This window comes from Vanellus vanellus (genome assembly GCF_965231255.1).
Source record: "Vanellus vanellus genome assembly, chromosome: 19".
Taxonomy (NCBI): Eukaryota; Metazoa; Chordata; class Aves; order Charadriiformes; family Charadriidae; genus Vanellus; species Vanellus vanellus.
This window is the reverse complement of record NC_138924.1, coordinates 13,410,133-13,466,120: the sequence shown is the minus strand read 5'-3', so window position 1 is coordinate 13,466,120 and position 55,988 is coordinate 13,410,133. Positions and strand designations below refer to the sequence as shown.

The 55,988-nt window shown below is 53.6% G+C and overlaps 2 protein-coding genes across 2 annotated transcripts; both read right to left on the bottom strand.

The window, feature by feature from the left end:
• Positions 1–41,085: 41,085 nt before the first annotated feature.
• LOC309679747 (uncharacterized protein) lies at positions 41,086–46,995 on the bottom strand. The gene is made up of 3 exons (XM_082493134.1): positions 46,894–46,995; positions 43,351–43,447; positions 41,086–41,308 (listed from the first exon to the last, which is right to left on the bottom strand). The coding sequence occupies exons 1-3, from the start codon at positions 46,990–46,992 to the stop codon at positions 41,178–41,180; spliced, it is 327 nt and encodes a 108-aa protein (XP_082349260.1). The 5' UTR covers positions 46,993–46,995; the 3' UTR covers positions 41,086–41,177.
• Positions 46,996–49,723: 2,728 nt separating this feature from the next.
• LOC309679887 (uncharacterized protein) lies at positions 49,724–55,633 on the bottom strand. The gene is made up of 3 exons (XM_082493333.1): positions 55,532–55,633; positions 51,989–52,085; positions 49,724–49,946 (listed from the first exon to the last, which is right to left on the bottom strand). The coding sequence occupies exons 1-3, from the start codon at positions 55,628–55,630 to the stop codon at positions 49,816–49,818; spliced, it is 327 nt and encodes a 108-aa protein (XP_082349459.1). The 5' UTR covers positions 55,631–55,633; the 3' UTR covers positions 49,724–49,815.
• Positions 55,634–55,988: the final 355 nt, after the last annotated feature.

The following is a 55,988-nucleotide window of genomic DNA, read 5'->3' as shown; positions in this document are numbered from 1 at the left end:
GCTGGAGGCCGGAAAGTGGAGGCCTGAAAATGGAGGCCGGAAAGTGGAGGCTGGAGGCCGGAAAGTGGAGGCCGGAAAGTGGAGGCTGGAGGCCGGAAAGTGGAGGCCGGAAAGTGGAGGCCGGAAAGTGGAGGCCGGAGGCCGGAAAGTGGAGGCCAGAAAGTGGAGGCCGGAGGCCAGAAAGTGGAGGCCGGAGGCCGGAAAGTGGAGGCCGGAGGCCGGGAAGTGGAGGCCGGAAAGTGGAGGCCGGAAAGATGAGGCCGGAGGCCGGAAAGTGGAGGCCGGAGGCCGGAAAGTGGAGGCCGGAAAATGGAGGCCGGAAAGTGGAGGCCGGAAAGTGGAGGCCGGAAAATGGAGGCCGGAAAGTGGAGGCCGGAAAGTGGAGGCCGGAAAGTGGAGGCTGGAGGCCGGAAAGTGGAGGCCGGAAAGTGGAGGCCGGAAAATGGAGGTCGGAAAATGGAGGCCGGAAAGTGGAGGCCGGAAAGTGGAGGCTGGAGGCCGGAAAGTGGAGGCCTGAAAATGGAGGCCGGAAAGTGGAGGCTGGAGGCCGGAAAGTGGAGGCCGGAAAATGGAGGCTGGAAAGTGGAGGCCAGAAAGTGGAGGCCGGAAAGTGGAGGCTGGAGGCCGCAAAGTGGAGGCCGGAAAGTGGAGGCCGGAAAGTGGAGGCCGGAGGCCGGAAAGTGGAGGCCAGAAAGTGGAGGCCGGAGGCCAGAAAGTGGAGGCCGGAAAGTGGAGGCCGGAAAATGGAGGCCGGAAAGTGGAGGCCGGAAAGTGGAGGCCGGAAAGATGAGGCCGGAGGCCGGAAAGTGGAGGCCGGAGGCCGGAAAGTGGAGGCCGGAAAATGGAGGCTGGAAAGTGGAGGCCGGAAAGTGGAGGCCGGAAAATGGAGGCTGGAAAGTGGAGGCCGGAAAGTGGAGGCCGGAAAGTGGAGGCCGGAAAGTGGAGGCTGGAGGCCGGAAAGTGGAGGCCGGAAAGTGGAGGCCGGAGGCCGGAAAGTCGAGGCCAGAAAGTGGAGGCCGGAAAATGGAGGCCGGAAAGTGGAGGCTGGAGGCCGGAAAATGGAGGCCCGAGGCCGGAAAGTGGAGGCCGGCGGCCGGAAAGTGGAGGCTGGAAAGTGGAGGCCGGAAAATGGAGGCCGGAAAGTGGAGGCTGGAGGCCGGAAAATGGAGGCCCGAGGCCGGAAAGTGGAGGCCGGCGGCCGGAAAGTGGAGGCCGGAAAGTGGAGGCCAGAAAGTGGAGGCCGGAAAGTGGAGGCTGGAGGCCGGAAAGTGGAGGCCGGAAAGTGGAGGCCGGAAAGTGGAGGCCGGAAAATGGAGGCCGGAAAGTGGAGGCTGGAGGCCGGAAAGTGGAGGCCGGAAAATGGAGGCTGGAAAGTGGAGGCCGGAAAGTGGAGGCTGGAGGCCGGAAAGTGGAGGCCGGAAAATGGAGGCTGGAGGCCGGAAAGTGGAGGCCGGAAAATGGAGGCTGGAAAGTGGACGCCGGAAAGTGGAGGCCTGAAAGTGGAGGCCGGAAAGTGGAGGCTGGAGGCCGGAAAGTGGAGGCCGGAAAGTGGAGGCCGGAAAATGGAGGCCGGAAAGTGGAGGCCGGAAAGTGGAGGCTGGAGGCCGGAAAGTGGAGGCCGGAAAGTGGAGGTCGGAAAATGGAGGCCGGAAAGTGGAGGCCGGAAAGTGGAGGCTGGAGGCCGGAAAGTGGAGGCCTGAAAATGGAGGCCGGAAAGTGGAGGCTGGAGGCCGGAAAGTGGAGGCCGGAAAGTGGAGGCTGGAGGCCGGAAAGTGGAGGCCGGAAAGTGGAGGCCGGAAAGTGGAGGCCGGAGGCCGGAAAGTGGAGGCCAGAAAGTGGAGGCCGGAGGCCAGAAAGTGGAGGCCGGAGGCCGGAAAGTGGAGGCCGGAAAATGGAGGCCGGGAAGTGGAGGCCGGAAAGTGGAGGCCGGAAAGATGAGGCCGGAGGCCGGAAAGTGGAGGCCGGAGGCCGGAAAGTGGAGGCCGGAAAATGGAGGCCGGAAAGTGGAGGCCGGAAAGTGGAGGCCGGAAAATGGAGGCCGGAAAGTGGAGGCCGGAAAGTGGAGGCCGGAAAGTGGAGGCTGGAGGCCGGAAAGTGGAGGCCGGAAAGTGGAGGCCGGAAAATGGAGGTCGGAAAATGGAGGCCGGAAAGTGGAGGCCGGAAAGTGGAGGCTGGAGGCCGGAAAGTGGAGGCCTGAAAATGGAGGCCGGAAAGTGGAGGCTGGAGGCCGGAAAGTGGAGGCCGGAAAATGGAGGCTGGAAAGTGGAGGCCAGAAAGTGGAGGCCGGAAAGTGGAGGCTGGAGGCCGCAAAGTGGAGGCCGGAAAGTGGAGGCCGGAAAGTGGAGGCCGGAGGCCGGAAAGTGGAGGCCAGAAAGTGGAGGCCGGAGGCCAGAAAGTGGAGGCCGGAAAGTGGAGGCCGGAAAATGGAGGCCGGAAAGTGGAGGCCGGAAAGTGGAGGCCGGAAAGATGAGGCCGGAGGCCGGAAAGTGGAGGCCGGAGGCCGGAAAGTGGAGGCCGGAAAATGGAGGCTGGAAAGTGGAGGCCGGAAAGTGGAGGCCGGAAAATGGAGGCTGGAAAGTGGAGGCCGGAAAGTGGAGGCCGGAAAGTGGAGGCCGGAAAGTGGAGGCTGGAGGCCGGAAAGTGGAGGCCGGAAAGTGGAGGCCGGAGGCCGGAAAGTCGAGGCCAGAAAGTGGAGGCCGGAAAATGGAGGCCGGAAAGTGGAGGCTGGAGGCCGGAAAATGGAGGCCCGAGGCCGGAAAGTGGAGGCCGGCGGCCGGAAAGTGGAGGCTGGAAAGTGGAGGCCGGAAAATGGAGGCCGGAAAGTGGAGGCTGGAGGCCGGAAAATGGAGGCCGGAAAGTGGAAAATCCCTTATGTGTATAATTAATTGTTTCATTTGCCTAATGAGGTGCTAATTATTTAATGAGGTAATTGGGTGGGCAATTAGTGTACAGGTGGTCCAGTGCTCAGGCATGTCTGTATATAGGAAAACCCTACAAATAGTAAGTGTGGCCTGGAACTAGGAAAGGGCATGCGCACAGGCAATCCCATTTACTATATTAACATCTCTTTGAATGCCGCGGGGCACACCCTTTCCTAGTTTGTCTATTTCATGTGTCTAACTTCGGTTATCCTTCTGAGTATGCTGTAGTGAAACTGCTACAGCACCTAACACCCACAAACTGGGGCTCAAAGGCGCTCTTGTTGTGCACAACCCGTCACCAATGACTCTCAGGCATGCACGTCTCTATTAACGTTCTGAGTGAGATACGCACGAGATCAACACCGCCCAGCCGTGTTCCACCATGCACAGCTTCCATCTGACATCTGCGTGCTCACACACACGCTCCGCCCCCGAGTCATGCATGCCCCTGTACCCGGCCAAATGCACGGCGAAACAAACGGGAGTGGGATGAAAGCAAACGACACTTTAAATGCCAAATGGTGTTGTCCGCACCTGTAACTATTTATCAACCAAAGGACATTGTGGGCTTGGGACAATGTGCCTCAAGAACTCCAAATCCAGGAGCGTAAGTGACCCTGCCTGCAACAACCCCAGCCTGTGCCTGCCCTCCGCCCAAACTTTGGCGATGAATGTCACCTTGCAGAGCAGCCAGCATGGGGGGAAAAAAAAAAACAGCCAGGGGAAGGAAAAAAAAAAACTGGAATACAAAAACCCCAGCCGGGGGATTTATTTGCCCTACGAGCCTGCAAATTGCTGACTGCTCAGAGCCCCGTCACGCTGCTCTACACCCCTGCTCTTTCTGCACGCTTACTGCAAGTTACCTACAACAACTGCATAAATACCCCAAATGCATTACTACCTTACCTTATCTTACCTCGCAATGTGGTTGTCATTCGCTCCGTTCCCGGTGACGTGCAGAGAGACAGAGACCCTTTAACCATCTACGCTGCCTACGCAATACCGTATGATACATACAAAGATAGAGCCGTGTCATGTACACACCAGTCTAACAACTTGACGTGCCCTTAGAGCGCCATTGAGATGAAATACGATACAGGGTGATACGATGCAGGTCCATCTCTGACAACAGTTGAGATAGTTATGGGGTGGTACGATGCGAGATGGTCTCTGGCGGCGATCCAGATGACTACGGAGGGGTGCCAACAAAAGGCAAACGCCGATATGAGGCGATATGATGCGTGACGCTCTTGGATGGTGGTAGACACCGATGCAGACCCAGACGAGGCAAATCCAATACAGAGCCAAACAAGGCACTAGGCAGTCAAATATGGAACGCTCCAATAACAAAACCGCAATAGGGGGTGGTACGATGCAAGACCCTCTCAGATGGTGGTCGAGACAATTTCAGGGTAGTACAATGCAAAACCGATAGTTAGAAGAACAATACAATACACATTCAAACACACAGTGATCCAATAACAACACACGATACGGGGTGGCACAAAGCCAGATCGTCTCTGCTGGCAGGCAAGATGGTTACGGAGCGTCACAATGCGATACAAAGTAGACTACGCAATATGAGATGGTGTCTGATGTCAGTCTAGACTATTACAGAGGAATACAATGCACAACCACTACAGAGAGGGACAGTGCAATAGGCATTCAAATAGGCAATGATGCAATTATAAAAAAAAAAAGGAAAATCAGGGTCGTACAATGCAAAACCGTCTCCGATGTCAGTCGAGACCATTACAAAGTTATACGATGTGAGACACGATGCGATACGGAGTGATATGATACAAGATGGTCTCAAATGGCAGTCGACACTGTTACAGAGCTATACAATGCACAGCCAATACAACACCAAACAACGCAACGTGCACTCCGGTACAGAATGATCCGATACAAAAAAAAACAGTAGGGGGCGGTATGAAGCGAGACGGTCTCACGTGGCGGTCGAGATAGTTACGGAGTGGCACGATGTGAGACAAAACGCAATACGGGCCGTTACAGTGTGAAACTGTCTCAGTTGGAGGTTGAGACTATTACAGGGCAGTATGATGCAAAACCGATAGATCCTAATAATGCCGTACCCATTCAAATACAGAACGGTCCGACACAAAACGCAAGATGGGGAGTTACGCTGCGAGACGGTCTCTGAAGGCAGTTGAGACAATTACAGGGCGGTACAATGTGACGCATAGCTAAATACATAGCTTTACAAAGCAAAAGAAAAAGTAAGTTCTGCATGGCGAGGCGGTCTCGGATGGCAGTCAAAACTAGAATGCTGCGATACAATGCAACTCTAGAACGACACATGCCTGAGAAGCTTGGCTTTAGGACCCTACCTCAGAAAGACAGGCGGATGAGATGCCATAGCACATCTCTATGGAACCGGGAAGTACCAGAGCAGAGCGGTCCTTCCGGGCCAGATCACCTCCCTGAAGGTGACCCTCCAGATACATCCGTGACACTAGGTGTGCTTGAAGCTCCGATCGCAGGTGGCAGACACGGACCCGTGGCGCGTGCAGAGGCCGCAAGAGTGACCGTGAGATGCTGTAAGACTGTGGGTGAGAACAACTCACGTATGGTCAATGATGCCAGCACAGAAGCCCTACGGTGCCACAATGATGCAAATGCCTTATAGCGGCCCTGCAAGAGAGGCGACAGCTGCCACCCCTGACAGAAAGCGACCGTCAAACTCATCACGGTGGATGCATGAGAAGGCAGGCTTTAAGACCTGAACCTCTTAAAGACACGGGAATGAAACCCCACAAGACTACTCTGTGGAAACGGGAATCTCAACAGAGCCGCATGTGCCGCCTGGCTTGCCGCCGCAAGTGGAGACCAATCGGAAAGATTCGAAACATAATACACGCTGGATGGAAGGACGCTTTAAAGTAGACTATCGAGATGAGAAAGGCTCGACAGGCACTACACTGATGAGGTGATGCTCTCTAGCCACTCTGGAGGGCTAGTGAGATGCCTGCTGATCAAAAAAGAGCTATGGAGACTTCGAGACCGGAGGAAGGTATTACGCAAGATACAGAAGACAGGCCGTGCAAACTACATGATGACAGACACGAGCCGGAACCACCCTGACCGGTGCACACTACCGTCAAGCAGAAGAGTAACCCCCTCCCTTTACCTGCCTAAAGGGGACCGCTCAGGGACAGCCCTCTGCCCTACGTTAACTTTAAAACCCATCTCTCCGGTTGCTGACCCTGTCCCCTCCCTCCCCAAACGATCTCCGCCGCGAGTCCCTCCGCTGAGCTTTCAGAGGGCCCGGGCTCCAAAGCCATCCTTGACGAATAAAACCCCGATTGGCAAACTGCGTTAATCTTGCAGGCGATGGATTCTTCTTCAGCACCTGCAAAAACAAACAAAAAGATGCACATGCAACAGTGCCGTTGCGAAGCATCGTGTCGGTCAACATAGACTTTTCCTGTGACAGCCCCCGCCTTGGACACGCCGTGGCGTTCCGCTCACCTGCTCTGCACAGATTCCGGAGTCAGATGCTGGGACCGTCATTGTTTCTGGCACCTAACGGATTCAAGAATTCAGACCGTGGAAAAACAACAAAACAACCAAGTGTAACTGCAGTTACAGAGGCAGCGGTCACATCTTCCCTCTAATACCAGAAACGATGACCCACCTTCTCACGGTACTCTGCTTGGCTGCGTCACCCTGCGGAGCTGGTCCCTCTACGTCTGAAAAAACAACATCAACGATCAGCTGGACGCAGAGAGGTAGCTTCATAACCCTAAAGTCTTGTTCCTATTTAGAAACCTCATGTGGAGGCCATCTGGCGGCTCACCAGAAACACCACCCACAGACTTCAAGCCCCACGCATAGCAGCCTTTGCGTCTTTGAGATGCAGTCTCCGGACCTACTGCTGAATGGCCCTTCCTGCAGAGCTCTGCCCTTCCCCATAAAGCGTTAATGAAAAACCTGTTCTCAAAACCCACTGACGGCCGCTCAGTCCGAAATGACCTTACCGCCTTTGCCTCGACACACCAACATATTAACCGTAAACTCTTACAGCTATCCCACCTACCCCCAACTCTACACCCCCGGGCAGGGTGACTCCGAGTCACACAGACATGCACAGATACTACACAGAACACTACAAACAATGTGCCTCAAAAGATGAGAGAAAACTCTCAGAGAGAGGAATGATGCCGGGATGGAAGTCACTGTCGGGCAAGAAGACCTGCGAGACCGCAACAGTGACGTGAGGAGGCTCTGGGAAACACCCCAAAAAACCAAACCAAAACAAAAAAAGAGTAGGACGTCAGGGCCTGTGACGAGAAACGACTCTCAAAACTGAGATGATGTAGGTGCACGAAACCCGGCTTCAACACCTACAAACATAAGGATGAAGGGAACGACACGCGGTCCCTGAAAATGGATGGGTATAGAGCAGAGCTGCTTGTGCAGCCGGGAATGATGCTGCAAAAGCAGAGCGACCGAAGAGTCTTCCCATCAAGACCGATCCACGCTTTAAGCTCATAAGGCAAGAAAAGCAGCGCCCGATTGGCACCATGCTGATGAGTACTGGCAATTGAACCCCACAGGCTGCGCCTGAGGCACGTGTCGTGCTCCTTGTGCAAAGAGCAACGAGGACATTAAGAATTGAGGAAGCTCTACAACACATAAGACATATCACACAGACTATACAACAACAGACACAGGCTGGAACCGCCCTGCCCGGCACATGCTAGCGTTGTGCTGAGGAGTAACCTGCTCCCCCTTTACCTGCCCAAAGGGGACCGCTCCTGGACAGCCCTCTGCCCTACGCTACCTTTAAAACCTGTCCCTGCAATTGCCGACCTCGTCCCCACCTTCCCCCGACCCCACCGCGGTGCCGCTCCCTCGACTTATCTTTCAGAGGGCCGGGAGGCTTAATCCATTCGCAACAAGGAAAACCACAATCCGCCGACAGGATTCACCCTGCTGTCACCAGGCTCCTCTTTGTCACCTTTAAAGAAACACCCAAACCGCACACAACGGTGCCGTCAGTCGGCATCGCATCAGTCAACACGGACCTTTACCGCAACACGCCCCTCCTCAGAAGCGCCGCTGCGTTTCTGCTTACCTGCTCCGTGTCAACTCCAAAGTCGAATGCTGCGGCTGCGTGTGAGCCAACACGGGCGGGGCGCAGGAAGAGGCACAAAACCACAGATGAAGTGCGACGAGTAAGTTTTTTGTCATTACATCGCCAGCCGGGGAATTCCCAAAGAGGGGCCCGGGCAGAGGCACACGAGCGCAGATCCAGGCACCGATCTGTCTGTGCTCGAGGATCGCCAGATGTGCTCCTTGCACCTGTATATTGGGGATTGTGTGGCCAAAGTTCACTGCCGCGCTTTCCCCTTTCCCACAGGGGGGGGGCAGGAATCTCAAGCTTGTCCAACACGGTGCTTCCGAGTCTCTCGCAGGCCTATGTTATCAAAACGCAGATGGTCTGCCTGTCAAGCACACGAGACTAAATAACTATTCGTATGGTATATGTGTTCTTCCACACCCGAGCTCCGAGTCACTTAAGCAGGTTTAGAATCCTCCTTGACATCCTTCTGTTTCTTCTCCCGTGCAGATGGTCATCGTTTGTGGCACCTAAAAGACCGAGAGACTCAAAATTACCATTGCGCTCGCAAGAAGTCACCGACCCCGTGCACCTCCTCTCGACTACCTGGCTCGCCTCAAACCCTCATCCGCTCCCAAAGGCGGTGCCTGCAAAGTAAAAGGGAGAAACGCTTCACTGAGCTGACACGTGATACTTTGCTATTAGCTGCTAAAGGGGCCCGCGAGGGCCTCGCCGGCTCAAACCGCTCATCGACTTGTGGCATCGTCCATCTAAGCCTGTGTGCGGCACCTGCAAAAACACAAGCAGAGCAGCACGTGCTGAGATACAGTCTGAAACTTTAGGCTGTGGATAACAACTCCCATCTCCCGCTTCTTTACCTTGACAGCTTTCCGGCCCATCCTCCGTCAGTTTGGGTTGCCGCCCTGGGTCTTGCGCCCCACCTGTAAAACACAAACGGCACGGGCTACTTACAACTTGACCAGCCTGAAAAACGACTGATACTTCAGCCCGCCAATCGCCGGTCACCTGGACAGAGTCAGGCACTGAGTCAGCTCGTCGCTTCAAGGATTCAAATTAAAAAAAAAAAAAAAAAAAAACCACACAAAACCATGATACCATAAATGCTGTCATAGAGCCACCGGTCACATCTTCCCTCTAATGCCGCACACGTCGACCCGCCTTCTTATAGTGCTCCACTCGGCTCTGCTACGTCGTCCTGCACAGCTTGTCCCTCTGCATCTGAAAAACAACATCAAACGAGTCACCTGGATGGGAAGCGATGGCATACTCATTCCGACGGTCACATTCCCATCTACAAATACTATCTAGACTCCAACTACAGCCTGCCATAAAAAAAAAAAAAAAAAAAAACAAAAACACACACACACACACACAAACACACCCTACTCAAAGGGCCATACAAAGCAGCCTCTTTTGTCTTTGAGGTGCAGACTCCTGCACTACTGCTGACCATCATTTCCAACGTGGTGCTGCTCATCTCAAAAACCACTAATGGAAGAGCTGTCCATAGAGCCTGCTGATAGCTGCGCGATCCCAGATGACTGTACCACCTTGGCCCCAACAGCCTGGACACAGCAACATGTTAACCATAGATTCTTACACCTATCCCACCTACCCCTGACTCGACACCCCTGGGCAGGGCGGCTCCGAGCCACACAAACACACAGACAGACTGACGCTACACAAAATCCTACAATGTACCTCACAGATGAGAGAAAACTCTCAGCGAGAATGACGACACCTCGACCAAAGACATCATGGAGCAAAATGATGAGCGAGACCATAATGGTGAAGTGAGGGGCCTCGACGGAAACCCCAGAGAATGTGCAGAACGTCACGACCCGTGACAAGAAGTGACTCGCCAAACTGAGAAGTACATGCGGAAAACCGGGCTTCAAGACCTAAGAGCATAACGATGCGGGGCAGAAGGCCCGCGCCCTGCAAACAGATGGCCAGAGAACAGAGCTGCTCACGCAGCTGGGAACCGCGTTGCAAATGAGGACCGTCCAGACACTTCCGTGACACCGCACCTATCGACGATTTAGGCTTCTAATACAAGAAGAGCAGCGCCCGACTGGCGCTATGCCGATGAGTACAGGCGTTCGAGACTCCAGGGATGCCGCCTGAGGCACCGTGCCTTGCTCCTGGAGCTTAAACCCGAAATCGAGATCCGACAAAGGTCTAATACACCAAAGACAGACCACACCGATGACACCACAGACACAGGCTGGAACCGCCCTGCCCGGCACACGCTACTGTCGGACTGAAGAGTAACCCACTCCCTTTACCTGTCCAAAGGTGACTGCTCCGCGACAGCCCTCTGCCCTACGTTAACTTTAAAAGCCGTCCCTGCGACTCCCAAAGTTGTCCCCTCCCTCTCCTGAACAGTTTTCACTGACATTTCATCAGCTTTCAAAGAGCGATGGTTCTGAAGCCATCCTCAACAAGAAAAACACCACAGGCAGCCAAGTGGATTGATCCTGCATTCACCCTGTTTCTCTTCATCATCTGCGAAAAAAATAAAAGTTAGTCACACAACAAAAACACACGTGAATCTACAGACAACGGCGTCATCAGTCAACACGCAGTTTTCCTGCGCCATCCCCAGCTGAGATGCGCTGTGGCATTCTGCTCACCTGGTCTCCACTAACGCCAGTCACATGCTGTGGCGCTCATTGTTTGGAGCGCTTAAGAGTCACAAAATTACAATTGCACTTAAATAACTCACCAGCCCCAGGCGCCTCCTCTCAACACAGCTCACCTAAAATTCTCCTCCCATTCCAAATGCAGCCTGCACAGTACCTGCAAATCCAAAGGGAAATGCTTCACTGAGCTACCACAGAATACTTTGCTACGAGACGCCTACCCTGCCCACAACCCCCTCACCTGCTCCTACGGCTCGTCAGCACGGGGCAGCACCCCACCGAGCCTGCGTGCGGCACCTGCAAAAATCCAAGAGATACAGCAAGTGCTGAGACGCTGCCCACAACCGTAGCACCTTATAGCCCCCCATAGACCCCCCCATCACCCCACAGAACCCCATAGCACCCACAGCATCCTCTGCACCCCACAGCACCCCCATCACCCTATACCACCCCATAACCCCCTATACCGCCCCATAACCCCCTATAACTGGCCATACAACACCCAGACAACTAACCGGTACCCAATCACTCATCTTACCTGCACTGAATCAGCCCTGGTGCCTGTATCCCACAGTGCTCCTTGCTTCAAGCTTCCAACTGAAACAGAAAAATACCCTGATGTAGTCATCACAGAGCCACCGCTCACAGCTTCCCTCTAAGAGGCCACACACCTACCCACCTTCTGACAGAGCTCCGCTCGGCTCTCCTACGTCGCCCCGCACAGCGCATCCCCCTGCGCCTGAAAAAACAATATCAAAGAAGTCACCTGGAGACGGAGAGATAGCTTCATAATGACAAGTGTTCCCATTGACGAGTGTCATCTACAGCCCAACTACAGCCTGCCAGAACCAAAGCCCACTAATCTTAAACTCCACACAAAGCAGCCTCAATACCTCGGAGAGGCAATCTCCGTCGATACTGCTGAACAGACTCTCCCTCATAGCTCTGCTGCGCCCCTAGGAACATTACCAAAAAAAGCTGCCCACGCAACCCGCCGATGGCTACTCGATCCCAAGTGACTGTACCACCTTGGCCCCAACAGCCTAGCCAGAACACTGGGTTAAGGACACACTCTTACTGCCATCCCACCTACCCCTGACTCGACACCCCCGGGCAGAGCAGCTCCGAGCCACACAAACACACAGATGGACAGACTGATGCTACACAAAATCCTACAATGTACCTCTCAGATGAGAAAAAAAAAACCTCTCGCCGAGAATGACGACACCTTGACCAAAGACGTCATCGAGCAAAAGGATGAGCGAGACCGTAATGGTGAAGTGAGGGGCCTCGATGGAAACCCCGGAGAATGTGCAGAACGTCACGACCCGTGACAAGAAGTGACTCGCCAAACTGCGAAGATGAAGCCCGGTTTTCTGCATGTACAAGACCCAAGAGTGTAACGATGAGGGGCAGAAGGCCCGCGCCCTGAAAACGGATGGCCAGAGAGCAGAGCTGCTCACGCAGCTGGGAACCACGCCGCAAATGAGGACCGTCCAGACACTTCCGTGACACCGCACCTATCGACACTTTAGGCTTTTAATGCAAGAAAAGCGGTGCCCGACTGGAACTACGCCGATGAGTACAGGCGTTCGAGACTCCAGGGGTGCTGCCTGAGGCACTGTGCCTTGCTGCTTGAGCATAAACCCGAAATCGAGATCCAACAAAGGTCTAATACACCAAAGACAGACCACACCGATGACACCACAGACACAGGCTGGAACCGCCCTGCCCGGCGCATGCTACCGTCGGGCTGAAGAGTAACCCGCTCCCTTTACCTGACTAAAGGGGATTGCCCCGCGACAGCCCTCTGCCCTACACTAACTTTAAAAGCCATCCCTGCGACTCCCAAACTTGTCCCATCCCCCCCCGAACAGTTTCCACCAAAGTTTCCTCAGCTTATCTTTCAAAGAGCGATGGGTCCAAAGCCATCCTCAACAAGAAAAACACCACAAGCAGCCAAATGGATTGATCCTGCATTCACCAGGTTTCTCTTCATCATCTGCAAAAAAAAAAAAAAAGTTATTCACACAACAAACACACACATGAATCTACAGACAACAGCATCATCAGTCAACATCGCATCGGTCCACACGCAATTTTCTTGTGCCATCCCCAGCTCAGATGCGCCATGGCATTCTGCTCACCTGCTCTCCACTGATGCCACAGTCACACACTGTGACGCTCATTGTTAGTAGCGCTTAAGAGTTACAAAATTACAATTGCATTTAAATAACTCACCAGCCCCAGGCGCGTCCTCTCTACAACACAGCTCACCTAAAATTCTCCTCCGATTCCAAATGCAGCCTGCACAGTACCTGCAAATCCAAAGGGAAATGCTTCACTGAGCTACCACAGAATACTTTGCTACAAGACACCTACCATGCCCACAACCCCCTCACCTGCTCCTATGGCTCGACAGCGCGCGGCAGCACCCCACTGAGCCTGCGTGTGGCACCTGCAAAAATCCAAGAGATACAGCACGTGCTGAGACACTGCCCTCAACCGTAGCCCCTGGCCACCGATTCGCATCTCCTGCCCCTTCCACGTGAGAACTCGCCGGCCCATCCTCTACTGCTTTGGGTCACCGCCTTCACCCTTGCGCACCACCTGTAAGACACAAACAACACCAGTCGCTTATCACTTCACTGGCAATACAACACCCAGACAACTAACTGCTACCCAATCACTCATCTTACCTGCACTGAATCAGCCCTGGTGCCCGTATCCCACAGTGCTCCTTGCTTCAAGCTTCCAACTGAAACAGAAAAATACCCTGATGTAGTCATCACAGAGCCACCGCTCACAGCTTCCCTCTAAGAGGCCACACACCTACCCACCTTCTGACAGAGCTCCGCTTGGCTCTCCTACGTCGCCCCGCACAGCGCGTCCCCCTGTGCCTGAAAAAACAATATCAAAGAAGTCACCTGGAGACGGAGAGATAGCTTCATAATGACAAGTGTTCCCATTGACAAGTGTCATCTACAGCCCAACTACAACCTGCCAGAACCAAAGCCCACTAATCTTAAACTCAATACAAAGCAGCCTCAATACCTTGGAGAAGCGGTCTCCGTCGCTACTGCTGAACAGACTCTCTCTCATAGCTCTGCTGCGCCCTTAAGAACATTACCAAAAAAAGCTGCCCACGCAACCTGCCGATGGCTACTCGATCCCAGGTGACTGTACCACCTTGGCCCCAACAGCCTAGCTAGATCGCTGGGTTAAGCACACACTCTTACTCCTATCCCACCTACCCCTGACTCGACACCCCCGGGCAGGGCAGCTCCGAGCCACACAAACACACAGATGGACAGATTGACGCTACACAAAATCCTACAATGGACCTCAAAGATGAGAGAAAACTCTCAGCAAGAATGACAACACCTCGACCAAAGACGTCATCGAGCAAAAGGATGAGCGAGACCGTAATGGTGAAGTGAGGGGCCTCGATGGAAACCCCGGAGAACAGGCAGAATGTCACGACCTGTGACAAGAAGTGACTCGCCAAACTGCGAAGATGTACGTGCAGAAAACCGGGCTTCAAGACCTAAGAGCGTAACGATGCGGGGCAGAAGGCCCGCGCCCTGAAAACGGATGGCCAGAGAGCAGAGCTGCTCACGCAGCTGGGAACCACGCCGCAAATGAAGACCGTCCAGACACTTCCGTGACACCGCACCTATCGACACTTTAGGCTTTTAATGCAAGAAAAGCGGTGCCCGACTGGCACTACGCCGATGAGTACAGGCGTTCGAGACTCCAGGGGTGCTGCCTGAGGCGCTGTGCCTTGCTCCTTGGGCATAAACCCGAAATTGAGTTCCAACAAAGGTCTAATACACCAAAGACAGACCACACCGATGACACCACAGACACAGGCTGGAACCGCCCTGCCCAGCACACACTACAGTTGGGCTGAAGAGTAACCCGCTCCCTTTACCTGCCTAAAGGGGATTGCTCCGTGACAGCCCTCCGCCCTACGCTAACTTTACAAATCCTTTCCCACAATTGTCTCCCTTGTCCCCTCTCCTGTGCCTGTTCTTCAACTCATCTTTCAAAGGGCCGGGCGTCCAAATCCATCCATGACTTAACATGCAAAAAACAGCTAGCTGGTATGTTCCTGCGGTCACCGGGTCCATCATCTGCAAAATAAAGAAATAAAAAACCCCACCAAATCCAGAGTCATAAGCAACAATTAATTACAGCACCTAAGACACCAAAGAAACACAAAATTATCATTGCGCTTGCATAAAGTCACCAGTCACATGCTCCTCCTCAATACTACCCAGCCCACCTCAAATGCAGGAGACCGCAATGGAACAGACCTCATCAACACCCAAATCTAACTGCAAAACATCTGAGAAAGCCTGATGAACCTGCCTCCCTTTCCCCTGTCCCAAAGCTTCAGAACCCCCTTCTCTTCTCCTGAACTGACAGGGAAGGAACCCCACATCTTCCAGACAACTCCCACCCTGTATGAGAGCCTCTGAACCCCCTCTTGTCAGCCGCCCCTTGGGAGCTGCTCTTCCGAGCCGTGCCCTGCAGGCAGCTCCTTTCTTCCCACGGACTCCGGGCTGCGTTACAGACCCACAAAGCCAGTGAAAACCACTATACCTTAAATCTCTGCTACTTTCTTGAGAAATGCTAACACTTCATATACAGATGTATACAAGATACTCACCCTAGTGCCCACTAAATAATCTTATCATTGCTCCTATTAAGAAAATTTATATTAACAACTTACGCTGTATGTAACAAAACTGGTGAGAAAACCCCACAAAGTTCCATCTTCAATTAAGTCAGGAATTCCAAGAAAATGCAGGGTACCTGGAAAAAAAAAAGAAATACGTACTATTAAACCATCTTACCATCCCTGAATGCTCAATACAAATCTACTAACCTTAAAAAAAAAAAAAAACCAAAAAAAACCAAACCAAAACCAAAAACACAAACACACATTTATTTTCTATTAAACACTCTGCTGAACCTTAACTGGTCTGGAAGGTCTTTCCTAGAACTTATGGGTTCTCCTTCTCTAAATGTGAACGCACACCAGCCCAAACAGCTGAACCAGCTCCAAAACTACATTTGACCACAGGATCGACAAAGGACCTACACCGGAGACACCCAACAGCAGAATGAGCTCCCTCAGCAGAGGCTGTGGTTCATATACCCCGGGCCCCGCCTTCTGCCCTTCCCACAACCCCCCGGGAAGGGGTGGGATGGACCAGCAGAAGGCATAAAGGGGTAGCAGCTGCTTTTCTCGTCAGCCTTAAGTTTACAGCCCGTGAGGGACTGAACAGGGAAAGTGGTGCTTACGAGAAAGGCCGATATCTGCTTTTCTACTGTGACTGAAGCGATGGCGTCAGCAACGTGACCGGGTAAGTAATTCAACTTAATGTTCCATTGCGTGGATAGAAAGAATTAGAAATCATACTAAGCCCTAAAAGTCACCAGTTTACTAAATGTAATAATGATATTATCATCAAAATTTATGTGCTTTAGTTTCCTTTCAAACAAAATACAGAGGTACGCGGTCATGCTTTACTTTTAGCGGGACCGTGCATGCTACTTAACTTCTGCCCGAATTATGTTCTGGATAGGACTGAACGACAACACAGAACTAGATCCCGTGAGAAAACCTTCTCAAAAATATCTCTGCTTGTACCGTACGTTATTTACTGTAAAGTGCTGACAATTTAGAGCCCTACGTGATCTCTCCTCGACCGATACCGTTAACAGAACTAGATGAGTCCGAAAGGACAGAAAGCACCAAAACACGTGGAAATTCAATAAAAGTATCAGAAATGGTATGAAGCATTCTAAGTAACACCTGAGTACCTAGAACAAAAATAAATTGCAAAAGACAACAAAAACCACCACGGGAAGTATGTCTATAAAAATAGATGAGGGCTTTCTAAGAGGAGATCTGAGCCGACGATAGGCATCTTTAGGGTACCGGATACGATATAGAAACATACTACAAGACAGACACCAAACAGGTGGCTCTGGAGCATACAGATGGTTTCGGAAAAAGTTCTATCAGAACAGGAGACATGGTCAGAGGAATTAGAAAGGTCCCAAAGGAGCCAGAGAGACCAAAGGAGATGGGGAGATGTGACGAGCTCAAAAGGGAATTGAGCAAAATACAGATGTCCTCAGGGAGCCGGGGACTGACTGGAGGGTGACCAGGGGTGAGAGGGCAGAAAGACAGACCGGAGTAACAGATGGGGACTCGGGAAGCGTTCTGAGGGGGAAAGAGGGGTGTGGAGTGCCCTCCGGAGCTAAAATGGGACTCCGGGACGTAGCGGTTGTGTCACGAGAGCTCGGTGGGAGCAGCGGAGGAGTCCCAAGGGGCCTGAGAGCTCAAAGAAGCCTCAAAACTAAGGATGAGGAACTCCAAAGGGGATTTCAACAAAGTACAGATATTGTCAGGGCGCTGGGGGCAGAATGAAGGCATCTTAAATTGCAAATAGTAAGCTAAGGGCGCTCGGAGGCGGACAAAAAAATACTACCAAAAGGAAGCTGAAGTGCTCTAAGAGCGCTGTGGAGTACGAGAAAGGACTCGGAACGCATGGCTATAGAGAGTAGAGGCATTAGGAGGGGGCAGAGTAAGAAAAGAAGGCTCAGAGCCACGGCGGATGCCTCGGAGTTCCAGGAGGGTATCTGGGCAAATCACAGATGAATGAGTGAGAGAAGCACCTAATGGTGATAACCTCAATAGCAGAGAGAAAAATATAGGAGCGTTGTATGGCATAGAAAAACCAGAGGCTCTGACGGACTGAAAGAAAGGGAGATTAAGTGCTATGAGGTGCTGGGGAGATCAAGGAGGGTCTCGGGAAGCATCTTGATGGTGAGGAGAGGGGTGTCTATGAGGGCTGAGGGACCAAAGAAGGCTTGGGGATGACAAGGAGGAACTCGGGTGATCCTCTGAGTGGAGTACAGATGGTCTCGGGTCGCAGGGGACAGAATGCGCAATCCTAGGTAGTGTAGAAGAACAAATGAGTGCTCTACAGCTCAAAGATGGCCCCACCTAAAGAGCTACAAGATGGATGTGGAGCACAGGGAAAGTGTCGGAAGTCAGAGGGACAGAAAAATGACTGGGAACACGATGATTGAATTTCAACAGAGTAACCGTGTCATTGGAGGGCCAGGGAACTAATAGAGGCACAGCTCGAGGGAAGAGAGGACGGAAGGACTGGGCTGGGTCTCGAAGAACGGTCTGGGAACACCTGCCCGCCAGAGTCGCGAGGTTCAGACCGGAACCCCTTCCTTTCTGAACTCCTCAGAAAGGAGTCTAGGTGGAACTGGTCTTAGCCTCTGACCGTAAATAAAGAGTTTGTGCCCCAGGTTCTGTCACAAAGTTGATTTATTAACAGCTCGGGGCCTCCAAAGAGGGACCCCGCGGGTGCTTTTTAAAGCCTCACATTCTATTGCGTAAGCTATTCATGCACATGTGGCTCCTGACCGATCAAATTGTTCAACGGTTATGTGTCCTCTTTGATGACTGGAGTTTTAGTGCAGGTGATTTTACCGTCTTATGCAGTTTCAGGATCTCTTTGTCTCATCCGTTGATGTATGTCATCTGTCTTCTGATGATTCTGGGCAGAATGGTCCCTTTTTTCATTTCGAAGCATTATAGTTTCCCCTTGACCGAAACAGTCGCTCTAATTCATAATGTTAAGTATACAATCTTCATTATTATTACTTATACAATTTCATTAAGGTAGTTTGGTTACAACGTATCAAAGTCATGCAAAACTACTAGCTGTTTGTGCACTAAGAAGGATTTCCGCCAAAGTTTGCTATGTTGCTGTTACATCTTGCAGTCTAAGGCTTTGCTGATCTAGCTAGGTACACCAGGGAAAACTTTGGTTTCCCACTCTGGGTAGCAGATACGGACTCAGGAACTCTTCCGAGGGAACAAGAGGGGTGTGGTGCCTGCGATAAAGCTAAACGTATGCTAAGAGCAACCTTGAAAGCATCCGTAGGTGTTGCGACATGGTGAGAGAGACCAAAGAAGACTCAGGGACGTGAGGACGGAGTCCGGAGAGGCTGGGGACCAAATGGAAGCACACTAGATGGCAGAGAGGACGATAAGGGAACTCTGAGGCACAAACAAAGAGAGGACAGGTGTCTGAGGGAAAGAGCTCAGACAGAAAATTTGGGGGATCGAGTAAATAAGAAAGAAAATCAAAAAATAGCGATGGCAATCTCAAAAGACGTAGAAAGAAAATTTAAAAAGAGAGGGCACAAAGGAAAGGCAAGAAATAATTAAAAATACAGACAGCAAAGGAGATAAATGTTGACAGAAAGTCTTCAGAATATCCGTGATTACAGAATCAAGGAAAAAATTAGAAAACAGCAATGGCAAACTAAAATGCAGGAGTAGGAAGAAAATTTAAAAAGCAATAGCACAAAGGAAGACAATTTTTATAAGATGGCAAAGAGACTAAAAGTAGACATAGCAATAACATTAAAAAAGTGATAGGCAACAGGGGAAGTAAAGACAAAGATTAACGGCAAACTAAAACAGATGTAAAAGAGAATTTTAAAAGCGATGGCACTAAGGAAAGACGAGAAAATTAAAAAAGATAAGCAATAAAAAGTATTAGGGAAACAGGAAAAAAAAACCAGAAACTATGAACAGCTAACTGAATCAGACACGTAGAATGAAGATTTTCAAAACTGTCAGCATTAATGAAAGAAGAAAAAAGTTTAAAAGAAACACAGACAACGAGATAAAAGCAGATAGAAAGAACAAGTTAAAAGCAAGAGCAATTAGACAAAGAAATAAATAAAAATGAAAATATAGGGACAGGAAACTAAATAAAAATCTTTAAAAGCAACAGGGTACATGACCAGCACAGAACACTTAATAAATGAGTATTGGCAACTTCATAAAAGTAAACATAGAAAGAGATATGGCAACAGGGTAAGAGGCAGACAGGAAAACATTACAAAATGGGGATAGCTAACAGAATAAAAGTTCACCTAGTGATAAAATTTAAAAAGCAAACGGATTATTAAACATGAGAGGGAGAGAAAATACAGCAGAGAAGCTTATAGGTCAAGATAAAGACAAAGAGATTACTTACCAATTACTGTCACAGACAAACCAGGCTCAGCTTGGGGAAATTAAGTAATTGTTCCTCAAATAATGCAAATAAGAACAAATCCAAAAAACACCTTCCTGCCACCCCTCCCTCTTTTCCTGGGCACCTCTTCTCTCCTGACTTCTCTACATCCCACCCCTGACCAGCGTAGGGGGACATGGCATGGGGGTTGCGTCTCCTTCCTCCTCAGGCTCTTTTTCTGCTCCAGTGTGGGGTCCCTCCCACGAGGCCGCAGGTCTCGCACAGGTTCTCGGCTTCCTTCAGGCACAGCCACCTGCTCCGGCCTTGGGTCCTCCACGCGCCGCGGGGGCACATTGGCTCCACCCTGGACCTCCCTGGACTGCAGGGGGACAGCCTGCCTCACCATGGTCTTCACCACAGGCTGCAGGAGAACCTCTGCTCTGCTTCTTACCAGCGCTGCCGATGGGCTCAGCTTTAACCAGCAGCACATCTGTCTCAGAGTGGGAACTGGCTGTGCCCAACATGGGAACAACACTCGGTGTCTTCTCAGAGAACCCACCCCTGCAGCCCCCGCCCCAGCTAACAACACCTCACATGGTAAACCCAATGCAACAGCGAAGGACTACAGGCCATTAAGGAGGAAGCGACAGGGAACCATGCTGACAGAGATGAAAAAAAAAAAAAACAAACAACCAAAAAAGAGCAATGGGCCACAAGGCAGAGAAGGAGGAATTAAAAAAGGGGACAGTGAGGTAGACAGACATAAACTGAAACATACCAAAAAACCTTGATGAGCTGAAGGGGAGAGACAGAGCAATTAAAGAATGGGGACGGGGAGCCAGGCAGAGAGAGAACAATAAAGGTAAAAATGGACTGTGGGACACATATTTTATATTCTAAAATCCTTTATGTAACAGAGGAGGTTTTTTGTAGAGTAGATTTTTATTTTGAACACCTTCGCTATACACAAACAAATAGTCCTATGTCAATAGATAGTAAAATGAGAGGGTTTTCTCTATTTCAATGGCTCCCACCCATGTTTCCAGATTGTAATGTTTTCTAATCTCCCCTATAAATCTCCCTCCTGTGACGCATACGCCCCCCACCATGGACCTTGGGCTGCCGTAAATGGCATCATCCTATTTCAGCGTATTACCAAATAGGCCAGAAGAAAGAGGAAGGATTCAGGTGGACATGCGGCACCTCCTTTAAAGATGAGAAGTATTTGAAGACTTCAAAAGAGTGTTGATCCATTTGATGAAATTTTGCAGCCATTGTTAGTGTGGCAGTAAAGCTGCTGTCTGTTCTCGGGAAAGGGCTTGTCCCTCCCCCTTTCCCTTCAGGTGGAAACGTATGCATGTGATTCTATACTAAAAAATAAAAAAATAAATAAAAAAAATAGGGGGAAGGGGCAGGGGAAGGGGTGTGTGCAGGGAGGGGAAAGGGAGGGAGGAGGGAGGGAAAAGGGGGGGAGGGGGGAAAGGGAGGGAGGAGGGAGGGAAAAGGGGGGGAGGGGGAAAACGGGGGGGTGAGGGGGTAAAGGGGGGGAGGGGGAAAACGGGGGGGCAAGGGGGGTAAAGGGCGGGAAGGGGGGGAGGAGGGTGGGGGTGAAGGGGGGGAGGGGGGAGAGGAGGGGGGGAAGTGGCAACACAGGACAGGGGAAAGAATGGCTAAAAGCAGCAAGGAGGGACAGGGGAGTAAGGGAGAGTGAGGCAAGGGGAGAGAAAAGGTGGAAAGTGGGTGTGAAGAAAAGTAAAAATCGGGAACAGCAGGGGAAGAATGGGAAAGGTGGAATGGGAGGAAGAAAAGTTAACTGGGGAAATGGGGGAAGGAAAGGCAGAAATGGGGGAACAGGGTAACAGGAAGGAAAAAATGGGAAGGGGGAAAGGGGTCAGGAGTGAAAACAACAGCAGGGGAAGATGGGGAGGTAGACGGGAGAAAGGTGGGAGGGGAACAGGGAATGGACAGAAAAGGGGAGGGGGAAGAGGGCAGAAAGAAAGGGGAAAGAAGGGAAGGAAAAACAGGGTGGGAGAAATGGAAGGAGGAAAGGGGGAGAGGGAACATGTGAGGGGGGAGGAGTAAAGGAAAGGGAAAGGGAGAACACAGAATGGGAGGAGAAAAAAGGAAAAGTAAGAAAGGAGACAGAGGATAGGTAGAAAGCGGTGGGAGAAAAGGAGAAAGAATGAAAAGGGGGACAGAGAATGGAAGCAAAGAAAGGGGAAAACGGAATGGGATGGAGGAAGAAAATTTCAATCAGAAAAGAGGAGACAGCAAAAAAGAGCAAATGGAGAAAAGAGGACAAAGGGGAAAAGGGCAAAGGGAGTACGGGGAAGAGGAGGGGGAAAGGGAGAAAAGGGGAGGTGGAAAGAAAAGGGGAAAGGGGGGACAGCAGACTGGGGAGAAAAGAAAAGCAGAAAGGGGGAGACAGAAGATGGAGTGGGGGGAAGTAAAGAGAGAAATGGGACGGGGGAAGAAAGGGGGCACATGGGACATGTGGGGTGCAGGGGGAACTGAGAATGAAGGAAAGGGAAAAGGGGGGATCCGGGGGATGGCAACAGGGAAAGAGGCAATGGTGGAAGGAGGGAAGGCAAAAGGACGCAAGGGAAGAGGGAAAGGGGCAACAAAGAGGGAAGGCAAAGGGGAAAACGGATGACAAAGGGGAACAGTAAGGAGGAAAGGTGCGACGTGGGAGGGGATGGTAGGGGAACAGGGCGACAGGAAGGGGGACAGCAAGGGGAAAACAGGCAACATGAGTAGAAGGCAAGGGAGAAAGGGGGAAGAGAGAATAAGAGATGTGGAGGAAAGAGGAGACTGCGGGGGGGAGGGAGAAAGGGAGGGCAGCAGGGAAGAAACAATAAAGGGGGGGCGGGTGAGGTGTAAAGCTGGAAAAACAGGGGCAAGGGGAGTAGAAAGACAGAGAGGAGAGATATGGAACAGGAGAGACAACACAGGGGGAGGGGGGGACAGCGGATGGAGTAGGGGAAAGGAAAGAGAGAATGGGATAGGGAGGAAAGAAAGGAGGAAAGACGGGATATGGGACAGTGGAAAAATGGAGAAAGAAAAAAAGGGGTGATGCGGAGGCAAGGAAATGAGGAAAGGGAGGACAGGGATGGAAGGAAAACGAGAAAAAGGGGACTGGGGGGAAGGAGAGGGACGGGAGGACAGGGATGGAAGGAAAACGAGAAAAAGGGGACTGGGGGGAAGGAGAGGGACAAAGGGATACTGGATTTGGGGGGGGGGGGGCGGAGAAAGAAGTGGCAACAGCAGGGAAGCCAACGGGGAAAGACAGAAAGCGGGTACAGAGTATGAGGGTCAGGAAAAGGGAGAGTGTAACTGGAGGGAAGAAAACGGAAAGGGGGAAGTACAGAGACAGCTTTGGGTGGGGGCAAGGAAAGGGGAAAGCAGGGAGAAGGATGGCTTGAGAATAAGGAGGAGAGGGGAAAAGGAGGATGGAACAGTACAGAAAGAAAGGAGGAAAGGGGAGACGGAACAGTGCAGAACAAAAAGGAGGAAAAGTGGGACGGGGGAAAAACAAAAAGGGGGGGATGAGGGAAAAAAGGAAAGGGGGGAAGGGAAAGTAGAAACAGTGCGGGAGAAAGAGGGTACGGGCAAGGTGTAAAGATGGAAAAACAGGAGGACCAGTTAGGAGGTGGAGGCCGGAAAGTGGAGGCCAAAAAGAGGAGGCCAAAAGTGGAGGCCAGAAAGGGGAGGCCAAAAAGTGGAGGCCAAAAGTGGAGGCCAAAAGTGGAGGCCAAAAAGTGGAGGCTGGAGGCCGGAAAGTGGAGGCCGGAAAGTGGAGGCTGGAGGCCAGAAAGTGGAGGCCGGAAACTGGAGGCCGGAAAGTGGAGGCTGGAGGCCAGAAAGTGGAGGCCAGAAAGTGGAGGCCGGAAAGTGGAGGCTGGAAAGTGGAGGCCAAAAAGTGGAGGCTGGAGGCCAAAAAGTGGAGGCCGGAAAGTGGAGGCCAAAAAGTGGAGGCCAAAGGCCAAAAAGTGGAGGCCAAAAGTGGAGGCCAAAAAGTGGAGGCCGGAGGCCGGAAAGTGGAGGCTGGAGGCTGGAAAGTGGAGGCCGGAAAGTGGAGGCCAAAAAGTGGAGGCCGGAGGCCAAAAAGTGGAGGCCGGAAAGTGGAGGCTGGAGGCCGGAAAGTGGAGGCCGGAGGCCAGAAAGTGGAGGCCGGAAAGTGGAGGCTGGAGGCCAGAAAGTGGAGGCCAAAAAGTGGAGGCCGGAAAGTGGAGGCTGGAGGCCGGAAAGTGGAGGCTGGAGGCCAGAAAGTGGAGGCCAGAAAGTGGAGGCTGGAGGCCGGAAAGTGGAGGCCAGGAGGTGGAGGCTGGAGGCCAGAAAGTGGAGGCCAAAAAGTGGAGGCCAAAAAGTGGAGGCCGGAGGCCGGAAAGTGGAGGCCGGAGGCCGGAAAGTGGAGGCCGGAAAGTGGAGGCTGGAGGCCAGAAAGTGGAGGCCAGAAAGTGGAGGCTGGAGGCCGGAAAGTGGAGGCCAGGAGGTGGAGGCCAAAAAGTGGAGGCCAAAAGCGGAGGCCAAAAAGTGGAGGACGGAAAGTGGAGGCCAAAAAGCGGAGGCTGGAGGCCAGAAAGTGGAGGCTGGAAAGTGGAGGCCGGGAAAAAAATCCCTAATTTACATAATTGTTTCATTTGCATAATGAGGTGCTAATTATTTAATGAGGTAATTGGGTGGGCAATTAGTGTACAGGTGTTCCAGTGCTCTTGAGTGTCTGTATATAGGAACACCCTACAAATAATGTGTGGCATGGCACTAGGAAAGGGCATGCGCACGGGCAATCCCCTTTACTATAGGAACATCTCTTTGAATGCCACGAGGCATGCCCTTTCCTAATTTGGCTATTTCATGTGTCTAACTTCGGTTATCCTTATGAGTATGCTGTAGTGAAACTCCTACAGCACCTAACACCCACAAACTGGGGCTCAAAGGCGCTCCTGTTGCGCACAACCCGTCACAAACGACTCTCAGGCACGCACGCCTCTATGAACATTCCAAGTCAGATACACACGAGATCAACAACGCCCAGCCACGTTCCACCATGCGCACCTGCCGTCTGACATATGCGCGCTCACGCACTCGCTCCGCACCCGAGTCGTGCACGCCCCTGTACCCGGCCAAATGCGCGGCGAAACAAACGGGAGTGGGATAAGAGCAAACGATACTTTAATAGTTGCACGTGCAGACAACAACATTTGGCATTTAATCAACCGAAGGACTCTGTGGGCTCCTAATGGACATTTCACTTCTTTACTCCTCAGACTGACCTCTTCCTCACGCTACTCCTGAAACCTCATTTAGTACTGCTACTATCTCCCTACTGCCTCTCCCACATGACGGAAACTGCCTGGCCCTAGGGGGCACCTGCAAAACTTTTACGTTAGCTTGGATGTGGCTAACACCACTAAAGGAACTGCCTCATCTGCACCTACGTTGACTTAGAGCTCATCCTGATAACTAAGCCTACCTTCCTTTCCCCCTGACGCAATTTACTCAAAGGAACGGTTCTGGCCCCAGTGGACAATGACAATAACAACTCGGATCCGAGGGCATCCCATAAGGGCTACTGCGACATTGAGTACAGGCCAAAAGTCCACAGGGGCTAAGACAGTAAAGAAACTCCTATTCCACATAACCCTCGACACCGTGGCCGCCGTCCAGTTCTTCCTGGCCTCGCCACGATAAGTACGCACCTTCCTATAGCTCCCGCTCCCCTCAGGGATGCGCTCTCTTCCCACGTGTGCATCAGGTTCCCTCTTCTTGGCGAAGTCATCTGCAAAACTTGCTGCTCTGAAAAGGGAACAGGTGACTGCTGCTTCTCTGGAAACAGCTGCAGACCTTGGCAAAACAAAGCAACAAACAATTAAAGATAATGATGCCATATTTCTCACAGCCCTTCCCGACACTGTACCTCTATTGCCAAATACTGAAAAGTGCACCTGCTGCAATACCCGTTCCTCCTCCATACTGGCCAGCTCCCCCTACATTGCTCCCTGATCATTAACAACCGCTACACACAACTCCCCAAAATGACAAACCCTATTCACCTACCAAGACAATGTGCCCCAAGAACTCCAAATCCAGGAGCCTAAGTGACCCTGCCTGCAAAAACCCCGGCCCGTGCCTGACCTCCGCCCAAACTTTGGCGATGAACGTCGCCTCGCAGAGCGGCCAGGACCGGGGGAAAAAAACCCAGCCGGGGGAAGAAAGAAAAAATCCCCCGGCTGGGGTTTTCGTATTCCAGTTCTTTGCCCTATGAGCCTGCGAATCACTGACTGCTCAGAGCCCCGTCACGCTGCTCTACACCTCTGCTCTTTCTGCACGCTTACCGCAAGTCACCTACAACAACTGCATAAAAACCCCAAATGCATTACTGTCTTACCTTATCTTACCTCGTAATCTGGTTGGCATTCGCTCCATTCCCGGCCACGTGCAGAGAGATAGAGATCCTTTAACCATCTACGCTGCCTACGCAATACCGTATGATACATACAAAGATAGAGCCGTGTCATGTGCACACCGGTCAAACAACTTGACGTGCCCTTAGAGCGCCATCGAGACGAAATACGATACAGGGTGATACAATGCAGGTCCATCTCTGATGGCAGTTGAGACGGTTACAGGGTGGTATGACGTGAGATGGTCTCCGGCAGCGGTCCAGATGACTACAGAGGGGTGCCAACAAAAGGCAAACGCCGATAGGAGGCGATACAATGCGTGACGCTCTTGGATGTCGGTAGACACCGATGCAGACCCAGACGAGGCAAATCCGATACGGAGCCGAACAAGGCACTACACATTCAAATACGGAACGCTCTGATAACAAAACCGCAATAGGGGGTGGTACGATGCGAGACCCTCTCAGATGGCGGTCGAGACAATTTCAGGGTAGTATAATGCAAAACCGATACTCAGCAGAACAACACAATACACATTCAAACACACAGTGATCCAATAACAACACGCGATACAGGGTGGCACAAAGCCAGATGGTCTCTGATGGCGGGCGAGATGGTTACGGAGCGTCACGATGTGATACAAAGTAGACCTACGCAATATGAGATGGTGTCCAATGTCAGTCAAGACTACTACAGAGGAATACAATGCAAAACCACTACAGAGAGGTACAGTGCAATAGGCATTCAAATAGGCAATGATGCAATTAATAAAAAAAAAGGAAGATCAGGGTCGTGCAATGCAAAACCGTCTCCGATGTCAGTTGAGACTGTTACAAAGTTATACGATGTGAGACACGATGCGATACAGAGTGATACGATACAAGACGGTCTCAAATGGCAGTCAAGACCGTTAGAGAGCTATACAATGCAAAGCCAATACAATGCCAAACAATGCAACGTGCATTCCGGTACAGAATGATCCAATATAAAATAAAGCAGTAGGGGGCAGTATGAAGCAAGACGGTCTCACGTGGCGGTCGAGATAGTTACGGAGTGGCATGATGTGACACAAAACGCAATACGGGCCGATACAATGTGAAACGGTCTCAGATGGAGGTTGAGACGATTACGGGGCATTATGATGCAAAACCGATAGAGCCTAACAATGCTGTACCCATTCAAATACAGAACAGTCTGACACAAAACGCAAAATGGGGAGTTACGCTGCGAGATGGTCTCTGAAGGCAGTCGAGACAATTATGGGGCGGTACGATGTGACGCATAACCAAATACATAGCTTTACAAAGCAAAAGAAAAAGTAAGTTCTGCCTGGCTAGGCAGTCTCGGATGGCAGCCCAAACTAGAGCGCCGCGATACAATGCAACTCTAGAACAACACGTGCCTGAGAAGCTTGGCTTTAGGACCTTACCTCAGAAAGACAGGTGGATGAGATGCTGTAGCACATCTCTATGGAACCAGAAAGTACCAGAGCAGAGCGCTCCTTCCGGGCCAGATCGCCTCCCCAAAGGTGACCCTCTGGATACATCTGTGACGCTAAGTACGCTTGAAGCTCCGATCGCAGGTGGCAGACACGGACCTGTGGCGCGTGCAGAGGCCGTGAGAGTGACCGCGAGACGCTATAAGACTGGGTGAGAACGACTCCCGTAGGGTTGATGATGCTGGCGCAGAAGCCCTACCGTGCCACGGTGACGTAAATGCCTTATAGCGGCCCTGCAAGAGAGGCGACAGCTGCCGCCCCTGACAGAAAGCGACCGTCAAACTCATAACGGTGGGTGCATGAGAAGGCAGGCTTTAAGACCTGAACCTCTTAAGGACACGGGAATGAAACCCTAGAAGACTACTCTGTGGAAACGGGAATCTCAACGACGGAGCCGCACGTGCCGCCTGGCTTGCCGCCACAAGTGGAGAGCGATCGGAAAGATTTGCAACATAATACGCGCTGGAAGGAAGGACGCTTTAAAGTAGACTATCAAGACGAGAACTGCTCGACAGGCACTACGCTGATGAGGTGATGCTCTCTAGACACTCTGGAGGGCTAGCGAGGTGCCTGCTGATCAAAAAAGAGCTACGGAGACTTCGAGACTGGAGGAAGGTATTACGCAAGACACAGAAAACAGGCCGTGCAAACTACATGATGACAGACATGAGCCGGAACTGCCCTGACCGGTGCACGCTACCGTCACGCAGAAGTGTAACCCCCTCCCTTTACCTGCCCAAAGGGGACCGCTCCAGGACAGCCCTCTGCCCTACACTAACTTTCAAACCCATCTCTCTGGTTGCTGACCCTGTCCCCTCCCTCCCCAAACAATCTCCGCCACGAGTCCATCCACTGAGCTTTCGGAGGGCCTGGGCTCCAAAGCCATCCTCGACGAATACAACCCCGATTGGCAAACTGCGTTAATCTTGCAGGCGATGGATTATTCTTCATCGCCTGCAAAAACAGACCAATAAATGCACACGCAACAGTGCCGTTGCGAAGCATCGTGTCGGTCAACATAGACTTTTCCTGTGACAGCCCCCACCTCGGACACACCGTGGTGTTCCGCTCACCTGCTCTGCACGGATTCCGGACTCAGATGCTGTGACCGTCATTGTTTCTGGCACCTAACGGATTCAAGAATTCAAACTGGCGAAAAACAACAACAAAACAACCAAGTGTAACTGCACTCGCAGCGGCAGCGGTCACATCTTCCCTCTAATACCTGAAACGACGACCCACCTTCTCACGGTACTCCGCTCGGCTCTGCTGCATCACCCTGCGCAGCTGGTCCCGCTATGTCTGAAAAAACAACATCGACAATTAGCTGGACGTAGAGAGGTAGCTTCGTAACCCGAAAGTCTTGTTCCTATTTAGAAACCTCATCTGGCAGCTCACCAGAAAAAACACCCACAAACTTCAAGCCCCATGCATAGCAGCCTTTGCGTCTTTGAGATGCAGTCTCTGGCGCTACCGCTGAATGGCCCCTCCTGCAGAGCTCTGCCCTTCCCCATAAAGGGTTAATGAAAAAAACTGTTTCGCAAAACCCACTGACGGCCACTCGGTCCGAAATAACCTTACTGCCTTTGCCTCGACACACCAATATATTAACTGTAGAATCTTACGGCTATCCCACCTACCCCTGACTCTACACCCCTGGGCAGGGCGACTCCGAGCCATGCAGACGTGCACAGATACTACACAGAACACTACAAACAATGTGCCTCAAAAGATGAGAGAAAACTCTCATTGAGAAGAATGACACTGGGACGGAAGTCGCTGTCAGGCAAGAAGACCTGCAAGACCACAACGGTGATGGGAGGAGGCTCTGGGAAACACCCCCCCCCCCCCCCAAAAAATAAAAAAAAAAAAAAAAAAAAAAGAGTAGGACATCAGGGCCTGTGACGAGAAACAACTTTCAAAAACGAGATGATGTATGTGCACGAAGCCTGGCTTCAACACCTACTAACATAAGGATGAAGAGAACGACACCCTGTCCCTGAAAATGGATGGGTAGAGAGCAGAGCTGCTCGTGCAGCCGGGAACGATGCTGCAAAAGCAGAGCAACCGAAAAGTCTTCCGATCAAGACCGATCCACGCTTTAAGCTCATAAAGTGACGCCCGATTGGCACCATGCTGATGAGTACTGGCGATTGAACCCCACGGGCTGCACCTGAGGCACGTGTCATGCTCCTCGTGCAAAGAGCAACGAGGACATTAACAACTGAGGAAGCTCTACGACACATAAGACGTGTCACACAGACTATACAACAACAGACACAGGCCGAAACCGCCCTGCCCAGCACATGCTAGCGTTGCGCTGAGGAGTAACCTGCTCCCCCTTTACCTGCCCAAAGGGGACCGCTCCTGGACAGCCCTCTGCCCTACGCTACCTTTAAAACCTGTCCCTGCAATTGCCGACCTCGTCCCCTCCTTCCCCAGACCCCACCGCGGTGCCGCTCCCTCGACTTATCTTTCAGAGGGCCAGGAGGCTTAATCCATTCGCAACGAGGAAAACCACAGTCCGCCGACAGGATTCATCCTGCTGTCACCAGGCTCCTCTTCATCACCTTTAAAGAAATACCCAAACCGCACACAACGGTGCCGTCGGTCAGCATTGCGTCAGCCAACACGGACCTTTACCGCAACACGCCCCTCCTCAGAAGTGCCGCGGTGTTTCTGCTTACCTGCTCCATGTCGACTACAAAGTCGAATGCTGCGGCTGTGTGTGAGCTGGCATGGGCAGGGTGCGGGAAGAGGCACAAAACCACGGGTGAAGTGGCGACGACTAAGGGAATTCCCAAAGGGGGGCCCGGGCAGAGGCACACGAGCGCAGACCCAGGCACCCATCTGTCTGTGCTCAAGGATCACCAGATGTGCTGCTTGCACCTGTATATTGGGGATTGCGCGGCCAGAGTTCACTGCCGTGCTTTGCCCTTTCCCACAGGGGGGCAGGAATCTCAAGCTTGTCCAACTGGGTGCTTCCGAGTCTCTCGCAGGCCTATGTTATCAAAACGCAGATGGTCTGGCTGTCAAGCACACGAGACTAAACAATGATTAGTATGGAATACCTGTTCTTCTACACCCAAGCTTTGAGTCACTTAAACAGGTTTAGAATCCTCCTTGACATCCTTCTGTTTCTTCTCCCGTGCAGACGGTCATCATTTGTGGCACCTAAAAGACCTAGAGACTCAAAATTACCATTGCGCTCGCAAGAAGTCACTGACCCTGTGTGCCTCCTCTGGACTACCTGGCTCGCCTCAAACCCTCATCCCCTCCCAAAGGTGGCCCACACAGTGCCTGCAAAGTAAAAGGGAGAAATGCTTCACTGAGCTGACATGTGATACTTTGCTATTAGACACCGATGGGGCCCGCGATGGCCTCGCCGGCTCGAACTGCTCATCGGTGCGCGGCATCGCCCATCCGAGCCTGTGTGCGGCACCTGCAAGAACACAAGCAAAACAGCACATGCTGAGGTACAGCCTGAAACTTTAGGCCGTGGATAACGATTCCCATTTCCTGCTGCTTTACCTTGACAGCTTGCTGGCCCAGCCTCCGTCACTTTGGGTTGCCGCCCTGGGTCTTGTGCCCCACCTGTAAAACACAAATGGCACAGGTTCCTTACAACCTGACCAGCCTGAAAAAGGATGGATACTTCAGCCCACCGATCACCGATCACCTGGACTGAGTCAGCCACTGAGTGAGCTCATCGCTTCAAGGATTGAAATTGAAAAAAACGATACCATAAATGCTGTCATAGAGCCACCGGTCACATCTTCCCTCTAATGCCGCACATGGCGACCCGCCTTCTTGTAGTGCTCCACTCGGCTACGTCACCCTGCACAGCTTGTCCCACTGCATCTGAAAAACAACATCAAACGAGTCACCTAGATGGGAAGCGATGGATTACTCATTCCGATGGTCACATTCCCATTTACAAATACTATCTAGACTCCAACTACAGCCTGCCATAAAAAAAAAAAAAATTATCCCAAACTCAAAGTGCCATAGGAAGCAGCCTTTTTTTGTCTTTGAAGTGCAGACTCCTGTGCTACTGCTGACCAGCATGTCCAACGTGGCGCTGCTCATCTCAAAACCCAATAACGGAAGCACTGTCCATACAGCCTGCCAATGGCTACTCCATCCCAGATGACTGTACCACCTCTGCCCCAACAGCCTAGCCAGATCACTGGGTTAAGCACACACTCTTACTGCCATCCCACCTACCCTGACTCGACACCCCCGGGCAGGGCAGCTCCAAGCCACACACACATGGATGGACAGACTGACACTACACAAAATCCTACAGTGTACCTCAAAGATGAGAGAAAACTCTCAGCGAGAATGATGACACCTCGAACAAAGACATCATCGAGCAAAATGACGCGCGAGACCGTAACAGTGAAGTGCGGGGGCTCGACGGAAACCCCGGAGAACGTGCAGAACGTCACAACCCGTGACAAGAAGTTACTCGCCGAACTGAGAAGATGTACATGCAGGAAACCAGGCTTCAAGACCTAACAGCGTAACGATGTGGGGCAGAAGGCCCGCACCCTGAAAACGGATGGCCAGAGAGCAGAGCTGCTCATGCAGCTGGGAACCGCGCCGCAAATGAGGACCATCCAGACACTTCTGTGACACCACACCTATCCATACTTTAGGCTTTTAATGCAAGAGAAGCGGCACCTGACTGGCGCTACGCCGATGAGTACGGGCGTTTGAGACTCCATGGGTGCCACCTGAGGCACCGTGCCTTGCCGCTTGAGCATAAACCTGACATCGAGATCCAACGAAGGTCTAAGACACCAAAGACAGACCACACCGATGACACCACAGACACAGGCTGGAACCGCCCTGCCCAGCACATGCTACCGTCTGGCTGAAGAGTAACCCGCTCCCTTTACCTGCCCAAAGGGGACTGCTCCGCGACAGCCCTCTGCCCTACACTAACTTTGAAAGCCATCCCTGTGACTCCCAAACTTGTCCCCTCCCTCCCCTGAACAGTTTCCACCGACAGTTCCTCAGCTTATCTTTCAAAGAGCGATGGGTCCAAAGCCATCCTCAACAAGAAAAACACCACAGGCAGCCAAGTGGATTGATCCTGCCTTCACCAGGTTTCTCTTCATCATCTGAAAAAAAAAACAAACCAAAACAAAAAAACACACAATAGTCACACAACAAAACCACACATGAATCTACAGACGACAGCGTCAGCGGTCAACATCGCACCGGTCAACTCATACCTTTCCTGCGCCATCCCCAGCTCAGATGCGCCATGGCATTCCGCTCGCCTGCTCTCCACTGACACCAAAGTCACACGCTGTGGTGCTCATTGTTTGTAGAGCTTAAAAGACACAAAATTACAATTGCACTTAAATAACTCACCAGCCCCAGGCGCGTCCTCTCTACAACACAGCTCACCTAAAATTCTCCTCCGATTCCAAAGGCAGCCTGCATAGCACCTGCAAATCCAAAGGGAAATGCTTCACTGAGCTACCACAGCATACTTTGCTACGAGACACCTACCCTGCCCACAACCCCCTCACCTGCTCCTATGGCTCATCAGCACGCAGCAGCACCCCACCGAGCCCACGTGCAGCACCTGCAAAAACCCAAGCGACATGGCACGTGCTGAGACACTGCCCTCAACCGTAGCCCCTGGCCACCAATTCTCATCTCCTGCCCCTTCCCCGTGACAACTTGAGGGGGGGGGGAGGAGGGGGAGGGGAGAAGGGGGGGGGAGGAGGGACAAGGGGAAAGGGAAAAGGGGGGACAGGGTTCAACGTGCGAATAAGGGGGAAAAGGGGGAGCCAAGAAAGGAGGAAAGAGGAGATGGAGGGGGGGAGAAGAAAGGGGGGATAGCAGGGAAGAAACAATAAAGGAAGGGTGGGCAATGTGTGAAGATGGAAAAACAGGAACAAAAGGGGGGTAGAAAGAGAGAGGGGGGACATGGAACAGGAGAGACAAGACAGGTGGAAAGAGGGGGACAGCGGATGGAGTGGGGGAAAGAAAGGGAGAAATGGGACAGGGTAAGAAAGTGGGAAGGGGGAGACATGGGACGGAGGAATAATGGAGAAAGAAGAAAAGGGGTGATGGGGTGAGGAAGTGGGGAAGGGGGGACATGGAACACAGATGGTAGGGGGGAATTGAGAAAGAAGGATAGGGAAAAGGGGGAATGCAGGAGAAGAAAAGGGGGAACAAGGGAGAAAGGGGGAGCATGGAACACATTGGGAGAGCGTCATTGAAAAAGAAGGAACGGGGCAACGGGGGGGAAAAGGCAGAGGGAAAGGACGGGGAAAGGACAGAGGGAAAGGAGCGGGAAAGGGGGGAAAGGACAGAGGGAAAGGAGCGGGAAAGGGGGGAAAGGACAGAGGGAAAGGAGCGGGAAAGGGGGGAAAGGACAGAGGGAAAGGAGCGGGAAAGGGGCAACAGGGTTGGGGAAATGGGGAAGAATTAAAGGGGGTACCAAGGATGAAGGGAAAGAAAGGGGAAAGAGCAAAACAGGAGACATAGGGGAAAGGAAGGGGAAAAGGGGGACAGTACTGTGGGGAAGAAAGGGCACGGGGGGTGGGGGGGTATAAGGGGTAACAAGGGAACAGGGGAGGTAGAACAAAAGGGGAAATAGGAGACATTGGACAGGGGGAAAGAAAGGCAAAGGGGGAAAGGGGTGACAGGGTGGAAGAAAGGGAAAGGAAAGGGGGAACATGGGGTGGGGGAATAAAGGGAAAGAGGGAAAGGTGGGACGGGAGGGAAGAAAGGGGAAAGGGGACAAGAAAAAGAAGGGTAAAGGGGGATGAGGAGAACAGGAAAGAAAGGGAAAAGGGGGGAATGGGGGAACACAGGGAAGAAGGGGGAAAACAGGGAAAGGGGACAGGGAAGGGTGAAGGGGAAATGCAATGAGCAGTCCCATCACCTGAAATACACTATGCCTTATGTCCCTTCTGCTTTCTTTAAAAATACTGAAACTTCATATATAGATACATACAAGATGCTAACCTGAACCCCTGCTTGATAATCTCATCATCAGCCCTATAAAGAGTAATTATATCAGCAACTTACACAGTATACAGCAACATTAGGGAAAAACACAAATTTCCATTTTCAGTAAAGTCTGGAATTCATCAAAATAGAATGGAAAAAACAAAAAGCATATTATTAAACTCCCCCCGGAGGCACGGTGGCTCACACATGCAGCCGACAGAGGTACCGACGTCCTGGTGCTGTGAGCTGGTGGTGCATGCTGTCAGGAATGGCTGGGAGTGATCCTTCCTCACCGTGGGGACCGTCCGTTCCTCGCTGGGGGCAGCTGCCTGTGGAAACCCCTTCTTTTCACTCCTCAGCCAGCTCCAGCAGGCATGTGTGCCCAGGCAGCCCCCGACCCTTGGCACGGCAGGGCCAGCCCCAGCCTCAGCCTCATTGGCTGCACCTGAGGCTGCCCCACCCATCCCCACCTGCAGCCTTTTTAATCCCTTGCCCCAGTCATACCATCACCTCACTGGTCCCACCTGGGCTGCCCCAGCCCACGCCTGGAGCCCGTCAGGAGCAGGGTCTGTTGCCAAAGCCCCACAGCAGATCACCCCCTCCCCTGCCCCTGTCCCCAGCCACGAGCTCTGCACCCAGGGGATGCAAGCACATCCAGGCGCATGGAGGAGGCAGGAAAAGTTTATTCATTAATGTATGCAAGAAATCCCAGCAGTGAGTTGGCTACAAGGCTCAGTGCCCAAATGCAACAAGACAGAGGGAGAAAAGGCAAGAGAAAAGCAAAAGGACAGAGGGACATAGAGAAGAAGGGTGAGACAGGGAGCCAGAAAACAGGACGCTGTGAACAAGAGAGGGGCGGGGAGTGGGACGGCCATGTAGAGAGAGGAGAGCGGAGAGACTGCACAAAAAAACAGGGACAGAGACGGAGGAACAAATAAGAGTGACAGGGAGCAGGACAGAGGCCAAAGGGACCAGCAGGACAAGAAGACGGAGACAAGACAAGGGGCAGGGAAAATTTCTACCGTGACAGGGGAAAAGAAACATTGGCAAGACATAAAAAATAACAACAGGGATCTGGACAGAAGTAGACATTGAAAGAAAATTTCAAAAAGCAATACGGTACAAGAAACAGACAAAAACTAACAAATAGGGACAGGGAGATGTAAAAAGAAAGTGAAAAAGAGTGACTAGGTGCAGGACAGAGAGAGAAGAACTGGGATTTACAGACAGGGAGATGGCTAGAGGGAGACAAGGACAGAAATTTTTGAAAGCAATGGGATACAAGAATCATAGACCAGAATTAAAACCTAGGTACGCAGAGCTGCATGGAGGGAGATGTAGAAAGACAATTTGAAAAGTGACATAGTACAAGCTACATGGGTAAGAAATGAAAATTAGTTTGGGGAATCAGAGAGAGGGAAAGGTAGGAAGGGAAATTAATTTAACTTATTGTTAATCAAATAATGGCGATTAAGAACAAATGCAAGACACACCTGCCTGCCACCCCTCCCTCTTCTCCTGGGCACCTCTTCTCTCCTGACTTCTCTAAATCCCACCCCTGACCATCACAGGGGGACTTGGCACGGGGGCTGCGGTCAGTTCATCACACTTTGGCTCTGCGGCTCCTTCTTCCTCAGGCTCTTTTTCTGCTCCAGTGTGGGGTCCCTCCCACGGGGCTGCAGATCCTGCCAGGAGCCTGCTCCAGCACAGGCTCTCAGCTTCCTTCAGGCACAGCCACCTGCTCCGGCCTTGGGTCCTCCACGCGCTGCAGGGGCATGTCGGCTCCACCCTGGACCTCCACAGGCTGCAGGGGGACAGCCTGCTTCACCATGGCGTTCACCACAGGCTGCAGGAGAACCTCTGCTCTGCTTCCTACCAGCGCTGCCGATAAGCTCAGCTTTGACCAGTGGCACATCTGTCTCAGAGTGGGAACTGGCTGTGCCCAACATGGGACCAACACCCGGTGTCTTCTCAGAGAACCCACCCCTGCAGCCCCACCCCAGCTAACAACCCCTCGCATGGTAAACCCAATACAACAGCGAATGACTACAGGCCATTAAGGAGGAAGCAACAGGGAACCACACTGACAGAGATGGGGAGAAAAAAAAAAACAAAACCCCATAACTAAAAAAGAGCGATGGGCCACAGGGCAGAGAGGGAGGAATTAAAAAAGGGGACGGTGAGGTGGACAGAGATAAACTGAGACATACCAAAAAACCTCGATGAGCTGAAGGGGAGAGACAGAGCAATTAAAGAATGGGGACGGGGAGCCAGGCAAAGAGAGAATGATAAAGGCAAAAATGGGCTATGGGACACATCTTTTAATATTCTAAAATCCTTTATGTAATAGAGTAGATAAAGGTTTTTATTTTTAACTCCTTCTATATATATATGAATATTATTTTTCAATATATAAAAAAATGAAATATTTTTCTCTATTTCAATGCCTCACGCCCATATTGACAGGTTTTATTTTTTAATCTCTCCATGAATTGGCTGACATTTTTGGGCTGTGACCCCCCTGTCCCCCAGGCACCTGCTCCTCCAACGCATCATCACCCTCCCGGTGACATTTGGGTGCCCCAAATGACATAATCACACCCCTCTTTTTATTTCCCCCAAAAAATGCACAAAGCCACAAGGTACCCAGGGCTGGCCCCTTCCCCTCGGGGTGCTCAACTACCGGCAGGCAAACCTGGGGGGGGGGGGGGGGGGGGGGGGGGGGGGCATCTATTGAGCATCACCAGACCCGTACAGCAAGACACCTGAAAAACAAAAAGCCCCAATTATATTTCAGCAGATTAACAAAGAGCACAGAAGAAAGCAGAGGAATTCCCTCACACTGTGAGACAGGACAGTAGCTGAGCTACCAGAAGACTCCAAGGAAACAGCTCAGAAAGCTCCCCCTTTAGAGGCTGTGGCTGGTAGACACCTGGCACTGCCCACCGCCCTTCCCACAATCCCCTGGGAAAGGGGTGGGGCCAACCACCAGAAGGCATAAAGGCCGCCACAGGAGACCCAGCTCTTTTTCTCACCTGCCTTCAGTTCATCCTGGATAAAGCATTGAACCTGTTTTTTTCCTAATGGGACTCTCGACTTGTATCCAGCAATTATCAAACCAATTGTGTTCAATTATGTCGATGTGTTATTGTGGAGAAGACAATTTCATAGTGGTGGATTTATGTTTGTAATCTTCAGATATTTCTGCAGTTAATTCTTAACCATATCCAGTAGCTTGGGAAGCATGCTGTTATGGAATACGCCATTTCCAAAGAACGCACAGGCACTTCGAGTGCTCTGGAGGACTGCGCAGCAATAGATATTGACATAAGGAGGACTGACGGCCATTTCCGGTATCCTGGAGGACCGTGGGGCCATAGAGATAGATGTCGAAGGACTGACAGGCATTCCTGCTGTGCTGGAGGACCCCTGGACAATAGAGATGGACTTCCGGAGGACTGAAGGGCAGTTCCGGTGTGCTGGAGGACCTCGGGAACACAAGATAGACTTCCGGATAACTGACGGGCACTTCCGTGCGACTCCGGAGCGCGGTTACAGCCAGTACCGGATCGATGATGGCCACTCTCGGGGCTGGGCAGGACGGACGTCGCTGTGGGCGGGTGGCACAGTGCCTGCTTCAGGTGGCGGGGAGGCCGCCAGAGCCCAGCCACTGCCGCTTCGCCCTCGGTCACCGCTGTCTCGGTGCCGGCCCGGCCTCTGGGAGGCCGCGCATGCGCCCGAGCTGCACAACCGGCTCTTGGTGGCCAGACGGCAGGAGCGAGCGCGGCAAACCGCCACCGGGGAAGGAAGGCGGGGGGGCGCCGCTGCGCGTGAGCAGCTCCCAGACGGGCAGCAGCGTCCCATTCATTATCTGGCCCTGAGCGCTCATCAGGGTGATAGGCAGTGACCCGTCTCAGCCCCGTTTAATCCATTCAGACCCAGAGTCGGGAGGTTTAGGGTATTTTTGGGCAGTGCTGGCAGCTCCCGCTGTGTGTGCATGGCCCCTTCAAATACAGATGAGAGGGACGGCAAGATTTTAAATCTTTTTTATAAAATAAATAAATAATAAAAAATAAATAAATAGGCGTTCTTTGCATTTTAAAAACATTTCATAGCATAGACATTTACAATTATTTATCTATTTACATATATATATTTAGAGAATATATATTATCTGTTTACACTACTATAGAATATCTGTTTAGACATATGTATCATATTCCAAATGATACATTAACACTCATTATATAGAACGTCTAATTACTACCTGTTTAAAAATATTTTGACACTTTAACATCTTTTTACAAATAAATCTTATTAAAATCTTTTCATATTCTAAAATCCTTTCTGTAATATAGAATCACAGAATGGTTAAAAACATGGGGTTTTATTTTTAACTCTTATATACATAAATATTATTTATCTATTTTCAAAAATTTTGCGGCTGTGACACACCTCTTTTGGAACAACCCCCATGTAACACACGCACCCAGCCCCCACTCACCGGCTCCTCCACCAAATAGTTCCGCCCCCCCCCCCCCCGCCCCGGGTGACCTTGGGCTGCCCCAAATGACATCATCACCCACACAGACACGTGCCCCCCTTTTCATTCACCCCCAAAAAAAGGCACAAAGCCACCGCGCCCAGGGTGAGAGGCGGAGCCGAACCTAGGCGTGAGGCGGGCGAGAGGCGGGGCGGGAGGCGGAGCCAAGACAGGTGGGAGGCGGGGCCGGGGTGGTCGAGAGGCGGGGCCGAAGTGGGCAGAAGGCGGGGCTGAAGAGGGCTGGGAGGCGGGGCCGAGGCGGGCGGAGAGACGTGGATGGGGAGGGGCGAGAGGCGGAGCCGAACCGAGGCGTGAGGCGGGCGAGAGGCGGGGCGGGAGGCGGAGCCGAGACAGGTGGGAGGCGGGGCCGGGGTGGTCGAGAGGCGGGGCCGAAGTGGGCAGAAGGCGGGGCTGAAGAGGGCTGGGAGGCGGGGCCGAGGCGGGCGGAGAGACGTGGATGGGGAGGGGCGAGAGGCGGAGCCGAACCGAAGCGTGAGGCGGGGCCGAGATAGGTAGGAGGCGGAGCCGGGAAGATCGGCAGGCGGGGCTGAGGAGGGGCTGGAGGCGGGGCACAGGCAGGCGGGAGGCGGGACCGGTGTGGGCGGAGAGGCGGGGCTGCAGCGGGCAGTAGGCGGTGCTGAAGCGGCCTTGGAGGCGGGGCCGAGGCGGGTGGGGAGGCGGGGCCGGGGCAGCGGCTTTTGAAAGCGCTCCCGCCTATCCGCCCCGGAGCGGTTGCCATGGGGAAGAGGCACCTGCGGCGGTGCGGGGCCGTGCCCGGGCAGGCGAGACCGGGCCCCACGAAGGGGGGGGGGGGCGGGAAATTCAGCACAAGCCGGCTTTTGCTTCTTAAAGACTTTAGAGATTTGTGCGCCATAGCACTTAATAAACCGGTTGCGCAGCCCGGCCCCTCCGCAGCGCTGCCTGGGGTCAGGCACTTCGAGGGGGGACGGGGCTCCCGCAGCTCGGGGGGCACCGGCCGCTGCGCCAGCGCGAAGGCCCGTCTGCTTCCCCTCTTGCCTTCCGTCAGCGGACAGCGGGGGACACCCCCGCCCCCGGCGAAGGGGGGCTCCTCGGTGCTCCTGGCCCCGTCCCCCCCGTCGCCGGGGATGCAGCGGCGCCCCAGTACCGCGCTTCGGCCACGCGGGGAGCAGCAGCGGCGAGAACGAGGCGCGGCAGGAGGCCGGGCGGGAGGCGGGGCCGAGGTGGCCGAGAGGCGGAGCCGAGGTCAGTTCGAGGCGGAGCCCGGGTGGTCGAGAGGAAGGGCCGAAGTGGACGGAAGGCGGGGCCGAGGGGGAGCGGGAGGAGGGGCCGAAGTGGACGGAAGGCGGGGCCGAGGGGAGCGGGAGGCGGGGCACAAGCAGGCAGGGGGCGGGGCCGGGGCAGCAGCTCTTGAAAGCGCTTTTACCTCTTCGACAGAGGTTACAAGCGGGTGGCGAGTTTTTAAACGCTTTCCACAAAAATGCAAAGAAAGCCTTTCAAAAACCTTATAGTACACAGACATTTCACTTATGTGTCTAGCCACACATATATACATATATATAAACCCGGGAAACACCACAAAACCTCCAGGAGCTGAAGAGCAGAGACGTGGCAATTAAAGCAGAGGGACGGGCAGCCCGGCAGAGAGAGAACGATAACGGCAGAAATGGACTCTGGGACGCATCTCTTTATAGTCTAAAATTCCTTTATAGAATAGAGGAGAATTGTTGTACAGGAGGTTTTTATTTTCAACTCCTTCGACATACATATTCATTTATCAGTAGATAATAAAAACGAGAGATTTTTCTCTATTTCAATGCCTCACGCCCATACTTACAGGTTTTAATGGTTTTTAATCCCCCCCATGAATTTTCAGACATTATGAGACTGCGACCCCTGCGTGACCCCCCCAGCCCCCACTCACCTGCTCCTCCGACACATCATCGCCGACCCCCACCCCCCCCCGGGGGACCTTGGGCTGCCCCAAATGACATCATCACCCACACAGACACACTCCCCCCTTTTCATTCACCCCCCAAAAAAGGCACAAAGCCACCGCGCCCAGGGCTGGTCCCGTCCCCTCGGGGCGCCCAACCACCGGCAGGCAAACCTGGGCAGGGGGGTGTACTGAGCGTCGCCAGACCCGTACAGCGAGACACCTGAAACACAAAAAGCCCCAATTATATTTCAGCAGATTAACAAAGAGCACAGAAGAAAGCAGAGGAATTCCCTCACACGGAGGGACGGGACAGCAGCTGAGCTACAGGAGGACTCCAGGGAAACAACTCAGCGCGAAATACAGCGCGGCCTTTCAAAGCCAGAGCGACTGGAACTCTTCCAGTCAGTATTAAGACTAATTGGTGCCATTCTGAGCACGACAGTAAACCCTCTGGCTGGCCCTGGGGAACCCCTCCTCCCTTCCTCACGGCGCTGCCGCGGGGACATCCCCCTGCCAGGCAGCCGCACAGGGCTGGGCCGTGACCAGAATCGACGCGACCGACCCCCTCAAACACCTACAGCCCTCGCGCCACCGCCACTGCTGCTGCTGCTGCAGCTGCACACCTTGCTGGGTCAGTACAGCTGAAAGGGAAGGGTAAAACTCTGAAGAGTGCAATGAACAAGGAAGAACAAAGCTCAGTCCTTCACTCTATGCTGAAGAGGCGCACGTATGCTTAGAGAAATCTCTCCCTCTCTCTCCAATAAAAATACTTATACTACTAAAGTATTTGACTTTCCTTCGGCACTAAATGAACTTGCCCAGCTGTCAGTCGATACCATTAAACTATCCATCTCCAAAGTACACAGCTATAATTTGACTCGGGGGGGGGGGGGGGGGGGGTTGGGCGCCGCACGATTAGCGGGGACATCTGGCTGGCTGCCCTGCCCAGGAGAGACGCTACTGAACCGCCGGGGAAACGCGCCGCTGACAGCCAGACAGAAATCAAGAACTTCAGAGCGCTCCGTCTCAAGATTGGCAATAAAACCCCGCTAACATTCAGTTGTCTCTTTTTAAACGCTTCCTTTGTTTAAACATTTGGTTTTAAACATTTCCTTTGTTAAACGTTTAAATGTAATTAAAAAAAGGCCCTGTTTTTAAAGCTTCAGAACAAATACCTAACTGCCAAAGCACACCGAATACACTGTAGGCTACAGCCACTTGGCAGTTGCAGTTTAAACAACGCTAGTCCATTTGTAAATTCTACAATCGTAACCTCTTTTAAAGTTTAATTTGGGATACAAAAATCAGCAAGATAAAAAATCCCCCGTACGGTTTTACTGGAGGGGGAGGGGGGGGAAATCAAATCCCTGCTCCCACAATCCATAAGGCTACCAAAAAGGACCGGCAGATGTGCCGATGCTTTCGGCTGTGCTGAACATGCAGAGGAACGTGTTTTTATGATGTCTCGCCTGTTACGACCGAGAACCCAAAGACCGGCGATGCCACCAAATTCGGAAGACAGGCTGTGCTTGGGCCTTTGGAAGGAAGTGGACTTTGTTGTTTGTTTGTTGTTTTGTGGGGTTTTTTTTTTTTGGTTTGTTTGTTTTTGGTGGGTTGTTTGTTTTTTTTTTTAAAAAAAAAAAAAAAAAAAAGAGAGGGAGAGAGCGCGCAAAGTCTTGTTGCCAAAAAAGGACATTAGGAAAGCAGCAGCTCACTAAAACCGCATCGGGACTCGCTGTCACAGGTTACAAGGCTGCCGGTGCTTCTTGGCAAAGCCCAGGAAACACGCAGAAGCCACGCTGCTTTGTCCCGCTTCGTCCATGTCTCTTCTGTGACCTCAACTGCTTTTTGTACAGAGGCTAGTATCTCAGTAAGGTTTTCCAGTACTACTGGAAGATATTTTAAAAACTTGTGGACTGAAAAAGCATAAAGCTTCTACCACAAAACCAAAGTCTCCTTCTTCGGAGCATCTGAACCCTTACGAACGCTTTCTTCCCTCTTTCAGTACAACGTTATTCTCACAGTGCCAGTTAACGGTAAGCACACAGAAAGAGATTATGCTTTCGGGAGGAGAAAATAAGCGGAGGGAAGCAAGCTTTGCATGGGTGCAAAGTGCTCCAGAACACACCTTATTTTTAGTATTCGCGTTCAAGTATTTCATCGAAAAGCTACGGGAGGAGAGTCGGCACATCCGTCACGTTAGCTTCAAAGCCCACACGACAAGGACCTTAGGAAAAAGGCAGACGCACACGAGAGACGTACCTCGTCCTCGCAGACCACTCTGGATCCTTTCCGTCTGTCCCGTACCGCCACAGCAGAAGAAAGGGAGACCACGGAAGAAAGGCTGGCAGTTGACAATCTGCCGAGAGAGGAAAAAATCCTTTAGCATAAAGCTGGGTAGGAATCTCAAGCTGCCTTCTTCCCTGAAGGTTTGCCAAGACGACAGCCGAGCGGAGGAAAAACTACTTGGCATCTCCTTTGGGACGCTTCTTGGGGCAGGCCACCAGAGCTCTTGCATTCTTCAGACAACCCTGCCTTTCATTGACTCACCGGCAGCTTCAGTTGCACTAGAGCCACCTTCCCGGGCCCACGCAGGTGACAGACACGGACAGGTACACTGCCTCAAGCCTACGTACAGCCAAGGTTTCCTCACCCTAGACAGCCCAAGGTGAATGTTTTTGTTACAAGGTACAGCAACCCACCGTCCCGTGAACGTCCCGTCCTTCCAAAAAGGCAATGATTTTTTCCAGGCCCTTTCTCCAGACGGTCAAGAGCTTTTAAAACTGCCGTTGCGCCACCGAACCTGCTCAGGGTCCCTGCCGGCTTTCAACTGCCCTCCGCCTTACCGGACACACGCTCTCTGCCGTCTCCCAACAGCAAAACTATGGCACGCGCCCAGACCCGAGCGCAACCCTGCCGGTGCCCACGCGCACCTCGCTCTTTGCACGAGGAGCCCCCGCGCATCCCTGAGAGCGCAGCCGCACGCCCAGGATCAGCTTCACCTACGCTGCTTTCAGGGGATGCCATTTCTGAAGCTTTAAACTGAAAACCGCCTCTAGACACTTGGCCACAGCAGAAGTCATGCACAACGACAACTCCACAAGCACGCAGCACCGCAAATTGCAAACCCGCAGCAGCAGCAGCTTCAGAGATATTTAGACCAGGAACAAGGGAGAAAAATAAAACAGCTTCATCTCGCGTGCGCAGGAAAGCCGCAGACAGAGAAGAGGGTCTGCCCTTTTCCTTAAAAGGGCTGAGAACGCTTTTTCCTTCCCTTCCGAAACGCGTCTCCTAGGTCTAAATATCGCAGCACCACGGCGGCAAGACCCAGAGTGGGGAACAACAGCCCCGCCACCAGTCGTTTATGGAGCGGGGCACGCAGACAGAGGGAAGGGTTTTGCCACACGCAACCCTGAATTTCCTGAGAAGTTACGTTTACCAAAAAGAGCCACTTGCAAGGTCCTGGCAAACAACATTTGGCAATAAAACTTTGATGTGTTTGACACACCCGATTTTTGGGGAACTCGCGATTGGCTTCCTGCTGCTGCTGCTGCTGTTGCTCTTCCTGCGGATATTCTACTTGTAGCCAAGTTTTTCACCACTGGTTCAAGCACTTACCTTCCTGGTACTACCAGCACATTTACACAGGCAAGTAACTTCATTGCTCTGCTCAAATTAGCCAAAGGAAAGTTACAGCCCTGAGAGAGGAGTGAAAAAGGGCAGGTCAGGCAGCAAAAGAGCTCTGCAGGCTGCACCAGGCAACACCGCGCTCCCCTTTGGAAACCACACACACACGCCCCAAAAAAGCCCACACCCCACACACAAAACAAACCAAAAAAAACCCCACCCATGAGGGAGCTGGGGGGAAATTAATGAAAGGGAAGACCAGCAGCTGCAACATTAAGTGAAATTCAGCTTTAACGCTGACCGCGTACTTCAGCGACCCTCTGAGCAGACACCTCAATGAGCTGAACGACTAGTCCTTTTCTGGAAGCACAAACTTTTTGGACCCAGATCGAAGGCTCAGCGGAACAGAACGTGGGTTGAGGCACAGGACAACGTGCCATCAACACTCGAAGGAAAAAAAAAAAGAAAAAAAAATTGAATAAAAATCAAGGGAAACATCAGTTTCCATCGTGTTTCATTCATTACGTTTCCACTGGCAACTAGGTGCTCAAAAATTAACGGCCCTCACACCGCAGACTCATAAAAATTCAGTTACGCAGGGGAAAAAGAAAAGGCTATTTCCAACTTGCCCATAAAATGAGCACGAACAAACAGAAGAGAAACACCGGACCCTAAAGAAGGTATCGGGCAACTCTTAATTCATCTGAGAGGAAAGTTCGCTCTTTTACCCGAAAGGAAGACATTCCTAACCACCCGGGCACCAATTTGGGAAGGAGGCACGCTCTCTTAACTGCAATTCTGCACCAGATTTTCCACGGTAGCAGCAGATTTGCCTTTTCTGGGGGTTTGACGCGGAGTACCCGTAGCTCCCCTGAACTCGCAAACGTTTCTCCCCACTCCCCCAGCCCCATGCCTGCCATTACCGGAGCAGCCGACAGAATTGACCCCGCAGGATTTTCCTCCCGGCACGCACCAGGGGACACTGGGAAAGGAGGAGGCGAGAAATGACCCTGTTTGTCACAGCCAGCCCATGGGGACAAGCCGGGGGACCCCCACGCTACCTCCGCCCTCGGGAGCGGGGCCACCAGAGGCAGCCGGTGTGGATGTAACACCCCAGGCGAGAGGCCGGGCTCCTCGCCGGGAGAAGGACGACTCGCCTCCCCGCTGCTCCTGGCGCCTCGCTGGGGACAGCCCGGCCTGCACCCAGCCGCTCCTTCTCCTTACAAGCTCCGGCTACTCGCAACAGTCTGGGCTTTTGACAAGGGCGTCCTTCAATCACCGTCCTGACTTGAGTATTGTCATTAAACACAACAGCTGCACACGGTATAAATATTTATTAGTTTGTGTGACTAATTACCTAATAACTACTCTAAACAGCATATAAAAAAAGAGCTGGACTCGAAGAGGAGAGGGTTCCCCCCAGAGACCCCCTCAGACACGGAGTTCAGCCTGCTGCACGCTGGCCTCCTGAACGCAGGGGTCCCACGGGACCAGACCCCCACCTCCAGGGAGGGTCCACGCACCCTGCCCACCCCGTGCTTTTCCCCGCAGCCCCCAGCGCCCTCCCGCCCCTCCCTGCCCCCCACCCCCACCCCCCCGCAAAACCAGCCAAACGGGAGTCTGCTCTTGGGCCCCCAAACAGCTCACTTACTGCCCGTTTCTGAGCCCCAAACCCCAGCTCCTGGGCCCGCTCTCAAGCCACAAAAACGCAGGACTCGACCCTTGCTTCTCACCGCAAAGCCACACAACTCCGGCTGCTTCTCAGCCCCAAAACCAGCCCCGGGAGCCTGCTTTCCAGCCCCAGGGGCAGAAGACCTGCCCTCCATTTCGGGCCCCCAACCAGCTCACCCTCTCTGCTTGCTCACCCCCTCGGCAGCCCCCGCGGGCCATGCTGAGGGCCGTGGCCGGCCCAGCCACCCCACAGCCCGGCACCCGCAGGGCTCACAGGCACTTTTGGCGAGCGCTGGGCAAGTGCGGAGGGCCCGGGCCCACCTCTTTGCGGGGCAGCGACAGCATGACCCGGGCACCGCTTCACTACCGCCTTTTCGGGCTTTATTTCTCCGGCACCACCAGCCCCGCACCCTAAACCCCCAAGGCCGACGGGACGCCGCGGGGAGCCGGGCCCAGCCACCCCCGCTCCGACCGTACTAGTGCCCCCTCCTCGGGTTTCCCGCTCACCTTGACGCGCTCCAGGTGCCTCACGACGTGCTGGCGGCGGCCACGCGGGCCTCCCTTTCCCCCCGGGCCGCGCCGCTCCGACTTCGAGCGGGGCGCCATTTTCCGCCAGCCCCCTCCGCTTCCGGAGCGCCCACCACGGCCCGCTCACGCCGCGCGCCCATTGGCCGTCGCCCGTAACCTTCCCTTGGAGCCCCTCTCAATTGGTCTGACGTCGCGTCAATCTCCACCTCTCCCCGCCTCGACGACGCGAGCTGACCAATCGTAGCGCGGCACCCGCGCTGTGATTGGCCCGCCCTCCCGCCACCCGCCCCGGAACGCTTGCCATGGTGAAGAGGCACCCGCGGCGGCGCGGGGCCGTTGCCGGGGCGACGGGGAGGTGCGGCCGGGCCTGGCTAAGGAGGGAGGGGAATTCACCGCAACCCGGCTTTTGCTTCTTAAAAACTTCAGAGATTTGCGTGACACAGCACGAAATAAACCGGTTGCGCAGCTTCGCCCCCCCCACCCCCCTCCATCCCCCGCAGCGCTCCCTGGCGTCAGGCACTTCGAGGGGGGACGGAGCTCCAACAGCTCGGGGGGGGGGGGGGGAGGGCAGCGGCCGCTGCGCCGGGGCGTTGGCCAACATCTGCGCGGGGGGACTCCCGGGGAGCTCCGGCGAGCTGGGGAGGCGCCCGGCCTCTGCGCCCGGCGGGGGTGCCCGCCTGCTTCCCCGCTCGCCTTCCGTCAGCTCTCGGGTAACTCCCGGGGGCTGCCCGGAGCCGGCTCGCCTCCAGCGGATCGGCAGCCTGCCGCAGCGGGCAGTTTGGAGCTTGCCGCCCCGCCACCCCCGGGCCGCCAGCGGGCAGGAGACACCCCCGCCCCCGGCGAAGGGGCTCGCTCGCCTCCGCGGGGCTCCTGGCCCCGCCCCGCCGCCGGGGATGGCGCCCGGTAACCGACCGTGCGGGGGCAGCGCTGCAGTACCGCGCTTCGGCCACGAGGGGGAAGCAGGAGCGAGAACGCGGCGGTGCGGGAGGCCGGGCCGGGGGTGGGAGGCGGAGCCAAAAGGAGGCGTGAGGCGGGGCCGGGGCGGGCGAGAGGCGGGGCGGGAGGCGGAGCCGAGACAGGCGGGAGGCGGAGCCGAGACAGGTGGGAGGCGGGGCCGGGTGGTCGAGAGGCGGGGCCGAAGTGGGCAGAAGGCGGGGCTGAAGAGGGCTGGGAGGCGGGGCCGAGGCGGGCGGAGAGACGTGGATGGGGAGGGGCGAGAGGCGGAGCCGAACCGAGGCGTGAGGCGGGCGAGAGGCGGGGCGGGAGGCGGAGCCGAGACAGGTGGGAGGCGGGGCCGGGGTGGTCGAGAGGCGGGGCCGAAGTGGGCAGAAGGCGGGGCTGAAGAGGGCTGGGAGGCGGGGCCGAGGCGGGCGGAGAGACGTGGATGGGGAGGGGCGAGAGGCGGAGCCGAACCGAAGCGTGAGGCGGGGCCGAGATAGGTAGGAGGCGGAGCCGGGAAGATCGGCAGGCGGGGCTGAGGAGGGGCTGGAGGCGGGGCACAGGCAGGCGGGAGGCGGGACCGGTGTGGGCGGAGAGGCGGGGCTGCAGCGGGCAGTAGGCGGTGCTGAAGCGGCCTTGGAGGCGGGGCCGAGGCGGGTGGGGAGGCGGGGCCGGGGCAGCGGCTTTTGAAAGCGCTCCCGCCTATCCGCCCCGGAGCGGTTGCCATGGGGAAGAGGCACCTGCGGCGGTGCGGGGCCGTGCCCGGGCAGGCGAGACCGGGCCCCACGAAGAGGGGGGGGGGGCGGGAAATTCAGCGCAAGCCGGCTTTTGCTTCTTAAAGACTTTAGAGATTTGTGCGCCATAGCACTTAATAAACCGGTTGCGCAGCCCGGCCCCTCCGCAGCGCTGCCTGGGGTCAGGCACTTCGAGGGGGGACGGGGCTCCCGCAGCTCGGGGGGCACCGGCCGCTGCGCCGGCGCGAAGGCCCGCCTGCTTCCCCTCTTGCCTTCCGTCAGCGGACAGCGGGGGACACCCCCGCCCCCGGCGAAGGGGGGCTCCTCGGTGCTCCTGGCCCCGTCCCCCCCGTCGCCGAGGATGCAGCGGCGCCCCAGTACCGCGCTTCGGCCACGCGGGGAGCAGCAGCGGCGAGAACGAGGCGCGGCAGGAGGCCGGGCGGGAGGCGGGGCCGAGGTGGCCGAGAGGCGGAGCCGAGGTCAGTTCGAGGCGGAGCCCGGGTGGTCGAGAGGAAGGGCCGAAGTGGACGGAAGGCGGGGCCGAGGGGAGCGGGAGGCGGGGCACAAGCAGGCAGGGGGCGGGGCCGGGGCAGCAGCTCTTGAAAGCGCTTTTACCTCTTCGACAGAGGTTACAAGCGGGTGGCGAGTTTTTAAACGCTTTCCACAAAAATGCAAAGAAAGCCTTTCAAAAACCTTATAGTACACAGACATTTCACTTATGTGTCTAGCCACACATATATACATATATTTAGGGGGATGATAAACCCGGGAAACACCACAAAACCTCCAGGAGCTGAAGAGCAGAGACGTGGCAATTAAAGCAGAGGGACGGGCAGCCCGGCAGAGAGAGAACGATAACGGCAGAAATGGACTCTGGGACGCATCTCTTTATAGTCTAAAATTCCTTTATAGAATAGAGGAGAATTGTTGTACAGGAGGTTTTTATTTTCAACTCCTTCGACATACATATTCATTTATCAGTAGATAATAAAAACGAGAGATTTTTCTCTATTTCAACGCCTCACGCCCATACTTACAGGTTTTAATGGTTTTTAATCCCCCCCATGAATTTTCAGACATTATGAGACTGCGACCCCTGCGTGACCCCCCCAGCCCCCACTCACCTGCTCCTCCGACACATCATCGCCGACCCCCACCCCCCCCCGGGGGACCTTGGGCTGCCCCAAATGACATCATCACCCACACAGACACACTCCCCCCTTTTCATTCACCCCCCAAAAAAGGCACAAAGCCACCGCGCCCAGGGCTGGTCCCGTCCCCTCGGGGCGCCCAACCACCGGCAGGCAAACCTGGGCAGGGGGGTGTACTGAGCGTCGCCAGACCCGTACAGCGAGACACCTGAAACACAAAAAGCCCCAATTATATTTCAGCAGATTAACAAAGAGCACAGAAGAAAGCAGAGGAATTCCCTCACACGGAGGGACGGGACAGCAGCTGAGCTACAGGAGGACTCCAGGGAAACAACTCAGCGCGAAATACAGCGCGGCCTTTCAAAGCCAGAGCGACTGGAACTCTTCCAGTCAGTATTAAGACTAATTGGTGCCATTCTGAGCACGACAGTAAACCCTCTGGCTGGCCCTGGGGAACCCCTCCTCCCTTCCTCACGGCGCTGCCGCGGGGACATCCCCCTGCCAGGCAGCCGCACAGGGCTGGGCCGTGACCAGAATCGACGCGACCGACCCCCTCAAACACCTACAGCCCTCGCGCCACCGCCACTGCTGCTGCTGCTGCAGCTGCACACCTTGCTGGGTCAGTACAGCTGAAAGGGAAGGGTAAAACTCTGAAGAGTGCAATGAACAAGGAAGAACAAAGCTCAGTCCTTCACTCTATGCTGAAGAGGCGCACGTATGCTTAGAGAAATCTCTCCCTCTCTCTCCAATAAAAATACTTATACTACTAAAGTATTTGACTTTCCTTCGGCACTAAATGAACTTGCCCAGCTGTCAGTCGATACCATTAAACTATCCATCTCCAAAGTACACAGCTATAATTTGACTCGGGGGGGGGGGGGGGGGGAGTTGGGCGCCGCACGATTAGCGGGGACATCTGGCTGGCTGCCCTGCCCAGGAGAGACGCTACTGAACCGCCGGGGAAACGCGCCGCTGACAGCCAGACAGAAATCAAGAACTTCAGAGCGCTCCGTCTCAAGATTGGCAATAAAACCCCGCTAACATTCAGTTGTCTCTTTTTAAACGCTTCCTTTGTTTAAACATTTGGTTTTAAACATTTCCTTTGTTAAACGTTTAAATGTAATTAAAAAAAGGCCCTGTTTTTAAAGCTTCAGAACAAATACCTAACTGCCAAAGCACACCGAATACACTGTAGGCTACAGCCACTTGGCAGTTGCAGTTTAAACAACGCTAGTCCATTTGTAAATTCTACAATCGTAACCTCTTTTAAAGTTTAATTTGGGATACAAAAATCAGCAAGATAAAAAATCCCCCGTACGGTTTTACTGGAGGGGGAGGGGGGGGAAATCAAATCCCTGCTCCCACAATCCATAAGGCTACCAAAAAGGACCGGCAGATGTGCCGATGCTTTCGGCTGTGCTGAACATGCAGAGGAACGTGTTTTTATGATGTCTCGCCTGTTACGACCGAGAACCCAAAGACCGGCGATGCCACCAAATTCGGAAGACAGGCTGTGCTTGGGCCTTTGGAAGGAAGCGGACTTTGTTGTTTGTTTGTTGTTTTGTGGGGTTTTTTTTTTTTTGGTTTGTTTGTTTTTGGTGGGTTGTTTGTTTTTTTAAAAAAAAAAAAAAAAAAAAAAAGAGAGGGAGAGAGCGCGCAAAGTCTTGTTGCCAAAAAAGGACATTAGGAAAGCAGCAGCTCACTAAAACCGCATCGGGACTCGCTGTCACAGGTTACAAGGCTGCCGGTGCTTCTTGGCAAAGCCCAGAAAACACGCAGAAGCCACGCTGCTTTGTCCCGCTTCGTCCATGTCTCTTCTGTGACCTCAACTGCTTTTTGTACAGAGGCTAGTATCTCAGTAAGGTTTTCCAGTACTACTGGAAGATATTTTAAAAACTTGTGGACTGAAAAAGCATAAAGCTTCTACCACAAAACCAAAGTCTCCTTCTTCGGAGCATCTGAACCCTTACGAACGCTTTCTTCCCTCTTTCAGTACAACGTTATTCTCACAGTGCCAGTTAACGGTAAGCACACAGAAAGAGATTATGCTTTCGGGAGGAGAAAATAAGCGGAGGGAAGCAAGCTTTGCATGGGTGCAAAGTGCTCCAGAACACACCTTATTTTTAGTATTCGCGTTCAAGTATTTCATCGAAAAGCTACGGGAGGAGAGTCGGCACATCCGTCACGTTAGCTTCAAAGCCCACACGACAAGGACCTTAGGAAAAAGGCAGACGCACACGAGAGACGTACCTCGTCCTCGCAGACCACTCTGGATCCTTTCCGTCTGTCCCGTACCGCCACAGCAGAAGAAAGGGAGACCACGGAAGAAAGGCTGGCAGTTGACAATCTGCCGAGAGAGGAAAAAATCCTTTAGCATAAAGCTGGGTAGGAATCTCAAGCTGCCTTCTTCCCTGAAGGTTTGCCAAGACGACAGCCGAGCGGAGGAAAAACTACTTGGCATCTCCTTTGGGACGCTTCTTGGGGCAGGCCACCAGAGCTCTTGCATTCTTCAGACAACCCTGCCTTTCATTGACTCACCGGCAGCTTCAGTTGCACTAGAGCCACCTTCCCGGGCCCACGCAGGTGACAGACACGGACAGGTACACTGCCTCAAGCCTACGTACAGCCAAGGTTTCCTCACCCTAGACAGCCCAAGGTGAATGTTTTTGTTACAAGGTACAGCAACCCACCGTCCCGTGAACGTCCCGTCCTTCCAAAAAGGCAATGATTTTTTCCAGGCCCTTTCTCCAGACGGTCAAGAGCTTTTAAAACTGCCGTTGCGCCACCGAACCTGCTCAGGGTCCCTGCCGGCTTTCAACTGCCCTCCGCCTTACCGGACACACGCTCTCTGCCGTCTCCCAACAGCAAAACTATGGCACGCGCCCAGACCCGAGCGCAACCCTGCCGGTGCCCACGCGCACCTCGCTCTTTGCACGAGGAGCCCCCGCGCATCCCTGAGAGCGCAGCCGCACGCCCAGGATCAGCTTCACCTACGCTGCTTTCAGGGGATGCCATTTCTGAAGCTTTAAACTGAAAACCGCCTCTAGACACTTGGCCACAGCAGAAGTCATGCACAACGACAACTCCACAAGCACGCAGCACCGCAAATTGCAAACCCGCAGCAGCAGCAGCTTCAGAGATATTTAGACCAGGAACAAGGGAGAAAAATAAAACAGCTTCATCTCGCGTGCGCAGGAAAGCCGCAGACAGAGAAGAGGGTCTGCCCTTTTCCTTAAAAGGGCTGAGAACGCTTTTTCCTTCCCTTCCGAAACGCGTCTCCTAGGTCTAAATATCGCAGCACCACGGCGGCAAGACCCAGAGTGGGGAACAACAGCCCCGCCACCAGTCGTTTATGGAGCGGGGCACGCAGACAGAGGGAAGGGTTTTGCCACACGCAACCCTGAATTTCCTGAGAAGTTACGTTTACCAAAAAGAGCCACTTGCAAGGTCCTGGCAAACAACATTTGGCAATAAAACTTTGATGTGTTTGACACACCCGATTTTTGGGGAACTCGCGATTGGCTTCCTGCTGCTGCTGCTGCTGTTGCTCTTCCTGCGGATATTCTACTTGTAGCCAAGTTTTTCACCACTGGTTCAAGCACTTACCTTCCTGGTACTACCAGCACATTTACACAGGCAAGTAACTTCATTGCTCTGCTCAAATTAGCCAAAGGAAAGTTACAGCCCTGAGAGAGGAGTGAAAAAGGGCAGGTCAGGCAGCAAAAGAGCTCTGCAGGCTGCACCAGGCAACACCGCGCTCCCCTTTGGAAACCACACACACACGCCCCAAAAAAGCCCACACCCCACACACAAAACAAACCAAAAAAAACCCCACCCATGAGGGAGCTGGGGGGAAATTAATGAAAGGGAAGACCAGCAGCTGCAACATTAAGTGAAATTCAGCTTTAACGCTGACCGCGTACTTCAGCGACCCTCTGAGCAGACACCTCAATGAGCTGAACGACTAGTCCTTTTCTGGAAGCACAAACTTTTTGGACCCAGATCGAAGGCTCAGCGGAACAGAACGTGGGTTGAGGCACAGGACAACGTGCCATCAACACTCGAAGGAAAAAAAAAAAGAAAAAAAAATTGAATAAAAATCAAGGGAAACATCAGTTTCCATCGTGTTTCATTCATTACGTTTCCACTGGCAACTAGGTGCTCAAAAATTAACGGCCCTCACACCGCAGACTCATAAAAATTCAGTTACGCAGGGGAAAAAGAAAAGGCTATTTCCAACTTGCCCATAAAATGAGCACGAACAAACAGAAGAGAAACACCGGACCCTAAAGAAGGTATCGGGCAACTCTTAATTCATCTGAGAGGAAAGTTCGCTCTTTTACCCGAAAGGAAGACATTCCTAACCACCCGGGCACCAATTTGGGAAGGAGGCACGCTCTCTTAACTGCAATTCTGCACCAGATTTTCCACGGTAGCAGCAGATTTGCCTTTTCTGGGGGTTTGACGCGGAGTACCCGTAGCTCCCCTGAACTCGCAAACGTTTCTCCCCACTCCCCCAGCCCCATGCCTGCCATTACCGGAGCAGCCGACAGAATTGACCCCGCAGGATTTTCCTCCCGGCACGCACCAGGGGACACTGGGAAAGGAGGAGGCGAGAAATGACCCTGTTTGTCACAGCCAGCCCATGGGGACAAGCCGGGGGACCCCCACGCTACCTCCGCCCTCGGGAGCGGGGCCACCAGAGGCAGCCGGTGTGGATGTAACACCCCAGGCGAGAGGCCGGGCTCCTCGCCGGGAGAAGGACGACTCGCCTCCCCGCTGCTCCTGGCGCCTCGCTGGGGACAGCCCGGCCTGCACCCAGCCGCTCCTTCTCCTTACAAGCTCCGGCTACTCGCAACAGTCTGGGCTTTTGACAAGGGCGTCCTTCAATCACCGTCCTGACTTGAGTATTGTCATTAAACACAACAGCTGCACACGGTATAAATATTTATTAGTTTGTGTGACTAATTACCTAATAACTACTCTAAACAGCATATAAAAAAAGAGCTGGACTCGAAGAGGAGAGGGTTCCCCCCAGAGACCCCCTCAGACACGGAGTTCAGCCTGCTGCACGCTGGCCTCCTGAACGCAGGGGTCCCACGGGACCAGACCCCCACCTCCAGGGAGGGTCCACGCACCCTGCCCACCCCGTGCTTTTCCCCGCAGCCCCCAGCGCCCTCCCGCCCCTCCCTGCCCCCCACCCCCACCCCCCCGCAAAACCAGCCAAACGGGAGTCTGCTCTTGGGCCCCCAAACAGCTCACTTACTGCCCGTTTCTGAGCCCCAAACCCCAGCTCCTGGGCCCGCTCTCAAGCCACAAAAACGCAGGACTCGACCCTTGCTTCTCACCGCAAAGCCACACAACTCCGGCTGCTTCTCAGCCCCAAAACCAGCCCCGGGAGCCTGCTTTCCAGCCCCAGGGGCAGAAGACCTGCCCTCCATTTCGGGCCCCCAACCAGCTCACCCTCTCTGCTTGCTCACCCCCTCGGCAGCCCCCGCGGGCCATGCTGAGGGCCGTGGCCGGCCCAGCCACCCCACAGCCCGGCACCCGCAGGGCTCACAGGCACTTTTGGCGAGCGCTGGGCAAGTGCGGAGGGCCCGGGCCCACCTCTTTGCGGGGCAGCGACAGCATGACCCGGGCACCGCTTCACTACCGCCTTTTCGGGCTTTATTTCTCCGGCACCACCAGCCCCGCACCCTAAACCCCCAAGGCCGACGGGACGCCGCGGGGAGCCGGGCCCAGCCACCCCCGCTCCGACCGTACTAGTGCCCCCTCCTCGGGTTTCCCGCTCACCTTGACGCGCTCCAGGTGCCTCACGACGTGCTGGCGGCGGCCACGCGGGCCTCCCTTTCCCCCCGGGCCGCGCCGCTCCGACTTCGAGCGGGGCGCCATTTTCCGCCAGCCCCCTCCGCTTCCGGAGCGCCCACCACGGCCCGCTCACGCCGCGCGCCCATTGGCCGTCGCCCGTAACCTTCCCTTGGAGCCCCTCTCAATTGGTCTGACGTCGCGTCAATCTCCACCTCTCCCCGCCTCGACGACGCGAGCTGACCAATCGTAGCGCGGCACCCGCGCTGTGATTGGCCCGCCCTCCCGCCACCCGCCCCGGAACGCTTGCCATGGTGAAGAGGCACCCGCGGCGGCGCGGGGCCGTTGCCGGGGCGACGGGGAGGTGCGGCCGGGCCTGGCTAAGGAGGGAGGGGAATTCACCGCAACCCGGCTTTTGCTTCTTAAAAACTTCAGAGATTTGCGT

Coding starts and splice junctions, on each gene's coding strand:
- LOC309679747 (XM_082493134.1), bottom strand. CDS start 46,992: ATGGCGCCCCGCTCGAAGTCGGAGCGGCGCGGCCCGGGGGGAAAGGGA. Junction 43,448..46,893: donor GGCACCTGGAGCGCGTCAAG/GTGAGCGGGAAA, acceptor CTCTCTCGGCAG/ATTGTCAACTGCCAGCCTTT. Junction 41,309..43,350: donor GAGTGGTCTGCGAGGACGAG/GTACGTCTCTCG, acceptor TTTGTGTTTCAG/GTGTCTCGCTGTACGGGTCT.
- LOC309679887 (XM_082493333.1), bottom strand. CDS start 55,630: ATGGCGCCCCGCTCGAAGTCGGAGCGGCGCGGCCCGGGGGGAAAGGGA. Junction 52,086..55,531: donor GGCACCTGGAGCGCGTCAAG/GTGAGCGGGAAA, acceptor CTCTCTCGGCAG/ATTGTCAACTGCCAGCCTTT. Junction 49,947..51,988: donor GAGTGGTCTGCGAGGACGAG/GTACGTCTCTCG, acceptor TTTGTGTTTCAG/GTGTCTCGCTGTACGGGTCT.